This window comes from Lissotriton helveticus, chromosome 7 (genome assembly GCF_964261635.1).
Source record: "Lissotriton helveticus chromosome 7, aLisHel1.1, whole genome shotgun sequence".
NCBI classification, from domain to species: Eukaryota; Metazoa; Chordata; class Amphibia; order Caudata; family Salamandridae; genus Lissotriton; species Lissotriton helveticus.
The window spans coordinates 438,908,302-438,980,026 of record NC_136068.1 but is presented as its reverse complement, the minus strand read 5'-3'; the positions used below and the strand labels follow the sequence as shown (position 1 = coordinate 438,980,026).

The following is a 71,725-nucleotide window of genomic DNA, read 5'->3' as shown; positions in this document are numbered from 1 at the left end:
TAGCCCTTCTCCCTCAGCCCAAGTTACAGCCAGAAATCTTGCAGAGCTTCTCCTCCTCACACAGCCCAACTGGTTGCTTGACAATTTTAGGGGTCTCATGCTCCTTTTCTTTTAGCCCATTTTAAAGCAACAGATGTGACTTAGCATCAGAGTCTTCTTAAGTGCTGCGCCTATACCAACGGCCGACGGCACCACTACCTCGGGAGTGCTGCCGTCGGCCGTTGGACGTTCCAACTGCACCTGCGCAATGGAACGTTCAGCACTGGAGCTGGACGTTCCAAAGCAGCTAAGGTGTTAAGTTTATGTTGGAGGGAGGTCTGCTTCCTTTAGAAGTCCTCACTTCTCTACCCTCTCTTCCTCTTGAAAGCAGTATGTCACTGCAGGAGCGACTCCAAATTTCAAAGCCACATACACAGGCCATGGGAATGACTCGAGTTCCCACCTGGACGTCAGCCACATTGCTGTGCATCCAAAGTCTAGCCCAGGGCCTCAGCCCTATTCTTTATTCTCATCAGCCCCTGATCCTTCCTGGAATGAGCCCAGGCCTCTTCCTTGTGTCCTCTCTCTGAATCAAATCGCACCCTTTGAAGAGTAGACGAGAAGCCTGGCTCTCCCTTCACTCAGAGTGTCCCATCCAGCTTACAGGAAATCAGCAATACACAAATCTGTCTGGTGTGATTCCTCTACCTCCTCATGTTCAGCCATGCAGGCTTGGGTCTCCGGAAGTGGAAAACAGTCTGCCATGTATTGTGCCATTCACAGGCACACACATACCCTGTATATTCCGGGCTTCAAATGGAAACAAGCATTTGCAATGCAATAGGTCTCGCATTAGGAAGGTTTGACCTATTGGTCTTGTAAATGACAATTTTCTTATTTATGTGTTGGTTTTGAAAATAGCGAATTTAATAGCTTTGTCATTTACAATGCCAATACTTTTAACTTTTGCAAATGTGACACCTATAGCATTTGTAATGCAACATGTTTTGTATTTACGTGACTTAGATGTATTGATATTACAAATAAGAATGGCTTTTAATTTTTTTAAATAATTAATACTTAAATAAAAGTTATTGTCATTTATAAAGGCAATAGCTTAAACTTTTGTAAATAACTTTTGTGAAGATTATGCTCAGTGTATTTTGTTGTGACGAAAATCCAAGAACAGAAGTGAAATATTAACATCTTTTTGTGACATTTGTAATAAAGCTTGAAACATTGAGAGAACATATTTGAACCAGTTGTTGTTGAATGGTTGCACAGATTGATGATGTTGTGCCCCTGAGTGATGCTGTGGTGGGGCGATCGACAGACAGACAGACAGAGTGAGGGCGATCGACAGACAGACAGACAGAGTGAGGGCGATCGACAGACAGACAGACAGAGTGAGGGCGATCGACAGACAGACAGACAGAGTGAGGGCGATCGACAGACAGACAGAGTGAGGGCGATCGACAGACAGAGTGAGGGCGATCGACAGACAGAGTGAGGGCGACTGTAGGAGAGTAGGGTCTGCTATCCTATGGTCACCCCAATTTTTGCTTTTTGCTTCCCTGGTTTTCGACTTAATGTGGCTGGGGGCCTGCTAATCAGACCCACAGCCTGCTGTTCTCTCTCTAAATAACAGACCTGTACTATAGGTACATCACCAATTTGGTACTGGTCACCTTGTCAGCCCCTGTACCATGCACTATAGGTGCTCAGGGCATAGGTGCATCCAAGGCCTACCAGGGGCTGCAGCATATCTTTTGCCACCCAGGGCTGGTACTTAAATCGACACAACTGGCTGTTCACACAGCTGGGGCAAGGTGGTGTAATCACCCCCTTGCTTAGATATAGTATACCTATATCTAAACCTATATCTGGACACATATATACCTATCAGTCACTCCTATGGCAGGCCTTTACAATCCTGGAGGCAGAGTGCTTGGTTTTATGTGAGATGGTGCTCTAGCATGAGCTGAGCCTGTCTGCAGTGTTCGGAACCATTTCCTTACTGCTGTTCCAGTGATACTGCCATACCATATACTCTTAAGTGCATTATAATCCTCGCGGTTAATGCTAACTTTGGTTTGGCTTTATCAAAACATGTCGTGTTTGGTGTCATACACTTTGGAATACTACCCCCTCGCCAGTTCTGGCGACGGGGGTAGCATTCCACCCTTCTAGAGGGAGAAGACATGTTACTTTACTGAAAACGCGGTTAATCCTAACCAGAGCCCCAGCATCACAAAATGGATCCTGCTGCCACAGACACATGTCTGGCCTCCTGCTGCTGACCGAAACTCGACAGAGGAGGCTTGATCAAAGGATCTCCTGTCACAGGGAGGTGTCACACCACCCCAGACAGGAGATAGTGGATTGTAGCAGGGAGGGTTGAAAGAAACTAGACACTGCCTGGGGCGCACAAGGTGTCCCTGGGCAGATTCCAGTCAAACCGATTCTGGGGCCATCCTGCCCCAGTCCTGGCGCGAAACTGGACAAAGGGAAAGGGGTGTAACCACCCCCTTCCCAGGTCCCACCCATAGGAGGGACCTAGCAGGTAATCCAGCCCCCAGATTTGGAATATAGGTGGGAGCAGTGCCAATGCACATCAGATTATCCTGACTGAAACTTATGAAACGAAACTCTGGACCCTTCGACATCCTACTCGTTGTAGAAGACTGAAGAATCTCCCTTGTGGTCAAGGAGTGACCACCCTGTGCAAACAGGCACCATCCAGCACCTCGACGTTTACTTTGTTGCAGTTCCCGCCGGAACTCGAGCGACAGAGATCAACAAGACCCAGCGTGCCTGCCTTCTAACAGCCCGATCCACAGTCCCTGCAAAGCTGAGACCCGTGGAGGCGACCTGAAGCGTGGGAGCGGCCATCTTGGAGGAACAACGAAGCGCTGACCGTGCAGCACCCGAGGCTCCCTCGAAGCTGTGCATTGGAGTTTGAGAAGCTCCAGCCCCGAGCAGCTTTTGCACCAAAGCTCACCCCTCCACACTCGACAAGTGCTGCGTGGGGCCCTTTTGCATTTTCCTGCTCGACGCGTTGGTCCGGTCGCTTGCCCGTTGGCTAGTGGCCCCAGAACCGACGAACCTAAGAATTTACACAGCGGGTCTGGTTGCTCCAGACTGGCCCTCGCTCCCCTGAAAAGGAGCACCCGCTCTGACCTTGCTGGTCCGAGTGTTAAGCCTTCTTCGAATCCTGCGTGGGTTGCCCTTGCCAAGGTTTGTTGACTCCGATCCAGAAGCCGACACCGCCGACAGCGAGAGCCTTCGTGGGACAGCTCGTGATTCACTCCAGGACATCCTCGGTGCCCCAGAGTCCACGTGGCAGCGGAGACAAGGCACCCGACATCAACCTGATTGCGCCCGACATCGCCTGGTTCCTTCCTCGTTCCTTCCTGGTCACTGGCTAGTGACCCAGACTCTGTCCCCTCTGCTTTCAGGTACCCATCAACTTCGATCCACCCTTGGATCGCACCAGACACTTCTCTTCTGGACGCCTGCAGCATCTTCATCCTCAGGCACCATCGAACTGCGTGACGAAACCCGACACACATTGGCACCTATGCACCCGCTTCCTGTGGGTGAGGTAACTTGCTAGCGCCGGTGTTCTTACACTGGTACACACCTCTAGTGCCCAAGTCTAAAGTTTGGTAATCCTAGTCCAGTCGGAAGACTCCTTTTGCAGTACCTTTGTAACTTTTACGCACCATTGACTTTACATTGGTGCAAGCCGTGCTTCCCGCACTGCACCCAAATCCCGCGGGCTACTCCCGTCCTAACTGCTGTTAGTCCAGTGTAGTCCAAGCGATTCACAAGGCCCTAGGCCTTACCCCCGATCGATTAGTGATTGTTATACCACTTTATTGATATATGGTTTGAGTGGCCACCGGCCTCATCCAAAACGTGCAACTTGTTTATGTTATACTGTGCTTTTATTTAAACGCTTGTGCTTCATTGCTCATAAAGAGTAGTGGGGATTATTCTAAGAATAAATACATATATTTTGATAATATATAACTTGTGTGGTGTCCTTTCATTTGATATTACAGGATTGCATATGGTAAAACAGCTGGCTTCACATGTCCTCTTGAGTTAAGCCTTTAGGCTGCTTAGTCCATGCTACCTCTAGGATAGCTTGTCTTTAAGGTTGACTTACAACCACCACCATAAGGGATTGTTTGGACTGATACAGGGTGCCCACAGAACTGTGGACATCATACATCAGGCCAACTTCTCACATTGGTGAGCAGCGGTACGGATTTGAGCTTGCTGTTGTTTTACCTTTGCAAACTTTTTATCAAATTGAAAGATCACTTTAAGTACCATAGGTACATATAAATAAAAGCTTAGCATATTTAAGTTCTACTGAACTTAGTAGTTGTAGGTAGAAGGGCTTAGCACACCCTGACTACAACTCACTAGTAAGGGACAGTAGGAAAACACTTAGTGTAGGTAGGTGCATCACTTACACCACACTAGAGTCATGTCTCCCACAGGTGAAGCTCAGAGCTCTCTACCTTTGGTGGTTGACCCTCCACAGGCAACCTCAGACTATGACAAATTCAGCCATAGAGACCTGAGTGCCCTGTGCACTGCCAGGAAGCTGAAAAAAGGTCACAACCCTACCATTCCTGTCATGATAGCCATCCTGGAGGAGCATGACCTTGAGAAAGGCAGAACAGTCCCCTCAGGATCAGGAACAGGAGTGCATCCCCCAGACCCTGAGAACACCACCCCAGAAGAGGAGGAGGAGGACCCAGAGTCGAATGATGAGGCATACAATCATCAAGGGGATAACCAGGTCCCAGTGGCAAGGCTTAGCCAGGCCAACTTGGACCTACATGGAAATGGAGCGGGCCAGCACCTCCCCAGAGTACATAGCAGGATTCTCCCAGGCAATAGGAGAGAGAGAAGCCCTTCCAGGGATTCTCATTTCTAGTGCCTGAAGAGAATCACAGAGAGGAATGACTTCCCCTCAAAGAAGAGAGCATACGGCCAGGATGAGAACAGTTAATCTCCAAATAGAAAGAGAGGAATTATCCCTGGCCCAAGCTAGACTAGCTTTTGCAAGAGAGCAGAAGCTAAGTGGTGAAATACCCACTGGTGGCAGCATTATCCCAAGAGATAAAGACAGGTCCTATGATCATAGAAACCTGAGTAAGATTGTGCCCCCCTACAGAGATGGGGATGATATCCAGAAATGGATAACGGCTCTTGAGAGGGCTTGCATGGTACAGCAGGTCCCTCAAGATCAGTGGGCGGCAATCTTGTGGCTCTCCTTTTCTGAGAAAGGGAGAGATAAGTTCCTCACAGTTAGACCTGAGGATGCTAAAAACTACTCTGTCTTGAAGAGTGCTCTTATTGATGGGTTTGGCCTAACCACTGAGCAATACAGGTTGTTGTTCAGAGACACCCAAAAAGCACAGACTCAAGACTGGACTGATTTCGTTGATTGTGCCACTAAGGCTCTGGAGGTTTGGTTGCAGGGAAGTAAAGTTTCAGACTATACAGGATTGTACAATCTTATAATGAGAGAGCAGATCCTTAATAACTGTACAAACCAGCTGTTGCATCAACACCTTGTAGACTCTGATCTGACCTCTCCCCAAGAATTGGGAAAGAAGGCAGACTAATGGGTCAGAACAAGGGTTAAGCAGAAACCCCAGAACCAAGGAGGTGATCAGAAGAAAGCAGACCAGAAGGGTGGAGATAAGAAAGAAAAGACCAGAAGTCTTCTACAGGCCCCCAAAATAGTAATAAGGAGGGTGGTTCCCAAAATGGTAACAAGAAAAAGAAGAATGATGGCCCAAAGAAAGCTTGGTGCAACTTTTGCAAGTCCACTACTCATTGGGGAAGTGAATGCACTAAGAGAAATCCAGTTCCTACCACTGCAGCCCCTAAGGCAACTGCACCCCCTAGTACAGTCAGCAGTGGTAGTACACAACCCAAGGCTATAGTGGGGCTAACCCTGGGTACTGAGATGGAGACTGGCTTAGTCAGAATCCCTACTCAGGCAGTTCTGATCTGTGAGGGGGACATAGCTTTGTCCTCTACTGTGAGTCCTAGTAACCTGGGCAAGTACAGGCAGACGCCTTTAATTAATGAGAAACTGGCTCAGGCCTACAGGGACACTTGTGCCAGTGTCACTATGGTGACACCTAACTTTGTAGACCCTGATCAGATGATACTAGGTGAGAATTACCTAGTGACCAATGCTAGCAATGCCACTACTACCCATAGTGTGGCTGTTGTTAATTTCTCCAGGGGAGGGGTAACTGGCCTCAAAAGAGTTGTTGTTAGTGCAGACCTCCGAGTTGACCGTTTGTTGGGCAATGATCTGGAGGAATCATTATGGTCAGAAGTGGAGTACAGGACTCATGCAGAAATGCTAGGGATTTCAGCACATGTCCTTGCTGTAACCAGGTCCCAGGCCAAGAAGTGCCTACCTGAACCTGTGGTGGATCTTGAAACTATAGACCAACCACAACCCAAGAGAAGGAGCAAGAGGGTAAAGGCAGTGCCTTCCCACTTGCCCCAGGTTGAGGATCAGACCTCACAGGAGGGTGATTCTGTGATCCAAGAGGAGACTGTCTCTGAAGAGCTTGAACCTGATCAGGTTGAGTTTCTGGGGACAGGGGGACCCTCAAGGGCAGACCTGGGGCAGGCTCAGTTGACTTGCCCTTCACTTGAACCCCTCAGACAGCAAGCTGCTGCTGAGGCTGCAGGGAATGCTCAAGGTACCCATAAAGTATATTGGGATGATGGGCTCCTTTATTCAGAGGCTAGAGACCCCAAGCCTGGTGCAACCAGGAGGTTGGTTATACCTCTGCAATTTAGGGGCTTCCTTCTAACCTTGGCCCATGATATTCCCCTTGCAGGACACTTAGGCCAGAACAAGACTTGGGACAGGCTTGTCCCTCACTTTCACTGGCCTCATATGTCAGAAGATGCCAAGGAGTTTTGTCGCTCCTGTGTCACCTGCCAAGCCAGTGGCAAATCAGGTGGCACCACAAAGGCCCCCCTTATACCTCTACCTGTGGTAGGGGTGCCCTTTGAGAGAGTTGGGATTGACATTGTTGGACCAATGGATCCCCAAACAGCATCTGGGCACAGATTTATCCTGGTGGTAGTGGATCATGCCACCAGGTACCCAGAGGCAATTCCCCTGAGGACCACAACAGCTCCTGTTGTGGCAAGGGCCCTACTTGGAGTTTTCTCCAGAGTGGGCTTTCCAAAGGAGGTACTTTCAGACCGAGGTACTAACTTCATGTCTGGATACTTAAAGGCAATGTGGAAGGAGTGTGGAGTGAACTATAAGTTCACCACACCCTATCACACACAGTGCAATGGGCTTGTTGAGAGATTCAACAAGACCCTAAAGGGAATGATAAAATGATTACCTGAAAAGCTCAGGCGTAGATGGGATATCCTTTTACCCTGCTTACTCTTTGCTTACAGAGAGGTCCCACAGAAGGGGGTTGGCTACATCCCTTTTGAACTTTTGTTTGGCCGCCCTGTGAGGGGTCTATTGTGTCTTGTGAAGGAAGGATGGGAGTTACCTCTCAAAAAGCCTAACTTGATATTGTGGACTATGTACTTGGTCTCCGCTCCAAGATGGCTGAGTACATGGAGAAAGCATCCAAAAACCTGGAGCCCAGCCAAGAATTACAGAAAGCTTGGCATGACCAAAAGGCTGTTCTGACTGAGTACCAGCCAGGACAGAAGGTGTGGGTGTTGGAGCCAGTGGCCCCAGCAGCTCTCCAGGACAAATGGTCTGGAACCTACACCATACTGGAAAAGAAGGGAGAGGTCACCTACTTGGTGGACCTTGAAACCCCTAGGTGCCCCCACAGGGTGCTCCATGTGAACAGGTTGAAAGCATTTGTTGACAGGGAAAGCATGGGTTTACTCATGGCTACAGATGGGGATCAGGAGGAAGAGAGTGACCCTCTCCCAGACCTGCTTTCCCAAAACCCTGATGATGGCTCAGTGGATGGAGTAGCCTTGGCAGGCAGCCTCACTGACCAGCAACAGATGGACTGCAGACAGGTTCTGCAAGCCCATAGACACATGTTTCCACTTACACCCAGTCAAACTAACTGGTGCACCCATGTGGTGGATACTGGTGACAGTCTGCCTGTCAAGAATAAAATCTACAGGCAACCTGACCATGTCAGGGATTGTATAAAGGCTGAGGTGCAGAAAATGTTAGAACTTGGAGTGATTGAGCCATCAGAGAGCCCATGGGACAGCCCAGTAGTCCTTGTGCCAAAACCTCATACCAAAGATGGAAAGAGAGAAATTAGATTTTGTGTGGACTATAGAGTTCTCAATGCTGTCACTAGGACAGATGCTCATCCCATTCCAAGGGCAGATGAGCTCATTGATAAATTGGCTTCTGCCAAATATCTGAGCACATTTGACTTGACAGCTGGCTATTGGCAAATCAGGTTAGCTGAGGAGTCTAAGGCCAAGACAGCATTCTCTACCCCCAGTGGACATTATCAGTTTGTGGTGATGCCCTTTGGTTTGAAGAATGCACCTGCCACCTTCCAAAGGTTGGTGAATCAAGTCCTTTCTGGGTTGGATGACTTTTGCGCAGCATATCTAGATGATATTGCTGTCTTTAGCTCTACCTGGGAGGATCACCTGATCCACCTGAAGAAGGTTCTGGAGGCCCAGCAAAAGGCAGGCCTGACTATCAAGGCTACCAAGTGCCAGATAGGGCAGAGCAAGGTTGTGTACTTGGGCCACCTAGTAGGTGGGGGTCAAGTTCAACCATTGGATAGCAAGATCCAGGCCATACAGGACTGGCTCCTCCAACTACCCAGACACAAGTCAGAGCCTTCTTGGGCCTGACTGGGTATTACAGAAAATTTGTAAAGAACTATGGGTCAATTGTGACACCATTGAATGATCTGACATCCAAGAAGATGCCCACAAAGGTTCAGTGGACAGTTAGCTGTCAAAGGGCATTTGATGACCTGAAGAAGGCCATGTGCTCTGCACCAATCCTTAAGAGTCCTGACTACTCCAAACAGTTCATTGTTCAAACAGATGCTTCTGAGTTGGGGGTGGGAGCTGTGCTTTCACAACAATATAGATGGTCAAGACCAGCCCATTGCTTTCATTAGCAGAAGGCTGACCCCTAGAGAGAAACATTGGTCAGCCATTGAGAGGGAGGCCTTTGCTGTGGTTTGGGCCCTGAAGAAGCTGAGGCCATACTTGTTTGGTACTCACTTCCTAATTCAGACAGACCATAAGCCCCTCTTGTGGCTTAATCAGATGAAGGGTGAAAACCCACACTACTCAGGTGGTCCATTTCCCTACAGGGGATGGACTTTACAGTGGAGCACCGCCCAGGGACTGACCATGGTAATGCAGATGGTCTCTCCAGGTACTTCCACTTAGAACATGAAGACTTATCTGGTCAAGGTTAAGTTTAATGTCCCTGCGTTTGGGGGGGGGGGGTTGTAGGAGAGTAGGGTCTGCTATCCTATGGTCACCCCAATTTTTGCTTTTTGCTTCCCTGGTTTTCGAATTAATGTGGCTGTGGGCCTGCTAATCAGACCCACAGCCTGCTGTTCTCTCTCTAAATTAACAGACATGTACTATAGGTACATCACCAATTTGGTACTGGACACCTTGTCAGCCCCTGTACCATGCACTATAGGTGCTCAGGGCATAGGTGCATCCAAGGCCTACCAGGGGCTGCAGCATATCATTTGCCACCCCTGGCTGGTACTTAAATCGACACAACTGGCTGTTCACACAGCTGGGGCAAGGTGGTGTAATCACCCCCTTGCTTAGATATAGTATACCTATATCTAAACCTATATCTGGACACATATATACCTATCAGTCACTCCTATGGGAGGCCTTTACAATCCTGGAGGCAGAGTGCTTGGTTTTATGCGAGATGGTGCTCTAGCATGAGCTGAGCCTGTCTGCAGTGTTCGGAACCATTTCCTTACTGCTGTTCCAGTGATACTGCCATACCATATACTCTTAAGTGCATTATAATCCTCGCGGTTAATGCTAACTTTGGTTTGGCTTTATCAAAACATGTCGTGTTTGGTGTCATACACTTTGGAATACTACCCCCTCGCCAGTTCTGGCCACGGGGGTAGCATTCCACCCTTCTAGAGGGAGAAGACATGTTACTTTACTGAAAACGCGATTAATCCTAACCAGAGCCCCAGCATCACAAAATGGATGCTGCTGCCACAGACACATGTCTGGCCTCCTGCTGCTGACCGAAACTCGACAGAGGAGGCTTGATCAAAGGATCTCCTGTCACAGGGAGGTGTCACACCACCCCAGACAGGAGATAGTGGATTGTAGCAGGGAGGGTTGAAAGAAACTAGACACTGCCTGGGGCGCACAAGGTGTCCCTGGGCAGATTCCAGTCAAACCGGTTCTGGGGTCATCCTTCCCCATTCCTGGCGCGAAACTGGACAAAGAGAAAGGGGTGTAACCACCCCCTTCCCAGGTCCCACCCATAGGAGGGACCTAGCAGGTAATCCAGCCCCCAGATTTAGAATATAGGTGGGAGCAGTGCCAATGCACATCAGATTATCCTGACTGAAATTTATGAAACGAAACTCTGGACCCTTCGACATCCTACTCGACGTAGAAGACTGAAGAATCTCCCTTGTGGTCAAGGAGTAACCATCCTGTGCAAACAGGCACCATCCAGCACCTCGACGTTTGCTTTGTTGCAGTTCCCGCCGGAACTCGAGCGACAGAGATCGACAAGACCCAGCGTGCCTGCCTTCTAACAGCCCGATCCACAGTCCCTGCAAAGCTGAGACCCGTGGAGGCGACCAGAAGCGTGGGAGCGGCCATCTTGGAGGAACAACGAAGCGCTGACCGTGCAGCACCCGAGGCTCCCTCGAAGCTGTGCATTGGAGTTTGAGAAGCTCCAGCCCCGAGCAGCTTTTGCACAAAAGCTCACCCCTCCACACTCGACGAGTGCTGCGTGGGGCCCTTTTGCATTTTCCTGCTCGACGCGTTGGTCCGGTCGCTTGTCCGTTGGCTAGTGGCCCCAGAACCGATAGATAGCTAGATAGATAGATAAAGTGAGGGCGATAGATAGAGGGCGCTAGATAGATAGATAGAGGGCGACAGATAGATAGAGTGAGGGCGATAGATAGCTAGAGGGCGAGAGATAGATAGATAGATAGATAGATAGATAGATAGATAGATAGATAGATAGAGTGAGGGCGATAGATAGCTAGAGGGCGAGAGATAGAAAGATAGCTAGAGGGTGAGAGATAGATAGATAGATAGAGTGAGGGCGATAGACAGAGTGAGGGCGATAGACAGAGTGAGGGCGATAGACACAGTGAGGGCGATAGATAGCTAGAGGGCGAGATTTAGATAGAGTGAGGGCGATAGACAGAGTGAGGGCGATCGATAGTCAGAGTGAGGGCGATCGATAGACAGAGTGAGGGCGATCGATAGACAGAGTGAGGGCGATCGATAGACAGAGTGAGGGCGATCGATAGACAGACAGAGTGAGGGCGATAGACAGAGTGAGGGCGATAGATAGAGGGCGATAGAGTGCGATAGATAGATAGAGGGCAATAGATAGATAGAGTGAGGGCGATAGATAGAAAGAGTGAGGGCGATAGAGTGAGGGTTTGTGTGTGTGTGTGTGGTTGTATGTGTGTGTGTGCATGGTTGTATGTGTGTGTGTGGTTAGAGAAGGATGTATGAGGAAGAGAGCAGCTGATCAGCACAGCAGAAGAGAACAGGGAGTTAAAGAAGGAGGTGGAGTGGAAGAGAGCAGCAGATCAGCACAGGAGAAGAGATGAGGGAGTTAGAGAAGGAGGCTGGTGGAAGAGAACAGCAGATTAGCACAGGAGAAGAGAACAGGGAGTTAAAGAAGGAGACGGTGGAAGAGAGGAGCAGATCAGCACAGCAAAAGGGAACAGGGAGTTAAAGAAGGAGGCGGGTGGAAGAGAGCAGCAGATCAGCACAGCAAAAGAGAACAGGGTGTTAAAGAAGGAGGTGGGGTGGAAGAGAGCAGCAGTTCAGCACAGGAGAAGAGAAGAGAACAGGGAGTTGGAGAAGGAGGCAGGGTGGAAAAGAGTAGCAGATCAGCACAAGAGAAGAGAAGAGAACAGGGAGTTAGAGAAGGAGGCGGGTGGAAGAGAGGAACAGATTAACTCCCTGTTTTCGTCTGCTGTGTTGATCTGTTCCTCTCTTCCACCCACCTCCTTCTCTAACTCCCTGTTCTCTTCTCTTCTCTCGTGCTGATCTGATGCTCTCTTCCACCCCACCTCCTTCTTTAACTCCCTGTCGTGTGCTGATCTGCTACTCTCTTCCACCCACCTCCTTCTTCATCTCCCTGTTCTGTTCTTCTGTGCTGATCTGCTCATCTCTTCCACCCTGCCTCATTCTCTAACTCCGTGTTGCCTTCTCCTGTGATGATCTGTTTGCTCTCTTCCATCCGCCTCCTTCTCTAACTCCCTTTTCTCTTCTCCTGTACTGATCTGCTGTTCTTTTCCACCGCCTCCTTCTGTAACTCCCGGTTCTCTTCTCCTGTGCCAATCTGCTGTTCCCTTCCACCCCGCCTCCTTCTTTAACTCCCTGTTCTCTTCTCCTGTGCTGATCTGCTGCTCTCTTCCACCCCCCTCCTTCTTTAACTCCCTGTTCTCTTCTCCAGTGCTGTTCTGCTGCTCTCTTCCACCCCACCTCCTTCTTTAACTCCCTGTTCTCTTCTGCTGTGCTAATCTGCTGCTCTCTTCCACCACACCTCCTTCTCTAACTCCCTGTTCTCTTCTCTTCTCCTGTGCTGATCTGCTGCTCTCTTCCACCCGCCTCCTTCTCTAACTCCCTGTTCTCCTCTCTTCTCCTGTGCTGATCTGTTGGTCTCTTCCATCGCCTACTTCTTTAACTGCCTGTTAACTTCTGCTGATCTGCTGCTCTCTTCCACCTCACCTCCTTCTCTAACTCCCTGTTCTATTCTCTTCTCCTGTGCTGATCTGCTGCTCTCTTCCACCCGCCTCGTTCTTACACTCCCTGTTCTCGTCTGCTGTGTTGAAGAAGGAGGCGGGTGGAAGAGAGCAGCAGATCAGCACAGGAGAAGAGAATAGAACAGGGAGTTAGAGAAGGAGGTGAGGAGGAAGAGAGCAGCAGATTAGCAGAAGTTAACAGGCAGTTAAAGAAGTAGGCGGGGTGGAAGAGAGCAACAGATCAGCACAGGAGAAGAGAAGAGAACAGGGAGTTAGAGAAGGAGGCAGGTGGAAGAGAACAGCATATTAGCACAGGAGAAGAGAACAGGCAGTTAGAGAAGGAGGCGGGGTGACAGAGAACAGCAGATCAGCACAGGAGAAGAGAACAGGGAGTTAGAGAAGGAGGTGGATGGAAGATAGCAGAAAGATCATCACAGGAGAAGAGGATCGGGAGTTAGAGAATGAGGCTGGAGGAAGAGAACAGCACATCAGCATGGGAGAAGAGAACAGGGAGTTAGAGAAGGAGGCGGGGTGAAAGAGAGCAGCAGATCAGCACAGGAGAAGATAACAGGGAGTTAAAGAAGGAGGCGGGTGGAAGAGAACAGCAGTTCAGCACAGGAGAAGAGACCAGGGAGTTAAAGAAGGAGGCGGGTTGAAGAGCGCAGCATATTAGCACAGGAGAAGAGAACAGGGAGTTAAAGAAGGAGGCGGCGTGGAAGAGAGCAGCAGATCAGCACAGCAAAAGAGAACAGGGAGTTAAAGAAGGAAGAGGGTGGAAGAGAGGAGCAGATCAGTACAGGAGAAGAGAAGAGAAGAGAACAGGGGGCTAGAGAAGAAGGCGGGTGAAAGAGTGCAGCAGATCAGCTCGGGAGAAGAGAAGAGAACATGGAGTTGGAGAAGGAGGTGGGTGGAAGAGAGCAGCATAACAGCACAGCAGAAGAGAACATGGAGTTAAGGAAGGAGGAGGGTGGAAGAGAGGAGCAGATCAGCACAGGAGAAGAGAACAGGGAGTTAAAGAATGAGGCGGGTGGAGGAGAACAGCAGATCGGCACAGGAGAAGAGAACAGGGAGTTCGAGAAAGAAGCGGGTGGAAGAGAGCAGCAGATCAGCAGAGGGAGAAAATAAGAGAACAGGGAGTCAGAGAAAGAGGTGGGTGGAAGAGAGCAGCATAACAGCACAGCAGAAGAGAGCATGGAGTTAAAGAAGGAGGCGGGTGGAAGAGAGCAGCAGATCAGCACAGGAGAAGAGAAGAGGGAGTTAAAGAAGGAGGTGGGGTGGAAGAGAGCAGCATATCAGCACAGGAGAATAGAACAGGGAATTAAAAAGGAGGCAGGTGAAAGAGAACTGCAGATCGGCACAGGAGAAGAGAACAGGGAGTTAAAGAAGGAGGCGGTGGAAGAAAGCAGCAGATCAGCACAGGAGAAGAGAAGAGAACAGGGAGTTAGAGAAGGAGGCAGAGTAGAAGAGAGCAGCAGATCAGCACGGGAGAAGAAAAGCGAACAGGGTGTAAGAGAAGGAGGTGGGTGGAAGAGAGGAGCAGATCAGCACAGCAGAAGAGAACAGGGAGTTAAAGAAGGAGGTGGGGTGGAAGAGCAGCAGATTAGCACAGGAGAAGAGAACAGGGAGTTAGAGAAGGAGGCGAGGTGGAAGAGAGCAGGAGAAGAGAACAGGGAGTTAGAGAAGGAGGCGAGGTGGAGGAGAGCAGCAGATCAGCAGAAGAGAACAGGGAGTTAAAGCAGGAGGCGGGGGAAGAGAGCAGCAGATCAGCAGAGGGAGAAAAGAAGAGAACATGGAGTTAAAGAAGGAGGCGGGTGGAAGAGAGCAGCAAATCAGCACAGGAGAAGAGAACAGGGAGTTAAAGAAGGAGGCGGGGTGGAAGAGAGCAGCAGATCAGCACAGGAGAATAGAACAGGAAATTAAAAAGGAGGCAGGTGAAAGAGAACTGCAGATCGGCACAGGAGAAGAGAAGAGAACAGGGAGTTAGAGAAGGAGGCAGGGTGGAAGAGAGCAGCAGATCAGCACGGGAGAAGAGAAGAGAACAGGGAGTTAGAGAAGGAGGTGGGTGGAAGAGAGGGAGGACGATAGAGGGAGGGAGGTGGATAGAGTGAGGGCGATAGATAGATAGATGGAGGGAGGGCGATAAATAGATAGATAGAGTGAGGAGGGCGGTAGACTGAGGGCGGTAGAGTGGTAGAGTGAGGGCGGTAGAGTGGTAGAGTGAGGGCGGTAGAGTAGTAGAGTGTAGGCGGTAGAGTGAGAGCGGTAGAGTGAGGCCGTGAGGGTGGTAGAGTGAGGGCGGTAAAGTGGTAGAGTGAGGGCGGTAGAGTGAGGGCGTTAGAGTGGGGGCATGAGGGCGGTAGAGTGGTAGATTGAGGGCGGTAGAGTGGTAGAGTGAGGCCGGTAGAGTGGTAGAGTGAGGGCGGTAGAGAGTGCGGTAGAGTGAGGGCGTGAGAGTGGTAGAGTGAGGGCGGTAGAGTGGTAGAGTGAGGGCGGTAGAGTGAGGGCGGTAGAGTGGTAGAGTGAGGGCGGTAGAGTGGTAGAGTGAGGGCGGTAGAGTCTCACAGATTGCTACTTTATCACACGAGGAAGCTCTGTCTCCAGAAAAAATAATGGCTACCCTCTCTGTTATTGGCACCGCCCCTCATGACTAAGCCCCTTTTTTGCCACACCAAATTTATGGGCGCTTAGAGTACATTTTCATTTAAAACACTGTATTTAAAGCATCTGTGTGGAGGGTGCTCTCCCAATCATTCCAGTGAAATGTGCCCTGCCCTAACCACCCCACACTTCTGTGCTCCATATGCGCACAAGCCCCCGTTGTTGTAGGACGTTCCCACCAAACAAATGGGGCGCTCGTGTTTCATTTACGTTGTTTTTTCCACTTTGAGATTTAATCCTGCAACGTTTTGAGCGATATTGAAGGTCACTGCATCTGTTAAAAAAAAGTCACTTTACAACAAAATTCCGATGCAAATGGAATGTGAATTTGAGGCTAATAGATTTTCTGGAACGTTGAACGTGCTTATCTTGGGTCACTTTGTGAGGGTTAACTGGGTTTAGCAGCCTCCCATGTCTCTGCTGAGAGTGAAGAAGTGCTTTAATCTCAAAGGCTCCACTATGATTGTAACCTTTCTTGCAGCGTTTGCAAGGTTTAGAAACAATTGTGATCTGTTTTTGGACAGACATCAAAGCTACATCGAAAGTTTTAAAAACATAAGTAGACCACACTAGTTTCAGTAGCTCTGTTATGACTCTGTCGAGGTATATTTCCATCCACCCTCGTGGGAGCTTTAGAGGGCCAGGGGAGGGCGGTGTTGTGTGTGTGCGTGCACACGCGTGTATACTCAATAAGCAGCACTGATGGGGTCAGTGTGAGTTCTGCAAGATCTACAAATAACTCGTGAGGTAAACTAACGGGTTTTGTGAAACAAAGGGGGCACTCGGAGGCACTGTTTGAACATGATCACCGATGCAGCGGTCGGGAAAGTAAGGTTGAGACTGTGTTTGCTGTGGTGGGGCGCGGGAGCGCATTCCTTTGAAATGTGATGGGGGGGCGGGGGAGCGTCTTGGGAGCAGATTCCTTTGAAGTCTGGTGCCGAGGCTCAGACAAATGGTGGTGTGCGAGCGGCTTCCTTTGAAGTCTGATGCCGAGGCATGGTGTGGGATGTGGCTGGCGATGATGTGCACGCGCATAGCTCACATGAACTGTATGCGATCCACAGCTAGGTAGACTTTTCTTTTCCGCTTACTATAATCTCGCCTATTCATCCCTGCGGGACGGAATAGGCGAGACCTAAAAATAAAAGTGCAGGTACTCTGTGTCAGAGTACCTGCTTGTTTCTACGTGTGGGTAATCTCCATTTAAAAGTATTACATTCTTGAGAAGTGCCAATACCCTGACTCTCAAAATAAAGAAAGTGCCGGTACCCAGCACCAGCCCATTTACAGCACTGCATACATGTATTTAATATACCCACTGCACAGCACTGTATCCTTGCTATACTATTTAGAGACACACATACACCCAGCACATAAATGTACCATTCATGCTCTGCATAGCACTATAGCCTTCATGAATTGTACTACTCAGAGGCAGACATGCATTTACCATGCACACACTGCATAGCACTATATCCTTGGTGTATTGCAATCCTTGGTGTATTGCACCACTCACAGGCACACAGACACACAACACATGCATCTACCATGCACACACTGAACAGTACTGCATTATCCCAGTATTGTTCCCTTCCCCAGACACACATATACCCAGGGCAAATACACCACTCCTGCACTGGGCAGTATTTCACAACAACTCTATGTAGTTCAAGAGGTGAGTTAAGCACACAGCTGAGCAACTTTGAATGAGTGAACCCGCAGGCCTCACTCCAGTGACAGGTTAACAAGGACTTGTTCACTTCTACTGATCACTACATGGTATGCTGCCACCACCGTGCTCATGCCGCATAACTCCTGGTAAAGGCAAGTACCATATCACCACTATGAGGATAGTGCTTTGGGCGTTCCTCCCTGGTCCAACAAGACTGCAATCCGTGACACAAGCCTATGTCATGGTCCACACGCTTGAGCCATGCTTGCCCGTGACATCAAAATCAGCATTAGGAATCAAGACATTAGTACAGTTGGGGCACTCCGGGTAGAGGCGCATGTTCCTTACTTCTTGGACTTTTCCATCCCAAAATACAGTAAAAGAAAAGGGGAGAAAAAACAGGACTGGGTTTCTGAGGCGATGTCGAGCTGCAGTTAGCTGCATGATGGAAATCTGGAGCATTATAAGTTTCTCACCTTAGATCCAGTAAACTGTAGGTCGGTTTGCTGCATTGTTGGTGCTCCTTGGTGCGGGTTTGCATAGATGCACCGAGGCATGTTTGTGCTGATTTAAGTTACTGACAATATTGGTCCGCCTTGCCGTAGGCCTGGGTTGCTTTGGGCTCAAGTCATCACAGATTCACCTCATCGTAAGATTAAGGTTATTGTATGCTTTGGTTGCGGTAGGCTCTTCCAATTACAGTAGCTTGTCCGAAGTTTTGTGTTGAAATCTAGGATTGCGACACCAGATTAGAAATTAGTTGCCGCTACTTACGGGCCGGGACGGAAGTAAAACCGGCGTGGAGTTTTTATGAGATGTATTGCTTCAAGACAACCCTGAGGAAGTCGTGGGTGAACTTCACCCACCGACGAAACACGTGTTGGCTTGATCATCAAAGAAGAGAATAAAAGCACTAGAAAATGTATATTGATAGGAGCATCTATAATGTACATTAATGCTTACTCTCATATGTGTGCTCGGGCATCGAGTTGTTTCTATGTGTGATCATTAGCGAGACTAAGTAGGCTCATGCAAATAGCATTCTAGTAGGTTTGTGGTGTCAGACCGTGTTATTGTATATTTAAAAACACACGTAAACAAGTCATAAAAAGAGAAAGGAGGGTTTAACGAATGGGGATTTAGTAGGTAGTTAGCCGTGGCCCTTTAAGAGGAGATGTTGCAACGACTTGTAAACACAGCGCCTCGCCAAAGTCATGAGGATGATGCAACGTGGGCGGAGCCATACCAAAAGCTCGGATAAAAGGAGGTCACAGGCTGAGCGAGACAAAAGAGAGCCGACCGAAGAGAAGCCCCCGCGAACAGCGCGAGACTATTCGGAGCCCCACACAAGACTACACCATCAAGTTATTTCTCGTTTCCTTTCCAGACACACCATGACCTCCCACGTCGAAGCCGAGAAGCTGCAGCCCACCGCTTTCGAAGGAGAGTACTTTGACGAGTACGACTACTACAGCCTGACGGATCGCTACTCAAGTGAGTATAGTTCCTGTAGCCCAGGGCACAAGTTCTAAAAAAAAAAAAAATAAGTGGGGGGACGCTGACGTCACGAAAGGTGTCTTGTACTCCGTTGCAGTTTATAGTTCTCGTGCTCCCGCTCAAATAAGTGGGGGGACGCCGTCCACCCGCGTGGTACCCCAACTGGAGCCCTGCCCTGCTGCTGATAGGAGTTCAGGCTGCCTCACAGTTAGAAGTCAGGTCAGGATGTGGTGCAGTTTGTAATCTCGCAACAGCAGGGGGCCTTGCCATGGGAGGGGGCCCCTGGGGTGGTGTGGGGGGAGGGGGTGCGGTTTGCGTCATTATCTACAGGTGAGCCGAGTCAATGAGTGTAGATAGGCCCTAGCTTTCAAGCATTGTGGCGATGACGAAAATTACAGCCAAATCCAGTTGCATCTTGGAACTGGTTATTTGTTCCGTTCACCTCTCCCCTTTGCGTCGCTCCCTCGTATTGTTTCCGGGTCCAGTTTGTATCGTGTCTCAGCTCAGTACAAAACAGCAAACACTTCAACCTATTGACAGCTCGCTCTGATTGAAACGTCCAGCCAGTACCCTGCCAGGCGCGCAACACCCATTGGCCTCAAAGGGATTAAGCCCCTCTCTCTCTCTCTCTCCCCCCCGTCCCCGTCCCCCCCCCCCCCCCCCCCCCCCCCCCCCCCCCCCCCCCGTCGTGTCTCTCATCTCGGGATGAGACACTTCCCGGCCCGCTCATAGCCGCACCCGAGCACTTAACAGGTTTAAAAGATCATGTGCATGTTAATGGGGCGTTGTTGTTGTTTCAGCCCATCTAAGAGCCCCTGCAGCTCGACTCTGCCGATTGCCTAAAGATTCAGCCCCCCCCCGAAATTTTTTCTTAGCCCCCCACCCCCCCCAAAATTTGACTCTACTAGTTGCGCCTCTGTACCCTGCTGTCCAAACCCTGGCACACTCGCCCCTCTCTTGCCTTTTATGTTTGTAATTGCCCTTGACGTACAGTTATTTCTAACAGTTTTAACAATCACGTTTTACTGCCCGCCTCCTCTCGCATTAAGGCAACATTTCATACTTTATGGGGCAATCGGGCAAAAGGATGGCGTGTGTCCTGGCGGCTGGCTCGTGCCGCATATCCCTCCTCCCCCAGCGCTCACGCACATCCCCAGCCCTCACGCACATCCCCAGCCCTCACACACATCCCCAGCCCCAGAGGTCACGCACATCCCCGGCCGGGTACGGCTGCATCTGGTGCCCAAGCTCGGGGGCTCTTAAGAGGTGATGCATACAGCCTGACGTCATTCACTGTATCCTAGTCTGAAACATGACACACGTACTAAGCTCTTGCTTTTGTAGAGTTTACCGCTCAAACCAGCCTTTGTTTTAACATACATATGTGCTAATATTTCATGTTTTTATGTCCATGTGCCTTTTGCTCGTAGCTGTTTACTCCGACCCCTGCTCACCAGAGTGCAAAATGTAAATGGAACACTTGGTTGTTATTGCCGTACTCTGAAAGTAAAAGCGTTGCGCACTTCATGGCACTTTTGGGCAGGGGGGACGGCGTCCCCCCGGTAAAATAAGTGGGGGGACGTCGTTGTTGCCCCAGGCGTCCGGTCCCGCATCCTCGCTGGGGAGGGCGGCTCTGGTTCCCCCGCCTGCACTTCGTGGCTTTGGGGTGGGCGGAGGTGGTGCTGCGCGGTTGCCGTGATGTGGCCCACATTCATTTTCGCGGCGGCGATGTGCGGCCGGCCATGGGGACGCTGAACCTGTCTCCTCGATGTTCCCACTCCACGCGCTCTGCCTGCTGGTTGTCATCTGCAGTGAGGATTTGTCGGGCGGCCGTGCCTGTTTGCATTTTTGCACGCCACCATGTCCAGGTCTCCCCTGCTTGCCTTCTGATGCTGGGGCAGGTTGGGTCCTCGGCGCTGCCGTGTAATTCACTTGTGGTGTCATGTCCGGTGCTTCGGGTGTTTTTTACGGGGGTCTCCCCACGGTTTTAGGTCTCGGCTGCACGCGCGGAAGCGCGTGTCCGCCGACAGCCTATTGTTGCCGTGTCTCCTTTCCAGGAGACACTGCTGGCCGCGCGCATCGCCTTGGAGGCGATTTGAAACGAGCACGCGCACTCTCGCGCACTCTCACACACACACACAGAAGCGCCCATGAACGCACGCACATACAGCCTCCCACACACACATACACACGCACACAGACACACGAGTGCTGCCCCCCTCGCCCGCCCGCCCGCCCCCCCCCACACCACACCGCACCCCCCAGCCCTTTCTAACTTACCGGGGCAATCTCGGGGGACTCCGCCGCTGCAGCTCTTGCCAGCTCCTTTCACGGGGCTCCCTCTTGGTCAAGGGAGCCCCGCAACAGTCGCGTAACCTCCTGCTGGCGGGCCCGGGGTTCTCCACTGCTCACAGGAGCCCCGGGCCGCGATACGCATGCCTCCTCTTCCGGTCCTGACGCGGCCCCGCCCCCGTCACAGGCGACATTGCCTGACTTCCGGCACAATAAGTATTAATAAAAACCAAAAATCGTATTGTAAACTAAGTACTGGGATTTTATTTAAATATACATGATGCAGTGTTGAAAAGTAAACGTTACGTTGAGGCCAATCTTCCGCTATACAAATCCTAAATATTTGTAAACTGCTGTATATTACGTTTAGAGTACAGAAAAAAACAAGTGTCTATATTTTGAAGAAAAAAGGTGGACGCAAAATTAATTGTTGCGTGCCAGTGACTTCAAAACATAAGCCCATAACAGCGTTATTATGAAATGGCAAAACTGCGGGACGTTCCAATTAGTATCTGCGTATTTTCATTGGTTGTCTGTCCTCGTGGGCCTATCTGTTGTCTGATCCCCATAAAGTAATTTTTCATTGACTAAAAGTATACGTATTATTCTCTGGGTGACCTTACTTCCCCTTCATGCAACACGACGTAAAACTCAAAATAAAACAGGAATTTCTGTCAGAGGTCCGTGTATGCTATCACCGGCTGGCCAGGCCGGGCGGGGGCAGAGGGGCAAGTGATGACACCGCCGCCCTCCCCCGCAGGGCGCTGGGGCGACTCACATCACCTCGGAGGCGCTGCGTGACAGGCCGGGGTTCCTGTCAGGTGCAGGGAGGGACCTCGTTATATAGCAGGGTCTCATCATTGACACACTATCTCCGCCTCCCCGCACGCATCTCACAGGGAACACTCTACAAGTGTCCCGCAGTAGTCTTCTCTGCCGCCGACCCCTCCAGCAGGTTAAATGGAGCGAACCAGTCACCAGATAACAGGAGCAAGTGGGGCCGTTCCATTCAAGCCTCTTGTGTGTGTAGGGGGCGGCGGCGGAAGGGACTACAAGTAGCACGCATTTGTCGGACGGTTGGTCATAAGGGACTGAAGAGTTATTGTCGTTACCTTTCCACGCGCTGGCTCTTCGGTTGCCGGTCAGGAAGGAGCAATCAGCCACAGCAGCCGCTCTGCAGCGCGAGCGCAGGGTCTGGGTCACGCGCCGCGCTGCCCCACGCTCTTCTCCCGGGAGGACTCACGGTGCAGCGATGTGCGCGCGCTCGGGACCGGGCTGGGGGCGCGCGTGTCCACCCTGAGTTGGGGTTAGCTGGCCGGGTGTGTGCTGGTCCAGCGCAGCGGCTGCTGCTGCAGAGGAACCGCGGGAAACCGGGACCATTGCCAATAGCAACCCCAGACAGGAGCGGGTCAGCGACACCTCCTCTTCCCTTTCCCAAATAAACCCCGCCTCAGGCTACGACCAGCCAGTGCTCCAGTTCGTCTCGATGCTGTGCGCCTGGAGTATGTCGAGAGACCTGTATGCACCCCCTGCGACCCTCTACGCCCCCACTGCTTAACCAAGTGTAAGAAGTGGGAGCTGCTGCGAAATATTAACTTTTTTTATGCTTTGCATCGTTAGCTTCTGCTTTTCAAATCATGGAATCGTAAACATTGCGGGTAAAACCCAAAACACTTTGGTGCCGCCGCTGTTTTGACGCCAAAGTCACCGTTATTTCGAAATCATTTTAATATTTTTCTTCATTTGTCGTATTCAATTTTGACACACTTATTAAAATAATTGAATGGAGATGGCAAACTGGAGAGGACATTCAAGCCCGATATTCCTTTAAAAGCCTGCATGTTGGGTAATGTTAAAAGCTCTAAATTAAATGCTGCGAGACCTATTGCATTGTAAATGCTTGTTTTGTATTGTGACTGGCTTTGTTGTACAGCGCTCTGTTGCCTTCGGGTAATGTCCGTGCTAGATAATCATACATGTATATATTCCTGCGTGTGTTTTCCTGGTCTCTGTTGGTGGGCGCTGGGCTACTGGCGATAAGGAGTTCCTCGTTAGGACGGCCTCCGTGGGGCAGGGCCTGGTTTCATCGCTTCACTCTGGGCTGTGTTCCTCTGGCGTCCCCTCTGGGTTATTTTTGGGGGGAGGGTTCGTGCTGCGGTATTCTCCGTGGTGTCCTTTCATCTTCCACGTTGTGGTTTTATTGGGGTTTTGTGCCCTCACTCTTCGTTCTCCCCTCACTGCAAGCCGGTCTGTCTCGTTTGCGGCTGCGATGGTGGTGTACGCTCCGTAGTTTTAATTGTTTTGGGTTCCTGGTAGCCCTCTGCTGGCAGGTCCTCATCCTCTTTTTGGGTATTATGGGCACTTCACTTATTCTCCGCATGCTTTGGTGCCGGTCTGCCCTTCTGGGGGTCAGTGCTCATCAGCTTCCCTGGTTAAGTACGCTATTCCGTACTCTTCTTGATAAGGTGTTGGGCCCTTCGAGTATTTTCCTGATCTGGTGCTCGCTTCGGTGGCACATCTCTTATTTTAGTGCCTTACGGGATGGATTGGGTGCACGTGGTTGTGACATACGGCTGGTGCTGACGTGCTTCGGCCTCTGTAGGCTGGTCGAGCCTCGCACTCCTGTGCTTTGCGACTTGTATACGCTCTTGTATGGTGAGGATATCTGGTTGTGACATCAATAATTGCCCCATTGATCGCTAGGTTAAGTTCAGCTGATCTGGTAAAGTGTTTGAGTGTCCCCTTCCTCTCTGTGGCAACCTCTTGTGAAGCTTTGTGCTCAGGAGAGAGGATTTCTGCCATAGTTCTGGAGTGCTGCTCATTGGCTATGGGCTGTAACTAACTGCTTCCCCTACTAGTTCTTCCAAAGATTCCTGTAAAGCCCATTTCTAGTAGAGTGTTGAAGCTCCACAACATCAGACACACCCAAATTAGGCACTGCATGTAGCAGTCTGCCTTACTTTACGTGTGCGTTGCTCCGAGGTTGCACTGTCTCGCTGACGGTCGAGTTTCTTTAGCACAGGATGTAGTTTCTGTTGCTCTGTTGTGTTTAGGGGTGTCCTTTGCTTCCATCCTGTGGTCTGTCCCCACCTGCTCCCCTCTTTTGTACGGGATCTGTCCTGGTTGATGTGCCCTTCGAGGGCTCCTGGGGTTGTGGGCGACTGCGGGTCGGATTAGGGCGGGTCTCTGTTCTTCCTTCATGCTGCTTCTGTGGTCTCCGGGTGATCTTTGGCTTCTGCTCCTGGAGTCTGGTTTGTCTTGCCTTGGGCCGCGGCGGTGGCATCCCTGCCTCCTCCTGTTCCGTGGCTCGGCGGTTGTCCCTTGCACCCTCCTCCTGGTAGTTTTTCCGTTCGCTTCCTGGGGGTTGGGGCTCTGTTGCCCCTGATGGTTCGCTCCAGTTGTCGGCTGTTGGGCTCCCCGGGTTGGTCCCACGTGCTGAGGCTCTGTGGTTGATCTCCTCCCTTGGGTGGCTGTCCCCCTTCGTCTGGTTTTGTATGGCCCCTAACTGTTCATGTCTGATTTCTCTGCCCTGGTCCTTCCTTAGGGTGGGTTTTGGGCTCCTTGTTCCTGGGTGACTAGCAGTGCCTGCCTGGTCTGTCCGTTGGAGGGGGTCCTGTCTGTATGATCCCGGTGCTCTATGGCTTTTCCCGCTTTTTGCCTGCCCCTGTGGGTGTCCTTTCTCTTGCCGGTGGCTCCCTTCCCGCCCTGTCTGCCGGTGCGACTGGTGATCTTTGTGTTAAGGCCTCCCCTTCCCGGGCGTTGGCGGCCTTTTCGGCCCGTGGGGCATGCTGGGGTTCCCGGTCTGTGCTGGGTCAGTTGGTTCTTCTTTTGGCGGTTTCTCGTCTGCCTTCTGTTGGCAGTTTCTTGGCTTGTTTGGGGTTTGTCCCTGCCTGCGGGGGCTTCTTTTGCTCTCCTGGGTTTTTTGTACGCTGCCTTGTTGTCCAGTGGGTTAGCCCCTTTGGTTCTCTTCCGGGCTCTGCACATCTTCTGGTCCCTTTTGCTTCCGTGACCTAGGATCTGTTGCTCAGTGGCTAGTCTTGTGCCTTTGGTGGTGATGGCCCTCGCATGATGGGGTTCTACTCCTGCAAATGCTCTCTGCATTTCCTGTAATGAGGTTCTGGGCTTGTTGGCCTGGCCGGGACTTTGTCCTGTTGGTGGGGCTTGCCTGGGTGCTTCTCTGTTGCAACTCCGGCGGGTGGTGGCCCTGGGTGCTTTTGCTGAGGAGTCTGTGTTGTGCCTGTTTTGACACTGGAGCTTTCGGGTCTCGGTTTTCGTTACCTGCCACAGATTATTCTGTGTCCCTTGGGGGTCTTTGTTCGCACGGTGCTTGTGTTGTCCGGGGGTGCTGGTTCTCCCACTTCTCTTCCCCGGTCGGGGCCCGGCGCTCCCTGTGCGGTTTTTGGGTCTTAGTGCCTGTTGGCTCGGGTGCCTGGGGCTCTGGCTCATTGCTATGTCTTGTGCCTCTGGTGGCAAGGACTCTCGCTGGACAGTGGTTCGGTCCCTGCTCCTGCTGTCATTGTGTCCCACGGTGGGTGCTTTTCAATCAGTTGTTGCTTTTTCGTGGGCTCGTTCCGCCTGGCTCTTCTGTCTCTCTCGCCTTTGGTGTGTTGCTGCCGATGGCCTTGCCTCTCTGGTCGCTCCGGTGCCGGTCTGATTTTAGGCTGGGTCGGTCCTGGTTACTCGCCTCAGCGGCTCCTTTGTTGCTTTTGGTTCATTGCGGGGACGGTTTGCTGTCTCCTGCGCTGGGCTGTCTCGCTCTTTATGCTTTCTTGTGCGTGAGGTCCCCTGCTGGGCGTTCGCCTTCCTGTTTGGGGCTTGGCCTTGGTCCTTGTTCTGTGTTTTTTTTTTTTTCCGCTCTTCGTCCTCTGTGGGCGGCATTGTGGGCTTTCTGCTTTTCGCGGTTGGTTACCGTTGGTGGATGGGTCGCTTCGTTGTGGTTTCCTGCTGTCTGTTTTGCCTTGCACCTATCTGGGCTCTGTCGTTGCTGTCGCGCTCCCCTCCCGGCGATGCCCTGGGCGACTTGTGGTCCGTGGCCTGCCTGTCTCTCCTTGCTAATGGAGCCTATTTGCTGTTGCTTTTAGCTCTGTGTGGTCCGGTGCTGTGTTTTTTCTGTCCTCCTTCTGTGTTGGTTGGGTGAATTTCTGGCGGTCCTTCGCGTCTCCGGGTCCATGTTTTTCGGACCTTACGGTTTCTTTCTGTCCCTGGCTGGTTCTTCCTGCTGTGGTTGCCTCTCTCTTGGGTGGTTCTCCACCCGTCTGGTCTGTTGGGTGTGCCATCTTCCGTGGGTGTCCCCTTCTGGTCCGTTGATTTCTTGTGAGTTTCCATGAAGCCGCTTGGCTTTGGTATGTGCTCACTTTGTTAGTCATGTGGCGAGGAAGACTAACTAGGAGGTAATGCCCTGGTTACTTACCGGTAATCTTCATGACTCCAAGTATAGTCTTCCTCGCCACATGAGTTCCCATCCCTTCCTCCCGGTCTGGCTATCGGCTTCTTGTTTTTTGTCTCCTTCTGGTCCGTTGATTTCTTGTGAGTTTCCATGAAGCCGCTTGGCTTTGTTATGTGCTCACTTTGTTAGTCATGTGGCGAGAGACTATCGGCTTCATGTTTTTTGCTTGGTAGTTTCAGGCTGAAGGGTTGGGCGGCCTGCCTCTTATAGAGGTCAGGTGGTAATGGGTCGGCCATATTGGGAAGGGATGGGAGGCTGACTTTTTGCTTTGGAGGGTTCTGGTGTGGGGCTGAAGCTCACTTTGTTTTTCATGTGGCGAGGAAGACTATACTCGGTAAGTAACTGGGGCATTAACCTACTCGGCTACGTACTGGGAGTTTAAAGAGCGTCCCAGGCCTTGTATACACATCTCAGCACAGCATCACGTGCACTGCGTACATCTGGGCATATCCCCATCACATACATTATTTTGCTGGAAGTATAACTAGTTCCCTTGTACAGAGCCTAGTATGCTCAGTGGTGCTTCAAGGACCTGCGCAGGCTCGGTCTTATTCAGGGCATTAGCCCCGCCCCTCACCCAAAAATGGTGGTGGGGGGGGGGGGGGGGGGCGACTAACCAAGTTAGTAGGCAAGTGACAACATGGCTAGGGTGACCAAGCGTCCCGGATTTGCCAGGACGGTCCCGGTTTTCCAACAGTTGTCCCAGCAGATTTCAAGAAATATAACTCGTGTCCCAGTTTTAGACAGGGTCAACTAAAAATGGTGGAGGTTCTTTTTCATGTTTTACAAAGCAGGGATAGTTAGCAATTGTTTAAAAAACAATTTAAATAACAGGCAAGCTACTGGGTTTAAAAATTGCATTTTATTACTTATTATTCTGTAATTTTCTGCTGTGGAGCGCTGTCATTCCCTGTGCTCGCTAGAAGTAAAATAGTAGTCCTATTTTTGTGAAATGTCCAGTTTTTTGGCTTTAAAATTCTGGTTACCCTAATCATGGCGGTGACATCGCACGTGGCATAATACTAAGTGGCATCAAAATCCATGCCCTCTCACAAAAAGTGAAATCAAATCTTAAGACCTCACACATGTTTAGCAGTTCTATCAGGAGTACATTTTGAGCGCACTACAATATTTAACAAATAATTTTGCATGGGGAGGTGAGCCAAAAAAGTGACAAATTAAGCAAAACCTGGGCCTCAACTTGTATATTTAGGGGCTTGTTTACTAGTTTTTGATGCAGAGCAGCAAATAACTTTCCAGCACTGCCCATTGTCGAAAGAAAGGGCAGGAATGCACCATATCAATAAGGTACTTTGTCTTTGAGCCCACCATACAAATGCTCATGCTTTCACTTGCTCCTTCCCGCCCCGGCCCTGTTGCTTCTTTCCCTCTGCAATATGAGTAGACTCGGGGTAACCCAATAAACCCTTGTAGGCTTGGGCAAGGTAAATGTTTAAGGTAAAGAGAGAGCTACAAGGGATTTTATTTGTTCACTAAGTACACTTAATTTTGTTTACGTCAGTCATGCGGTCAATTAATTAGACCCTTTTGTATCCATAGGATGACTAGTACATTCAAAATGTAGTTCAAAAAGTACATTCAATGAATCATAAGGCGAGGAGAATGGAAAAGAGCACACAGCAAATCAGTTATATCATGAAAAAATTATATTTGAAAGAATCAAAAGATCTGAATCATGGGGATAAACTTGAATTAATCATACAATAAAAAGTCATGAATAGCTGTACATATACATTGGGGATAGGAAACCAAAGACAAAGTTACTTTCTTCTTTAAATGGCTGCAGATGCTCATAATTTGAAGGGCATCCCTGCTGACAAGTTCCTGCTGCTGCCATAGTCTAGCAGGAAGAATACACTAACTTGCTCTTCCCAGTAGCGGCCCATGCAGGTAGAGCGTTGGGGCCTGGTGGGGGATTCGACAGACCACCACGAGGGAAAATTAAATAATTAATTTTCCCTCATCGTCGTCTATGGAACTCCCCACCCCAGCCTCACAGCTCTTACCTGCTTGGTCAGCTGCTGTTCTTCCCATAATCGATCTCTATATAGCAAATGGCTCTAATTGTCTCTGCACAGCGTTTTCGGCCGAATCTTAAAATGGCTGCCCTAACACTTCCCTCTGGGACATAGAGATCCATGGGGACTGACTGTATCTGAACTTGCAATGTCATGTACCCCCTGCCTGATGGCACACTCCGTGAGACCCTCTGCGATGTATTTTTTCCTCCCCTGGTCTTTATTTACTGATCACTGTCGGGACCTCAACCAGCCTTCGCCCGACCCTGTCCTGACCACCCACCCACCACCAGGACCTTTAGCCTGCTTACTTCCCTAGACAGCTGTAACCTAGTTACTTTTGTCTGATGCCCGGTGGAGCAACCTCGCTAGCTAAAGTGGAGATGGACTTTGGACTCCCTCCTTGACCATCACCTACCCAGCTGGACTAAGGGCAAACGCTCCTGCATCTCTCCTGACCTTATCTCCCCCTTCCCTTTCCTCACCCTCTCCGCTCCTACTCTTTCCAACTTCTGTCCTTTGCCCTCACCTGCCCTTGGCCCCCACCCTGTTTTTTTTTTTTTGTGAACTTCTTCCCTCGCCACTTAAGACCGAACGTTTTTGTCTGATGCCGATGGAGCTACCTGGTTTAGCTATAGGGGAGATGGGCCATGGATTCCTTCCTTGGTCGTCACCTACCCAGACGGTCTTTAGACAGACTTCCTTTCATCTCTCCTTGTTGTCTCTTCCTTTATCCTCCCTTTCTCACCTCCCCTTCCCCCCTCGCAACTTGTCTCTCTTCTTTTCTCTCCTCTCCTAATGTATTGCCTATTTTTTGATGTAATGTGTAATTGTTGATCTTTTTCTGTTACATTGTTGAATCTCATGTAAAGCGCTCTGATACCTCCGGTCTAGCCAGCGCGATATAAAACTCTTTAAATATATAAATAAACCAGGAGTCATCTGAAGACTTAAGCACTCTGGCAACCAGCAGCTGTTTCTGCCTCCCCTACAAATTACACAGTTTAAACCAATTACAGGGAGGGTTGCGAGGACAGAAAAGAGAAACAACATTGTCTCACTACCCATCAAGGCTGCTCTATCAGCACTGCAGTAGATATGTTGCCTGCAGCAATCTAAGCTCAGCAGAGATCACTGCAGAAGCTGGCTTTGAAGACAATAACCATTCAACTCCTCTTAATTCAACATAATCAAGTGTCGCACAAATCCACACCAAATAATTCCACTACATACAACACGTTTTAGAATCTCTTAATTCAATGCCATATTGAACTACACCTAAATCCATTCCACTCCATGTTACTTAATTACAATCCAACAAATTTAACTCCACATATTTCCACTCCGCTGTATGCCACATAATTCCACTCCAATCTACATAATTACACTTCATGCCAAATATTTACACTCCACATATAGCCAATCAACTCAAACACAATTACACTGCACACCATTCCACTTCATGCAACATGACGTGCCACACACTACCACTCAACACCACATAATTAAACTCCACATAATTACACTCTACTCCTTACCGCATAAATCCACTCCACATAAATCCACTTTACGCCACATAGCAATACTCAACATTAATACACTCCACACCATGCCACATAATTATTCACCAATTTCACTTAGCACCACACAGTTCCAGGACAGAACTCCATTCTACACTACATAATTCCACTACACATCACATACATCCAATTCACACCACATAATTCCACATTATGCTACAAAATTCAACACCCCACCACATAATTCCACTCTACTTCATGCCACTCCATAATACCACTCTACATAATTTCTCTCCACATAATTCTACTATACACAGTACCACATAATTACTATCCACATAATTCCACTACAGATAACAGCACACAATTCCACTCCCCACTACATATATCCACTCCATAAAGCATGGCTAAAAGACATTGACAACGCTAATAGATTTTGGATTGATGCGACCTATTGGCTTTGCCATTGCTCGTTAAATTATTCCTGCTCAGTTTCCTCCTTCAATAATAAAACATAGTAAACACCGTCAGTGTGTATATGATCTACAAAGTATATAAACTGTACATAGTCATGCAGTCAACCCCCCCCCCCACCGAAGTTCCTAGAAGTGTGGTCCTTTCAGCGTGGCACAAGGCGTGGCTGCGCCATTCTCATTTACATTTGAGCTCTGGTTATCCACCCATAGGGCCTCCGCTCCTGTTATCTTCTTGTAGGGCTTCAGCTACTATTATTCTACCATAGGGTCCCCAGCTCTGGTTAGCCTCCCATAGGGACCCCAGCCCCGGTTATTCTCCCCAGCTTTGGTTCTCCTCATGTAGGGACCCCAGCTTTGGTTATCTTCATAGGTTCCCTGGCTCATATTATACTCCCATAGGGTCCCCCAGCTCCCCTTACCCTCCCATTGAGCCCCCCAGCTCCAATAACCTTGCAAGGAGCACCGGCATTAACAGGGTGAACATGTCCAGGACAGTGGCAATTGCCCATGTTTTGAGATGTAGTAAAAGCGAGGCACGTCTTTTTCTTACCGTGCTCTGGTTAACCAACATGCATTCCGCGGCCTTGCTGCAATAAAGCTGCTTTGCTCCCCTCCTGAATTTTGTTGCTGCCGTATTAGACTTCAGTCACTGCTTTCCTGCACACGCGCTTCTCGTCCATATTGGAGCGAGCTACCTGACGCCTTTCTTCCGCTCTGCAGTGCCCGGGGGAGCCGCCCGCAAGGGCCGCACCAAAAAAGAGGCCAGTGACAACACGAACCGCTTCAGCCCCGGTGGCCATGAGCGCAAGATCGTCGACAAGCTGCAGAAGAGCGAGAAGAAGAAGCAAGGGCCCAAGGAGTGAGACCTCAGGTGAGCTCTGTGGGGGACACACTCCAGGTAAGGGGCGGCAGTGAGGTGAGACCTCAGGTGAGCTCTGTGGGGGAGACACTCCAGGTAAGTGGCGGCAGTGAGGAGACAGGCTGCAGGTGACCGGGAGCCATTGAGAGAGGTCCTGTGTGAATGCCTCGCCTAAAGAGGATGCGTCAAGGAGCGAGACCTAGAGTGAAGCCTCAGGAGTTCAAGCTTCAGCAGAGTACTTATGAGTGACACTTATAACGTGGCAGATGGCTAGAAACACAAAGGAGGCCCTGGGGTTATTTAGCCCAAAAGAGGTTCGGTGAAACTAGGCAAGGCCCATGAAGTGAGACCATATTGTTAAGATAAAATGCCTGAAAGGTTGCCCAGGGTCCAATGGAGTGAGACTTCTAGGTATGTGTCAGATGGATCCGAGGAATAACACAAGGTTGAGCGAACCCCTAACGACAGTGCAGGTCTGCCACAAAGGAGACAAACAGGGTCCATGGCGAGGCTAAAGTCGAGGGACCTGGGATGACTAAAAGTAGATAAGCCCAAGGTGTGAGATCATTGGAGATGGTCCCAGTAGTCTAGGAGGGATGAACACAGGTAAGAGCCCCGGGGAGTGTTGAGGCAAGTTTCCATGGAACAAGAATCGGAGGGGAGTGCTCCTGAGAGCCAAAGAAATAAACTAGGCGAGAATGGTGTACAGTGCAACCACAAACGAGGCTCTGGGCAGGGGCACTCAATGGGACCTGGGCTTTAAGTGGGATGAAAAAACTGAGGGGTCTCTCAAAGGGGCATGGCCAATGTATTTAAGGGCGTGGCTTAAACACCCAAGGTAAAAATCTGTGCTTAGCATAGTGTTCCGCTGGACTGGTATTTTGCTGTTTGTCATTGCATCCAGAAATATGATTAGGGCTCCCGGTTTTATGGTATTTATTTTTTTGACATTTCCTTCTGTATGTATCCTTATTTATTATGGGTATTGTAAAAAAATAAAGCTGAAACTGGTATATTTCCACGTTTATTTAACCAATAAATATGCAGTATATTTCCACGTTTATTTAACCAATAAATATGCAATCATGCAATATACCGGTGAGCTTGCCCCAATCTATCTTTAATACATGCCCTATTGATCCATCTCATATGGGGGACGGGCATGCAACGTCTGAGTCTCCGGAAACTTAAGTTGGGAACGAGAGCAGGCGGACTGGGGGCCCTGGATTTTCGGGGATACTATTATGCTAGCCAGCTCCAATGGCTCTCCCATTGGACTGCGGGTCGGAACCTGCATGAGATTGGGTTTACGCCTGAGAGACTTGGACGTGGAGAACTCCACTCCCTACTGTTACCTAAAGCTAGGATTCCCCCGGACTGTCCTCCCCTGTTGAAGTGTGCCTTGACTTGCTGGAGGAAAGCCCTTCCTACACGTCGGCGACCCCCCCCCCCCCCATATGCGGCGAATATCCCTTTGTTGGGCATACCCACACCACAGGGCAGGCTCACACGAACTAGACTCCAGGACTGGACAGATAGTGGGATAGAGGATGTTGGCTCTTTCTTTGGGGATGAGACGCTCTTAGACCACAATACATTCCTGCAGATCACGGGCGCTCCACCTCGCTTATATCTGGTAGATGCAATGGTAGCACATTTCATTAGGACCACCTGGGCACCGCAACAAATTAAACCCACGCAACACGAGCTAGTGCACCTATATTACATGGGACTGGGAGGGCATTTGGTCCGCTGGCTCTATACTGGGATAAGGGCTCATGCAGAAATCCCGCTTGCGGCCCTGAGAGCTCGATGGGCTGATGAGACAACCACAGAAATTACGGATAGAGCGTGGCAGACTATACTGGAACATCCCAAAAAGGTGTCCCGTAACGTCCGGTTTAAATTTATTCAAACAATGATACTCCACAGAGCATATCTTACACCTAAGAGGATACATCTTATGTTCCCGGATTCCTCTCACTGCTGCCCTCGCTGTGGGGAAGACTAAGCAGACTTTACCAATCAATCACTCCGTTTCTAAAGCGCGCTACGTACCCGTGAGGGCCTAAAGGCGCGGGGGAGGGGGGCGAAGAGCCAGGTCTTGAGAAGTCTTCTGAAGGCCAGCAGGTCCTGAGTCTGTCGTAGGCTGGTAGGGAGAGTGTTCCAGGTCTTGGTGGCGAGGTAGGAGAAGGATCTGGCGCCGGCTGTGGCTTTCCGGATACGAGGAACTGGGGCGAGGGCGAGGGCGAGGTTGGCTGAGCGGAGGCTTCGGGTGGGGATGTGGAAGCTGAGTCGGATGTTGAGGTATGTTGGTCCGGTGTTGTGTAGTGCTTTGTGTGCGTGGATGAGGAGTTTTAAGGTGATCCTCTTGTTGACGGGGAGCCAGTGCAGGCCTCAGGTGGGGTGTGATGTGGCTGTGTCGGGGGATGTCGAGGATCAGTCGTGCCGAGGCGTTCTGGATTCGTTGTACTCATCTCAAAAGTTTGGTTGTTTTTCCTGAGTAGAGGGCGTTCCCGTAGTAGTCTGCTGGTGATGAGGGCCTGGGTGACGTTTTTTCTCGTGTCGGGCGGATCCATTTGAAGATCCTGCGGAGCATTCTGAGGGTGTTGAAGCATGACGCGGAGACGGCGTTGACTTGCCTGGTCATGGAGAGGGTGGAGTCGAGGATGACCCCCAGGTTGCGAGCGTGGTCTGTGGGTTCCGGGACTGTGCCTAGCAATGTGGGCCACCAAGAGTCGTCTCCGGCTGATGGGGTGGGTCCGAGAATGAGGACCTCCGTCTTGTCTGAATTCAGCTTCAGTCTGCTGTTCTTCATCCAGTCGGCTACGGCCTTCATTCCTCTGTGGAGGTTGGCTTTGGCGGTCTCCGGTGAGGGATATGATCAGCTGGGTGTCGTCGGCGTAGGAGATGATGGTGAGGTTATGTTGTCGTGCGACGTGGGCGAGCGGTGCCATGTAGATATTGAACAGCGTCAGGCTGAGGGAGGATGAAGGACAGCCGCCTGAAACTGAACTCGGACAAGACGGAAGTCCTCATCCTGGGATCTTCGCCCTCCGCCTGGGACGACTCCTGGTGGCCCCCAGCCCTGGGCACCGCACCCAAACCGACCACGCACGCAACCTGGGCTTCATCCTGGACCCCTCCCTCTCGATGACCAGACAAGTCAACGCCGTCTCCTCATCGTGCTTCAACACCCTGCGTATGCTTCGCAAGATCTTCCGCTGGATCCCGACCGAGACCAGGAAGACTGTCACCCAGGCACTCGTCACCAGCCGACTGGACTACGCAAACGCCCTCTACGCCGGAACCACAGCCAAGCTACAGAAAAGACTCCAGCGCATCCAGAACGCCTCCGCCCGACTCATCCTGGATGTGCCCCGATGCAGCCACACCTCCAGCCACCTGAGGAACCTGCACTGGCTCCCCGTCGACAAGAGGATCACGTTCCGGCTCCTCACCCACGCACACAAGTCTCTCCACGACCTGGGCCCCAAGTACCTCAACGACCGCCTGACCTTCTACACGACCACCCACCAGCTACGGTCCACCAGCCTCGCCCTCGCAGCCGTACCACGCATCCGAAGAGCCACCGCCGGAGGAAGATCCTTCTCTTACCTGGCTGCCAAGACTTAGAACTGCCTCCCCATCCACCTTCGGCTGACCCAGGACCATCTCGCCTTCAGGAAACAGCTCAAGACCTGGCTGTTCGAGCAGTAGCATACCCCTCCCCCCAAGCGCCTTGAGACCCTCCCGGGTGAGTAGTGCGCTATACAAATGGCATGATTGATTGATTGATCCCCGAGGGACAACGCAGATGATCTCGGTGGTTTTTGAGCGGAAGGGTGGGAGGCGGACGCTCTGGGTTCTGCCGGAGAGGAAGGATGTGGTCCAAGCCAGGGCCTTCTCTTGAATTCCAGCGTCATGAAGGCGTGCTGATAGGGTGCGGTGGCAGACTGTGTCAAAGGCTGCTGATAGGTCTAGGAGGATGAGGGCGGCCGTCTCTCCTTTGTCCATCAGGATCCTGATGTCGTCAGTGGCGGCGATGAGAGCGGTCTCGGTGCTGTGGTTGCTGCGAAAGCCGGATTGGGAAGGGTCCAGGATGTTGTTGTCTTCGAGGTAGCGGGTTAGCTGTTTGTTGACAATCTTCTCTGTCACTTTTGCCGGGAACGGGAGCAGGGAGATAGGCCGGAAGTTCTTGAGGTCTTAGGGGTCCGCCTTGGGCTTCTTCAGAAGGGCGTTGATCTCGGTGTGCTCCCAGCTTTCTGGGAAGGTTGCTGTCTCGAAGGAACTGTTGATTGTCTTCCGGAGGTGGGGCGCGATGGTTGTGCTGGCTTTTTTGAAGACGTGGTGGGGGCAGGGGTCAGATGGGGATCCGGAGTGGATGGAGTTCATAGTTTTGATGGTGTCTTCATCGCTGACGTAGGGTCAGGCGGGTGATGGTTGCAGGGGTGGTGGACACGGTGGTGGGTGCGGGGTGTCGGAGTTGAAGCTGTCGTGGATGTCGGTGATCTTGCGGTGGAAGAAGGTGGCTAGGGAGTCGCACAGGTCTTGTGATGGTGGGATGTCGTTGGTGTTGGAGCTGGGGTTGGAGAATTCTTTCACGATGCTGAAGAGCTCTTTGGTGTTGTGTGCGTTGTTGTCTAAGCGGTCCTTGAAGGAGGTCCTCTTGGCGGTCCTGATGAGTTGGTGTTGTCTGCGGGTGGCGCTCTTGTGGGCTGTGTGGCTGTCTGGTGTTCGGTCATGGAGCCATTTCTTCTCCAGCTTCCGACAGGTGCGCTTGGAGATCCGGAGGTCTTCGGTGAACCAGGCGGCTTTCTTGTTGGTGTGGTTGGTTGTGGAGGTCTTGAGAGGGGCGAGGGTGTTGGCGCAGTCGTTGATCCACTGTTTGAGGTGGGTCCGCGGGTGGTCTCAGAGCGAGGGTGGTAGTCAGTTGGTCCTTGGTGACCTTGCCCCAGCAGCGGCGTGGTAGCTGTTGGGTGCGGTGGTGTGTGGTGGGTTTCCTGAAGGTGAAGTGGATGCATCTGTGGTCGGTCCAGTGGGGTTCGGTGGTGTGGTTGAAGGAGACGTGGGGGCTTGTGGAGAAGAGGGGGTCCGGCGTGTGTCCCGCGGCGTGGGTGGGTGTCGTCACAAGCTGTTTGAGTCAGAGGTTGGCGAGGTGGTCGTTCAGGGCGGTGGAGTTGGCATAGTTGTTGTTCTCGAGGTGGAAGTTCAGGTCTCCGAGGAGGATGTAGTCCGTGGAGGCGTGGGCGCTGATGAGGTCGGCGATGGTGTCGCTGAACTGTGGTCATGGTCCGGGTGGTCTGTAGACGAGTGTTCCTCTGAGGGTGGTGTTGGGGTCAGTGTGGACCTGGAAGTGCATGTGATTGGCGGTGGTGAGGGTGTCATCGGTGTTGGTCGAGACTCTGAGGGTGTCCTTGTGGATGATGGCGATTCCCCCTCCCACTGCGTTGGTACGGTCTCTGTGGGAGATCTTGTAGCCCTGTGGGATGGCTATGGCGGTGTCTGGTGCTGAGGTGGCGTTCAGCCAGGTCTCCGTCAGGAAGGCGACGTCGAGGGTGGTGGAGTCTAGGAGGTCCCAGAGTTCGATGGCGTGCTTGCGAGCGGAGCGGGTGTTGAGGAGGATGCAGCGGAGGTGGTTGGGTTCTCTGGCTGGTGGTTTGGTGGGCTGGATGTTGGTGAATCTGCAGTTTCGGCAGGCGAAGGGCCCTTGGGTGCGCTTCGGGGTGGCCCGGTAGCAGAGGTGGTATCGTCCGGTGTTGAGTGCGTGGAGGGTGCTGGAGTCGTAGTGCGGTCTGGCGTTGCGGGGGTCCAGGGGTCCTGGTCCAGGCGCAGAGTGGTGCAGACGGGGCTTGACTTTGGCGTGCCAGCGGCGAGTCCGCCGTGCGGCGACCTGCACAAGAGGCGAAGTGGGAGGGAGGAGCGGGGCGGCTAAAGGGTGAGGGCACAGGAGATAAAGTAAAAGGGGGTGAGGCTGGGGGGGGGGAGCAGCGGGGGGGCACAGAGGGCATTAGCGCAAAAAGGAGCGCCTAGGCAGAGACAAGAAATGCAAAAAACAAAAGACAAGTTACAAAAGACAAGTTGGGAGAAAAAAAAGATTAGCAGTACAGCCAAACAGTCACCAGGGGCGGCGAACCCTCGGCAGCAGCGGGAGAGAGACACGGGCACCCAGGAGGAGCCGTGCGGCGAGGGGAGCAATCCGATATGGTTCTGCCCACGCTTACGTGCTTACTGGAGTGAGATTTGCTGAGTTCTTAACACCCTAACACAATTGCCGGCCCCTACGGAGGCCTTATCCTGTTTATTGGGGTTATGACGCCGCTCTGGGAAGTAGAAAGTCGGATTAAAATTTACAGACTGGTCACATGTTTTGGCCATTAGGGCTATAACCATGAAGTGGAAGTGCCCCAGACCCCCCTCAGTACCAGCGTGGCATGCTGACTTGTTGCAGTGGGGTAGGGCGGAAGGGGCGGCCCTTGGTAGGGAGGAAGAGAGGGGGCTATGTAAATAACCAATAGCACTGGAGTGGGAAGCCCTGTTGATTGCCCTAGAGGCAATGGACCTCTCCCCGGATTTCTTGGCTAGGTCCCAGTAAGACACACTTCTTCTTCTACACCTCGTGATTTATGACCCCTTTTGTGTAAAATGAACAAACCTATTTAGCCTTCTAAACCTTGTTCTCTACGGGCTGCCGAGAATCCCTGCGGAGGGCGTGAGTTCGGGATGGAATGACCAGGAGTGGGTGGGGGGTGTTCTTTTGAGTCTAGTTAAGTTAATAGATTTGTTTATTGGAAAATGGTATAGAATACATGTTACTGTACTGACAATCGGGTTACACAGTGAATGGTCCTGCACTAATTAGTGGGGGGGGGGAGCTACGATATGCAGTTTATAAGGATCGTGGTTAATTCGTACTGTACATGTACAATGATTGTAATTTGCTGCTTTGATCGATCTGAGATTGGGGGGGGGGGGGGAGTGAAAATGACAGGCGATGTTTCTAATTGATCTGCATTTTTTTCTCCTGCTCCTGTTGCAGTCGATAATAAAGTGTGTTAAAAAAAAATAATATGCAGTCATGCTAGAATGCCTGCCAGGTTTCAGTGATCTAAACACTCGCAGACGATAAATCAATGCACTTTATGAAAATCTGCACATTTCAGTATCAGACTTGTGCATATCTACTGCTGTTTAAGCTCTTTACTAAAAAAAAATCATTTTTTTATAACCCTCACCTTTCAATCCACACAGTTATTGGCCTGGCAGTAATGGCAAAGTGTATTTAAAATCACTCAAAAACCACCCAATGTCAGTTTTTATCCACATTGAAAAGTAAATACAGACAAGAAAATAAATGGTTTTCTGTCTGTATTTATCTGTAAATAACAGTAAAAACGGAAAACAGGGAGCCTTAAATATGATACATCAAGTAACTTAACTACAACTAGCCAGAACTATTGGATTTGTCAATGGTTGTTAGTTGCATAAAATAAATAAGCAACTATGGCTTTGTTGTAAATAATATTGGAAATGCTTAAGTTATGAAATGATAAGACTAAAAGAAGTTAAACAAGTCTCTTTGAAGTTACACCAAGAGCTTTAAGCAGTGGTACTGCTGCAGAGTCAAGATTGTACTTCATCCTGTGGGCGAGGCTAAAAATGGAGAGCCCAATAGGAACCTGTTTCAGCACCTGGTTTTAAGACCTCCCGGTGCTGAATACCGCCTGGACCTGGCCCACTTAAAGCCCTGAATGGGATTCTAAAGTTAAAGGCCCCCCCTTGAGTGAGGCACCCGGATGAAGAAACTGAACCGAACAAAAACGTCCGTGTGGAAGACAGCAGTTAGAAATCCCATTGGTTAACTGTTTGAGGAACAGACGTTAATGGTCTGCATTGTGCAAATGATCTTGAAGGTAGGGGAAGCATGAAAGGTTCAAAACCCAGCGGTGGGTGCATGCAGGTCTAAAGCAAAGGTCCTAACCTACACTTGCCCCTTCTCCTCTTGCAGAGCCTTGCTGGTTGGTGTTCACAGGCTACCAGGAAACATGGCTCGGTCAAGCGGAATGCGACTTTGGACCCACAACGGCTTGGGATAGTACAGCCGCACTGAAGGCAACAGAGAAGGCAGATGATGATTCGACTGGAGTCCACCCTTCCCTAAGGAATGGTTCTTTCCAAGATGGCCCCCGTCGGAGACTGCAAGGATGGGTGTTGGCACTTCGAGAAACCACCCCAGAGCAAGCACCACAAAGCGCTGTGCTCAGAAGTATGGGGTGGTTTTGTTTCGTTTATAGATGTACTCTTCTAGAAATTAAGAGCTAGCGGCTTTTTCTCGCTGCAGTGTGATATTATAAAAGCAGATGACTTCGATAGGTAGTTTTTTTGTGTTTAACAGTTGGCAAACTTCTTAAAAAAGCTGGCTTGGTGTAAGCAGATGGGGAATTAATCCCTGTTCAGATAGGTCCCGAGGACTTGGTGAGATAAGATTTCCGAAGAATTAAGGGGATACAACCCCCACTACATGAAATGCAAGCCTTGCCAGGTACTGAAGATTTTAAGATGTGGTGGATATAAAATAAAGGCATAAGAGGAAACTTAAGACATGGGAGTTTTCTTTACATTGGGGGGGGGGGGGCGGATGGAGAGGGGCTGTCTTTCTTTCGTCTTATGGTTGTACAAAGCTAGCTAGAAGTGTCAACAAGCATTAGCAAAGCCAATTGACCGTATCTTTCTGTCCCTATTGGTTCCAAAGAGAGAGAGGAAGACAAGCCATCGAAAAACAAGCAAGCAACCGAGAGTAGCAATAAAGCCAACCAATGGTAAGCAGTGGTCCCGCGTTATGTTTTTGGTTCACGAGACTTCTGCCTAGACAGCTAAAGGTGTATGGAGGTTTTAAGGTGGGAGACAACTTAATACTTCATTGCATTTTAGTTCACAGCATACAAACAGCAACGCTAGTGCCATTTATACATCCTGTATGCTCCACCCACTCTATTCCGTAGTTCTCAGGCAACGTCTGCGATAAACATTTTAAGGATATAATTTAATGGTGCTATGTGTTGCGTTTCCACACCCGTTGTCCAAGGGCAATGCGATATGGATAAACTGGTCAGGCAGATTTGCGTACGCTTTTCCGGCAATCCCACGAATACCACTAGTGGTACGCAAGCTCAGACAACAGTCTCTCAAGATGATCGTAGTAGCTCCCACATGGGCACGTCAACCGTGGTTCACCACACTGCTAGAACTTTCTCTAGTTCCACACCAAAAACGGTCTCTGACACCATCCATGCTAACGCAGAACCATGGAGACATCAGGCATCCAGATCCAAGTCAACTGAATCTGGCTTTTTTTTTTTTTTTTTAAACTTATAGGGCGCAACAGCTATCCAAAAAGGGTTTCCCGGCGCATAAGAACACAGCACAGAAGTCCTGAAGTCTTAGAGTTTGGTTATCTTAACCTACCACCAACTGTATGAATATTATTAAAGAAGCCAGAAGACCTACTACGAGAGCTTGCTATGCTGCTAAATGGAAGAGATTTGCCATTTACTGCACTAATAATCAAATAGATCCTTTTTCCATCCAAAATATTATCTGTTACCTTCTCAATTTACAAAGATGTAATCTAGCATACTCATCTATACGATTACATCTTGCAGCCATTGCAGCATACCTACAAAACAGACAACATATGTCTTTGTTTAGGGTGCCAGCAATAAAAGCTTTCCTAGGTTACCACCCTCTCCAGCGTGGAACCTAAACATTGTTCTTACCAGCCTCATGGGAACCCCTTTTGAACCTTTACACAAATGTGAAGTACACTTTCTCACATGGAAAACAGCTTTCCTTATTGCTATTACCTCTCTTAGAAGAGTTAGTGAGATTCAAGCTTTCACTATACAAGAACCATTATTACAATTACACCGTAACAAAGGGGTTCTAAGGACTAATCTTAAATTCCTTCCTAAGGTAATTACTCCTTTTCATCTAAACCAATCTGCAGAATTACCAGTGTTTTTTCAAAACCCAGACTCTTTAGCAGAGATAGCTCTACACACACTATATGTCAAAAGAGCTTTTCTATATTACATTGATAGTACAAAATCCTTTCGTAAAACAAAGCAACTGTTTGTAGCTTTCTCTCCACCACATAAAGGCAAACCCATTTCCAAATCAGGAATTGCAAGGTGGATTGTTAAATGTATACAAATATGCTAACACAAAGCAAAACGTACATTAACAGTTCCTCCTAGAGTGCACTCTACACACAAACTTGGAGCCTCCATGGCTTTCTTAGGGAACATTCCCCTAGAATACATCTGCAAGGCAGCAACATGGTCTACAACACACACGTTCACTAAACACTATTGTGTTGATGTGCCAGCCAAGCAGCAAGCTGCAGTAGGCCAGGCTGTCCTCAAAACTCTTTCAAACTACTGCAACGGATACAGGTGACCACCGCTAGGGGAGACACTGCTGCACAATCGATGCAAAGTGTAGAATCTGCAGCTCATATGCCTCAAACGGAAAATGCTACTTACCAGTATGCATCTGTTCTTGGCATGTAGAGCTGCAGATTTTTACACGCCCTCCGGGGACCTGTATCTGTTCCAGTTTTATCTTAATTAGATATACACGCATGGACATCCTTTCTTTCTACTAACTCCATCATGGCGAAAAAAAATCTAAGGATGGAGCCGATGCCCATGCGCACTATCGTCCAAGGGAGGAGTCACCTATCTTGTGACTACAAAGACTTCTTCCAAGAAGACAACAACATGCAATCATCCGAGCCCAACACCAGGTGGCGATCTAATGCAAAGTGTAGAAATCTGCAGCTGTACATGCCAAGAACAGATGCATACTGGTAAGTAGCATTTTCCCTTCATTTGCACACATACTAATAAAACCATACAGTGCACAAACTCTGTGGAAATGGCATCACTTTGTGTATTGAATTTGTTTTATCATATTCAATTATTTGTTTCCAACGCACCTCAGTAGTAATAAAAAAAGTGCTTCATTTGTGCTTTCCTAATTCAGATATATTCTAAAATACATGCACAATTCATTTAAACGTTGCGAGTTAGAAAGGAAAACACAATCCTTTCCCAGAGTATCCAGCAAAACTGTCACATAAATGCTCTCACTTTGAAGTCAGAGGAGAAAACAGTAAACACCAAGCTACCACAGAAGACAGATCCTGATATTTGATCTCGGTCTTTGAATGCACTGGAAGAGTGACGAGATAAGAACAAGATTTATAGGCTTGTTTGCAGTGAGGAGCACTTGTGGAAGAATACATGATGTATTGTGAAAATGCTTTTCTTATTGCGAAGACTAACTGAAAGTGGACAGTCGAAAACAAAATGCCAGTAAATAGAAAGCCAGAAGATATGAGTTACAAGCCACAACGCCAATTGTAATAAACCGGCGGAATGCATTTCCAAGAAAGCTTTCTCAATGTCCCCAAGATGTCTTTAGCAAACTAGACCGCTGCGCTGTAGGTTAGGCTTTGACATAAAATGTAGTAAAGGCTTGCCTGGAGAGGGAGGCAGCAGATCTGAAACACAAGAACAAGGAAGATATAAATCGGGACAATAGTACGAGTTACTTACCTTCGGTAACGATGTATCTGGTAGAGACGATTCTAGACGCAGATTCCTTAACATAGAATTATCCCCAGGCGTGAGACTGGACCGGAAACTTTTTGCCCAGCATACCTGCGTGCCGGGTGGGTGGCATCATGCGACTCCGCCCAGACGTTGTCTGCGTATGTGACGTCAGCGAGGTCACTATAGTCCCACCCTGGCACGCCTACGTCAGTTTTCTTCGGAGAACTTTTCCGCGCCACAACGTGGAGCCCTCAGAAAAAAACTGTGAGAGTATAGGAACAGTGTGCGAAAGAGTAGAAAAATTGGAAAAAGGAATGGTGAGGAACCACACCATAAAGAGCAGCGCCAAGCACTGCAGCACCCAAAGGCAGGGAAAAGAATAAAGACAGAGCCCAGCCCTGAGCAGTAACCCTGCCATTAAGGGAGCGCCCCCCCCCCGAGACAAAGAACATATGTAAAATGTCATGATAAGATGTAGCAGGACTACCACCCCAACCAAACACAATGAAGGGGAACCAGTCCAAGACAAACAAGGAACGACAAAACTCCAACCCATCCCCCTCACAGAATGTGACAACCCCCACGAGAAACAAAGGGCAGAGGCACAGCCAAAAGACCCCAACCTCGAGGATAGCATAGGGCCCAGAACCCTAGTAGGAAAGGGGGGGGGGTAGGCCCCAACCTGGAGCAACCAGAGCATAAGGGCATAGAAGTACCTATAAACATATCTTTTCATATGCAAAAAGGGGAGGAAAAGGAACAAATAAACAGGACGAACATCCTGTCAGAAAGAGGGAAAGAATGTACTCCTAGAAGACACAGCCACCCACAGGGAGGCGAGTGCAGAAGACCAAGCCAAATGTCCTCGCAGAATGGGGAGGAATGGCGGGCCGTGAAGGAATCTTCGGCTAGAATCGTCTCTACCAGATACATTGTTGCCGAAGGTAAGTAACTCGTACATTTGATAGAGACTACTAGCCGCAGATTCCTTAACGTAGAATAGATACCCTAGCCATAACCAGAGGGGAGTAGGGTCTGCAAGAGGACCCCACCCCCCCCCAACGGACAGGTTGAAGAGCCTGTCCCACCAGGCAAGGGGAACCCCTACACTTAAAGGAGCACCGACCCCAGAGGGGATACAGGAAGACAAGAAAAGAGGCAGCCTGTCCTCACTCAACAGAGGAAACCAGGGCCAGGCGAAAAAAGAGGCCAAAGTACCCCACACCCATGCAAGACCACAGAGCCTCCACCCAAGGTCGAGACAATGAAGAGGAGCACCAAGGGAGAAGAGCAACCTAGAGACTCCAAGGAGAAGAGGAAGAGCAAAGGCTAGCCCCCCCACTGAGAACCCACCCAGTGAAGAGGGCAGCCGAGCCCAGCGCAGCCAGAAGGCAATAGACCAGACAGAACGGCGCCACCAGCAATAAGCAGGCGGAAGCAGACAGGGGAGCCCAGGATGAACCATCCAACGCTCCGCAGGGACCGACTGCGCCCGAAAGGCACAAAAACCATCTCCAGTGATGAGAGGCAGAACTGAATGCAGGGCCTACTGGAAGAAGCGGACAAAGCAAGGATGACTGTCACACTAAAGCGCCAAGAAGGCACAATGGTGCATATAGACATAGGTCGGCACCGGTAAGCACAGCTTGAACGGCGAGAACACCACGTAACTATGTACTCAGGGTAAGCCAGACGCCAGCCGAAGACAGAGAGCAGGAAGGCGAAGAAGGGACCGAACACGCTCCAGGGAGGAGTCCGCACATACAGCCCAAAAAGAAGTGGGACCAGCCAGAGCCATGACGCCAGGCCTCAAACAGCAGGCGAACAGCGCAGCGACCCCGGAGAAGGACACCACGGGGCGCAACTCAAGCCATTCCAAGCTATCAGCAAGAGGATTGCATCCGCAACCTACCTCAACGCCGCGGAGAGCAGAGGCCCGAAGGCGACCACAGCTCCCCAGCACATGACAGAGCTGTCTAACAGCTACCACTACCCCACATAGGACATGTTACGTCCCAAGAAATGGGAACCTCTTTTGAAAAAACTTCCACAGCAGAGGACAACAAAAAAAACCTGCGGGAAAACCAGCAGAAGGCTTGTCAAGCAGTCAAAAAGAAAAAAACAGAGGGCTAGTCTCGGGCCCAGCATGGTGTAGAAACCCAAAGCAAAAACAGTCAAGAAGGGCCGGCCAGCAGCAAACAGAACCACAGTCCCTACAAGGAGGACTCGAATGCACATGAAGCACACAGATCACACAACTGGGGCGATCCGCCCCAACGGAAGAACACCTCCCAAAAAACCAGAGCAAGTCACAGGTCACTGAAAGAAGAAGAAGAAGAAGGAGGAGGAGGAGGCCGAAGCCCCGCCAAGAACCTCTGAATGGCAGAGTCCGCAGTGGCGTGGAACATAAGAGCGCCATCCAAAGGAAGGCCTGCCATCCAAAGGAAGGCCTACCAGCCGTTCCCGAACATTCTCCGGGAACACACTGTCCCGAAGCCAGGCAGGGCGACGAAGTGCCACAGAAGAAGCCATGGCACGACCAAGCACGTCCGAGATGTCCAGAGCGGAGTGAAGAATAAACACCGCCAGCTCCCGGCCAGCCAACATATGGTGCCTCAAGTCAACACAGGCACCCTCCTGAGAAGCGGCGGACAGAAGGGACTCCGCCGAGTCCCACAAGGGGAGGGGGGAGGAGGGGGGGGGGGAGAAAAGCGGTGGCAAAGAGGGAAAGGCATTCTGCAAAAGAGGGCCTCTGGTAGAGGGGTGGAGGGAAAGAGACCAGATCTTTGCAGCGCCGGATGGTGACGGTGCAGAAGGTGTTGGGGCACCGGGTCCCCTGTGGCAGGACGGCCCCAAGTCCCCAAAAGAGAAGATTGGAGTGCACCCTCCAAGGGGAGCAGCAGCTCCCTGCTACCAGAGCCCTGATGGAGAACCTCCAGAAGATGACCCGCAGGGAAATGGGCAGCTGAATCACCCATGCGCAGAATTCCCACCGCCTTGGAAACAGCAGGAGCCAAGGCCGCACCCGCCTCCGTAGGGCCCCGCAGTGGGGAAAGCAGCTCCTCAGTAGGCGACGGCTGCAAGCTAAGGCAACTGTTCCCCAAGCCAACCGGAGGTAGGAAGGACCAGGTTTGGAAAGGAGGAAGAGGGACCGAGGCGCGAGGGACCGAGGCACCGGGGACCGGCGAGGAGCCGGTCCCTCCTTAGACTGCGTCGGGGGGAAAAAGCCACGACGGGTCAGCCCATCTCCGGTGAGGATGACACCAGCAAGCATCGAACCTCTGGAGAGGAGGTGTCCGAGGACGAGTCAATGACCCGACGTCGGCCTGGCGCCGTAGACTCCGCAACCTAGTCGTCCGACGCCAGGGGAGACCCCGGAACTACCTCCACCACAGCGCTCGGTTCAGGAGACCGGGGCTCGACCAGAGCAGCGAGGGAACGGCGCCGGAAAGGCGTCGATCAGACGAGGAAGCTGCCTGCGTGGAGGAGCGAGAGGGATCCAGGGAGGGACGAGGGGTCCCCGCCAACCTCGGCCCGTGACCGGACGAGAAGGGCCCTCCGCCAGCCCCTGCGGCGCCGCCAGGGCCAGCAGCCACCGGCGCTGAAGCGGCGTCACCTCGGCCTCGGATAAGGCCACCGCCTTCGGCCCGAGTCCCGGAGATCTCCCATGACACCACAGGGACTCCCGCAGGAGTTTGCGGCGAAGCAGAGGTGCCGTGGTTCAAAGGAGGGACCCCATAAAAGCCGCACCCCCACGGCACCACATCCTCCGAGCCTGGATCCGAACCAGTCGGCGCCGGAGCCGCCACGGAGAGCCCCGCACACTGCAAGGGACCCGCTGACGTCACAGGAGGGGAAGGAGGACGAGAAGCCAGCGAGGCCTGCAAAGCTGCCGCATATGTCTCCATCTGGGCTCTAGATGCCCCCACACCGGGAAACGGCAGATAGGCGGACGACACGCGGGGCCGCACCACCCGCGGAGAGCATGCACCCCCAACAGGCCGGGAACCAGCCCTCTGGGACAAATTGCGACACTTACCGACAGGTGAGCGACGCTCTTGCGACCTGGGAGAAGGACAATGTCGAAGACGGAGATGCGGTTCCGAAAACCCTCCGCAGGGGCCGGGCGTGGCAACGACGCTGACCTGGACATGCGGGCGGAGAGAATTTTCATCCGGCATTCCTGCCGGGACTTCGGTTTCATCCACTGGCACACCTCACAATCAGTGGAGCGTGGTGCTCCCCCAAACACCACATGCAGAATGGGGTGAGGATCCGTCGCCGACATCTGGCACACACAAGAGGAGCACATCTTAAAGCCCGAAGGCATTCGCACACTGTTCCCCCACACAGCGCAATAAGTGAAAGGGAAAGGCCTGAAGAGGCCCAGAGCACGATCCGGATCCGTGTTGCAATCAGAAAAGGAAAAAACTGACGTAGGCGCGCCGGAGTGAGACTTAAATGACCTCGCTGACGTTACGTACGCGGACAAGGCCTGGGCGGAATCGCGTGATGCCATCCCCCCCGGTGCGCAGGGATGCTGGGCAAAAAGTTTCCGGGTCCAGTCTCATGCCTGGGTATAATTCTACGTTAATGAATCTGCGGCTAGTAGTCTCTATCAGATTATGGACTACACAAAAGATAAGACGTAGAATGCAGAGTGTGTTACAGTACAACATCTGTAGAGTGAATTTATTGTCATAAAATTCTGTCAACTCAGCACAGATCAGTTTTATCAAGTCCAACAGAGACGTTTAAGCAGCTATAAAAAGAGGACCTGGACCACTGAAAAGTGGTACAGGCGCACATTTCCCCATCAGTTTCCACTCAATACAAGTTGCACTACCAATTGACTAAAGGGCTGCATCCAAATCGTAATGCAAATTCTGTTAACTAGTTTGAGAGTGCTTATGCTCTGCTCTGGAGTAGACATCTTCTGTGGCAGAACGCATTGTGGGGATGTTAGCATTTTGCTTTACCAATATTAACTGGCAAGACATTATAGCATGTCGAAGAAGGCTGCTTTGTTACTTCACTGCTGTAAATGGGGTTAGAAGAAAAGGTAACTTACCGTCTTTCCCGCTGCAGCTGCCCCTGCGTCCCCGCCCCCCGATCCGGCCTGCTCCTGCCCCCTACCTCTGCTCCGGCCTGCTCCTGCCCCCTACCTCTGCTCCAGCCGACCTCCCCTTCTTATGGCGACCACAGCGCTGTCGCGCCTAAGGTAAGCCCATCTGCGCCTGTACCGCGCCCAGCGCCAGACCCCCGCGACAGCCACAACACCCGACACCGCTACGACGCCCACACCCTCCACACGCTCAACACCGGCCGAATTTCCACCTGCTTCCAGGCCACCCGAAGCTCACCCACGGACTCTTCACCTGCCGAAACTGCAACTACACCAGCCAGCGCACACCTGCACGTCCTGCCCATCCCACTGCAGACTACAACAACCTCAGCTGCATACTTACCACCCGCTCAGTCTACAAGCACGCCGTTGAACTCTGGGACCTGCCAGACTCCTCCGCCCCGGATGTCGCATTCTTGACAGAGACCTGGCTGAACACCTCCTCGACGCCGGACATAGCCATAGCCATCCCGGACGGCTACAAGATCACCCGCAGGGACCGAAACAACAACCAACCAGGAGGAGGAATCGCCATCGTCCACAGGAACACCATTAGAATCTCAACCAACACGAAGACTCCCTCAACATGGCCGAACACATACACTTCCAGATCCCCGTCGATCACACCACCCCGGACTCCAACAGCTAGTCGTGACACCCACCCACTCCGCCGGACAAACGCTCAATCCAATCTTCTCCGCCAGCGACCACATGACCTTCAGCCACACCAGCGAACTCCACTTCTCCTTTGAGAAACACACAGTGCACAACCAACCGCAACGCATCCCACACCGCAGCTGGAATAAAGACACAGAACGAGACCGACGCAGCAGCCCACAACTTCAGACAATGGATCGACTACTGCGCCAAAACTCTCGCCCGATCATGAAACCCTCTAACAGGCGCACCGAAACGAGAGCCATCTGGTTCATACGCCAACCTCCAGAACTCCAAGCCCACCTGCCGAAGACTCGCAGCCCTCATGAACGCCAAATGCAAACTGATCTGCCAAAAGAACCTCCTTCAAGGAACGCATCGACATCAACGCACACAACAGCAAAGAGCTCTTCAACATCGTGTGAGAACTCGCCATCCCCAGCTCCAGTGACGTCCCGCCGTCTCAAGAACTCTGCGACTCCCTGGCTACCTTCTTCCTCCGCAAGATAGCAGACATCCACAACAGCTTCGACACCCAGACGCCGACACCCAGACGCCGACAACAGACGCAGGCACCCCGACTTAACACCCACCAAACACACCGACCTCCTGCTCTCCTGGAACCACTTCAACAAAGACACCATCAAAATCATGAACACCATCCACATCGGCTCACATTCCGACCACTGCCCCCACCACATCTTCGACAAGGCAAGCTCACTCATCGCACCCCAACTCCGAAAGATCATCAACAGCCCCTTCGAGACCGCCACCTTCCCCGAGTGCTGGAAACACAACGAAATCAACGCCTTACTCAAGAAACCCAAGGCGGACCCAAAGGACCTCAAGAACGTTCGACCCATCTCCCTGCTACTGTTCCCGGCGAAAGTCATTGAGATGACCGCCAACAGACAACTGACCCACTTCCTGGAGGAGAAGAACGTCCTAGACTACTCCCAATCTGGTTTCCGAAGCAACCACAGCACCGAAACCGCCCTCATCTCCGCCACTGACTACATCAGGACCCTACTGGACAACGACAAAACCGCAGCCCTCATCCTCCTGGACCTCTCGACCTCTTCGACACAGACTGCCACCTCACCCTGTGCACACGCCTCCACGATGCAGGAATCCGAGACAAAACCCTAGACTGGATCACCTCCTTACTCACCAGCAGAACCCAGAGAGTCCGCCTCACCCCTTTCTGATCCGAAACCACCAAGATCACCTGCGGCGTACCCCAAGGATCATCCCTCAGCCCAACCCTTGTCAACATCTACATGGCACCGCTCGCCAACATCGTCCGAGCACACCACCTCAACATCATCTTGTACGCTGACGACACCCAGCTGATCCTCTCCCTCACCAATGACCCAGCCACCGCCAAATCCAACCTCCACGAGGAAATGAAGGCCGTCGCAGACTGGATGAAAACTACCCGGCTGAAACAGAACTCGGACAAAACGGAGGTCCTCATCCTCGGCTCCACCCCTCCGCATGGGACGACTCCTGGTGGCCGGCCACGCTGGGAGCTGCCCAGACACCCACCGACCGCGCACGCAACCTGGGGTTCATTCCAGATTTAACGTTCTCTATGACCTGGCAAGTTACCACTGTTTCCTCCTGCTTCAACACCCTCCACATGATCTACAGATGGATCCCCACCCAGACCAGAAGGACGGTCACCCAAGCACTCGTCAGCAGCAGGTTGGACTACGGCAACACCCTCTACGCAGGAACCACGGCCACACTCCAGAAGACTCCAACGACGCCTCATCCTCAGACTCCCTCACCATAGCCACATCACCACCCACCTGAGAGACCTGCACTGGCTCCCGGTCAACAAGAGGATCACCTTCATGCTCCTCACCCATGCTCACAAAGCACTCCACCATGCCAGAGCAGCATACCTCAACGAATGACTGTCCTTCTACACCCCGAAACACCAGCTTCACTCCGCTGACCTCGCCCTTGCCACCGTCCCACGCATCCGCCAAACGACCACCGGCAGCAGATCATTCTCCCACCTCACTGCCAAGACATGGAACACCCTCCCCGCCCACCTGTGTCAGACCCAGGACCTGCTGACCTTCAGGAGACCTCAAGACCTGGCTGTTCGACCAGTAGCTGCTTCCCCCACCCGCGCTTAGCGCCTTGAGACCCTCACGGGTGAGTAGCGCACTCTACAAATGTTTGATTGTAATGATCGTTCTGGTGGATACAAAATCGTTCCACAAATTCCTTACCTTATGAACAATTCTTCCTGGCTTGAGACTTTGCATGTTTGTATTTGTAGTTTTCTTTTTAAGTATAGCTGCAATCAGTAAAATGCCAAAAGTGTTAAGGCTTTGTCTTTTTGATTCAGGATTTCCAGTTTTAAACTTTAAACTCAAAGCATGAAAAAAAATTTCCACAGCAATGCCACGCCAGTGCTGCCATATTGCTAATCCGCTTCCGAATGTAGTGTTACGAAGCATATTAGAAGCTAAACTGCGCATCAGTCCCTGGTATTTTTCAACGCCACATGCAAGCATGTGGATAAGAACAGAGATTAACAGAAGCAACGAATGCTGCACAAAACATATTTGCATACCATGTGATCCCCAAGCGAGGGTGGCACAAGCTCATCTGGAGGAGGGGTAGTTGCGAGGAATCCGAAGGAAAATGTGTACCCTTCAGAAGGAAAACCCAACTTGTAACAATGTGTAGCTGTCGTGCTATAGCCACATGCCGTGTACACTACTGCTATCTAGTGTCGGGTTCTGAGGTTGTAAGTTCTTTTTCTCCAAAAGTGGTTTGAGGTGACTTGTAATAACTCCCTTGAAAGCCACAATGCACCCAGAACAGATTCTCTGCCTCAGATTGTGTTACTTCCACCAGGTAAGTGTATATGTGTAGAGGCCAAGCACAGTAGAAGTGTGAACTGATGAAAGAACAAATATTGTTGAGTAAAATAAGGCAAATTATGTAACCACACATCACATCTGGGAACATAGGTGATGTGTAAGTGAATCTACACCACAAGAGGCTGCAAATCGATTGTTACAGGTAACATCTTCTGTTTGCAGCACATCCTGTTGTAGATTACATCCTGTGTATGTATATTCTGAAACTGCAGTACCCAATTCCCTAAATGAGCGTCCTAGGGGTAAAATTGGAAGTGTTGATTGGCACCTGCTCAACCCGTGGACTTTGATGGGCTTGACTATTCACAGGATACTTAATGAATCTGTTAATCAGTCACAAAGTAGCAGCGTTACACATATCGGCTTTGCAACCCAGGAAGGCCAGTGCTCTAGGTACAGAACATAATATACATTTGGCTTGGATATAACAAATAATCATTCTTTTAACAATGCCCCTGACCAGACAAACATTCAAAGTGAGATTGCGGATATGTGGCTCTGCAAAAAAATAAATAAAAGCAACTACCAAATGGTTGGTCTGCCTAATGTGCAGAGTAGAAGCCACATAGTTCATAACGGCTCTTTTAACAGCAACTATGGAGCACTCTTTCTGCCCGTGACTCGGCGTAGGGGAAAAAAGAAAAGTCAATGGTTTGGTTGATCTGAAATGGGGAAATTCCATTCGATAAGACAGATAAATAAAAGTGCCTCCGGGGACAACTCGGTCGCTTTCTACCTGCATAAAGGGTCTTTACACTGACAATACAAGTTCACTGACTAAGAGAAGGGAAAGCTACAAGGAAGGCAGTCTTCTATGTATGAGAACTGCCGGTGACACAAATGTGGAATGAGGGCCCATAGGCCTAGTAATGACAGTGTTAAGGTCCCATGACAGGACACACAGAACTCTCAGGGGGATTACTCTATTAAGGCCTTACAAAAAAATCTTTAACAGGACTTTGATCGGTGGTGTGAGTTATGTAGGTATGCTTTTAAGTGAACCCAAAGAGAACGTAGGAGAAGGGCTGATTTTTGGATGTGTAACCAGCAGAATAACATGTTGTACATTGACTGCATGGGTACAGTGTAATACACATCTCTTCCATTTAGAGCTTCAACACACTTCTACTATAGGTTTTCTTTGGAATTTGAGTAGGTCTGTGAGTAGTCAGTCTTGTGTCTGAAAAACACCAGGTGCCAAATTGCCAGGCGAATGTCTTGAAGCTGCGATGTTCTAACTTGCCTTGATGTTGTGTGAGCAAATCTGTGAAGAGTTCATGAGGGCGGTCAGACAACAAAGAATCATGGTTGTCACATCCACTGTGGAGCAATGAGAACCACTGTTGTTTGTTGCATTTTTCTGAACACAAGTATATTTAGAGTTAGTGGGATACGAGTCTGCAAATATCCCGGACCAGCTGACTTAAAGGGCACTGTACAGAGACTGTAGGTGAAGATACAGGATGGGAAGGTTTGGCATTTTGTGGGTTACTGTTAGAAGGTGGTTCTGACCATCTGAGCCGCCCGGATTTTTGGTTTTTTCAATAACTAATTGTTGATCTTTTTTTGTGGGAGAGTATCATAAGTTGGGACTTACCCACAGTGACCTCATGATGAAAGAGACTGCATGTGGATTTTACCGATGTCCCCCTGGTGAGAGTAGGCCACTGCGCTGCAGCCGGAGTAAGGGGCATCGTGCTAGTTACATGCAGACACGTGTGTACATGCATGTGCACAGGTGTAGGGGCTGTGCAGGGGAGATTCCTGGGAGCAGTTTTGAAAAGTTGTAAGTGTGATCTCCACATAAGATTGGTTTAATTTGCCAGGATTAATATCCGTTTTTTCCAGCTCGTAATATGAAGGACAGAGACATTTCTGTTTGCAGCAAGGTTTCTTTATTTTGATTCATACGACAAGGACAGCCGACACGTGTTTCGCCCCCTCTTGGCGATTTGCGCCGGGGCTTTCTCAAGGCTAAATGGGTTAAATCACGTCGAAAATTCCTGTTTCAAGATGTGTACAGTGTCCGAAATATAAAAATATAATTCTTCAGTAATAAAACATTTCTTTTAACTTGCGAAGAGGGACCCCGGAGGCGCAGCAGAACACCAGCACCAATCACGCTCAACTTTGCTGCTGCTGCTGGCGACGTGAAAGTACGTAGACGTGTAAGGCATCCGTGGGCTCTTTGGCCAAACGACCTCATGATGAAAGAGACTGCATGTGGATTTTACCGATGTCCCCCTGGTGAGAGTAGGCCACTGCGCTGCAGCCGGAGTAAGGGGCATCGTGCTAGTTACATGCAGACACGTGTGTACATGCATGTGCACAGGTGTAGGGGCTGTGCAGGGGAGATTCCTGGGAGCAGCTAGATTGAATGGTGTGGCAGGAATTATGCAGAGCTGGGTGGGGACATGGAATAGGCTTTATACATTGGGAAGAAACATGTAAGGGAAAGTCAGTGTGCTTTACTGAAGGACCACTCCATTCTCCTATGAGGATGGGGATCCCATGGGACAGCTTCACTGCCCTAGGGCCTACGAATTCCAGACACGCACTAAAGTCCACTGAAACTTATGGGAAAATAAGTATTCTGCTGAGTCCAAAACCATATATGTACTGCTTATGGGTCATCCAGAAATGTCATATTCCTCGGACTCAGCTAATAACTAGAGCTTGGCTGGGTTTGACCCTGCCAGGCTGGATTAATGACCTTCCTCCCCTCCCCTCCCCAAGCTGTAGCATCAGGGGCCTAGCCTTCACTGCAAGCATTCCAATTTTGAAGGTCTTCTCTCCAAGAGGGAGAAAAGGTGGGTGGAGCTACAGGTTATCCATCACCAGGCATCAAGTTGCTCTGGAGAGAAGGCAGCAAGGGGGGGGCTTTTCAGAGACCATGTGGCATGAGACCCCTGGATGACCCCATTTTTGAACTATCCCAGAGGCCTTGGCAGGAAGAAGAGAGCACGGGCAGATAGGTGATGTGTCGCTGCTTGATAGGGCAAGCAGAGCCTTCCTGCCAGGCCCCTCCAAATTCTTTAAAAAAAAACTTGTACAGGAAGAGGAGCTCCCTCAGGTGTGGTCTGATGAGGAAGACTGGTGCTGGAGCCTGGCGCCATGGGAAGTTGGAATGAAGAACCCCCTGACTTGCGCCTGTGGGGGAGTCCAGGACCAGTGAGCAGAAGCTCAGGCCTCTGCACAAGGAGAAGAGAGGTCCAGGAGGAGAGCCAGGTGAAAGGCTGTCGCAGGGAGGCAGTGAAGACCGATCCCCCGCTGAGTTTACCTTCCTTGAGAACAGGAGGGCGAAGGAAAGTGCTGGGGCGTGCCACCAGGAGCAAGAAGAGGCCTACATGGTGCAAATCGGACGCCTGGGGGCCGAGATATGCCCCCCAGAAGGTTGGCGACCTCTGAGAGGATTGACAACAAAGCGCGTAGGGCTCCGCCACTGGTCCTGGATGTGCCCCCAGGGTGGGTCATGTCCCGGGGGCTGCCCATGAGGAAAGGGAAAGTCTGGGGGGCCAGGAGCCTACCCTTGGCCTGACGAAGAGAAAGTCAAGGAGCGCAGTCGTGCTCCCTGAGAAGATGCCCAGGGGGTACCAGGAGCCTACCCTGGCCCTCGAAGAAGCGGAAGCCGGGGAACGCCGATGCAATTCCTGTAAAGTGAGCTCCAGGGGCCCAGGACCTGCCGACTCTGGGCTCCAGTGGCTGCAGTATGGAGGGAGGAGCGCCGTCACCCCCCCCCCGCCCGAGCAAAGCTGAAGCCTGGGAGCGCCGTTGCGCTCCCTGTGAAGACCTTGGAGGGGCCTGGGACCCCCCCAACTCGGGCCCCAGTGATGCCAAGAGGAGGAGTGAGTGCCGCCGCACTCCCCTGCGGCATGAGGGCGGGGGGGGAAAGCCGGTCAAGATGTAGTCGCCATGTCTGCCTGCAGGAGCGGGTAGACCAGAATGGGAGCGCTGGCCGCACACATTGTCGTGGGCCGGACCTGGGCTCCCCAGGCTGCAATCACCTCCCCATGAGCCGGAGAGGAGGGGTGCCCGGGTGGGACCGGACCCCTGCGAAGAGGAGAGAGGCAGTAGGAGCAGCCAGGGTTGGGCTCTCCAAGCTGCCATAACTCACCTGGGGGTCCGTCTGGGACTGGACTCCCCCCAACCACAAGGATCTGAAGTGGCGTGAGGCCGCCCCCCGGGCAGAGCGGCTCTCCCCAGAGCAGCAAGTGAGCCGCTGCTATAATATGCAAGTAGAAAGGGAGAAAGCGCCCCATAATGCCCTGCAGTGCTCGTGAAGGGCTGCAGGGAAAATGGGCTTGTGGAGGCAGGTGGTGGCCCCAGAAGGATGGGGTCACCACCAAATGTGTGCCAAGGTGCAGGGGAACTGCAGGGTCAACATAGACTCCCCCAGCACGAAGAGGAGAAGTCTCTCCTTCAGTCTCTGCGGGACTTTAAAGAAACAACCCCTCAAGAGCTCAGCCAGCAGTCCACAGTATCCCAGGGCTGGAACTTTTGTTCTACAGCTGGGGGTGCATAAGGGACCGCATCCAGGTAAAAAGGGTTGTGCTGGGGATGTCTGGAGAAGGGCATCCCCTAGAGGTGAAGAGGTGCAATTGCACGAGAAGTGCATTTACTAAGGTTTTTTCTATTGAGGGACTGAAAGTCACATGTAGAATGTGAAGTCATAAGCAAAGTGGGGTTATGTTGCTGGTCAATCCTGCTAGGGTGTCTGGCTTTATATGCTGAACCCTGTGATTTTAACTGTGTTGCCTTTTAGGGGCTTTAATTGCAATGCATTATAACTTATCAACTATGATGAGTACTGTCATTCTGAATGATGCCCAAACATGTATTCTTGCTACTGCGTTAGGTGAAGAACAACCCAGACTGTTAGCACGAAGATGTAGAGGTGTATACTGTATGGTCAGTATGAGAGGCTCAGTTGGAGTTGTGTCACCAGGGCAGGTGTGCCCATTTCAAATGTTTGTTGAGATAATGGGGTGGGTCGCCACTGGGATGGTGCCAGTGGACAAGGCCCTCGCTTCAGGTTATGTTCAACCCACTGCATTAGGGGGCAAGATGATGTGCACACATGGGAGTGGTGGTACTAGACCCCAGCCCCCGCAGGAGGGGGTAAATGTTATGCAATGCCACAAAGTGATTAAAACAGCTTATTTATATTTGTAAATTGGTGCATAGTATTTAGTGTGTGTATTTAATAAATGTATTCTTCCTTTTAAAAAGCAAAGTACAGACTGGACAATCCATTATTGAGTGTTATTTCTGCATACTGGTAAATGGCGATTACTAGCCCACCTCACCTTCCTTGAGCGAGCCTTAGCCTGCTCTGCTACGCTACCCTCAGAGTCAAGTGATACAATGGGGTGTTTGGTTCCCCACTGAAGGACAAATGTAGTCATGTTATTTGTGCAGGACTCACAGATACGGCCTGGTTTTCCAACAGTTACAAACAGGAAGTAACGGTTGAGTACTTGGGGAGTTGTTCTCCCATACACCTAGGTGACCTGCAAAGACCTTGTATATTCCTGCAAGGTGTTTTTACATCAATGATGCGTGATCGTGAATTGCCCAATACCAGATCATTTCAGGAAGCTTGGACAATTGCATTGAGTGCATGCAGTACTTAGTGGTCATGTTGACCCTTTGAATGAGAACTACTTTGTTGCAAATTTTCATCTGAAACGTTCAGAGAGCTAATTACACAGCTTCGAAATCTAACACAGCGATATATAACCAACACTTATGCGGATCACTGTCCCAGAAAAGGGAAACATTTAATCTCTTTAGCCCCATGAGAGAAGGCACCTGTATTGAGAGACTCCTGCAGCTGTGGGCCGAGGAACTACCTGCCCAGTAACAGTTTGATCTTGTGTCACTATTGCAGTTTGTGCTGAAGACTGGGCTCCATTAAGACTAGATCCTTCTAATGTCCAGATGCCGGGAAACAGCATCTACAATGTTGGGGACAAACACGTTTAAAAGGCAGCCATCAAGGATAAGCCTCAAGCATCTGTTTTTTTGTGGACTAAGTAGTAAAAGAAGTAAAGGCCCATGCCTCTCTCTTGCAGAGGTACCACCCCCAGGGGCTCCTTGTCCAAAAAGACAAGGACTTCCCACCATTAGGTTCCAAGCACGAACCAGCCAGCACACATGCACTGAAGGAAGGGGGGGACGAAGAGGACAGGAAAAGAAGCATCATATCAGAAAGAAGCCCAAGAAGTTTGTCGGGATCTGGGCTCACTAGGTGGCATGGGAGACCGTCCCACTGGAAGGGGAAGTTATGGGGGGCGTAGTCAGAAAGGCCTGGAAACAGCAGAGCCTGCAAAGGATTGTCGGGACTGGATCTGCACCTTCTGGCAACACCCACTAGATCCACCCCTGGTGTGAAATAGTGTTCACAGATTCAAGGCCACTTTAGGATCGGTTTGGATCATTAACACCATCATTCACCCTTTTGGAGAATGGCTGCATCATATTATCTGCCATGCATAACTAAGTTTCACCAGTGCCCAAAAAGGCATGCATTTAACAGCCTAAAAGGTAGGTGGCATTAGCCATATGGCGTGCCAGACTACTAGAGGCACAACTTTGTAAATCAAGGCTTCAAGTTTCTTGTATTCCATGTCGATGGAGGGCAGTAGGAAAGGCACCACGATCCTGTTTTATATGACTAGATGTGAGCAACCAGACTCCAGTAACGAGTGGCAAGACAAAAATCTGCTAGTCATCCACAGCAGGTCTATGGAGTCTAGTAATCTGCCCGGGAAATAGCACGCCTGAAAAGTTTCCCCTATACAACCATAATATGGTCCAGGAATCCTTGTTAAAACAGCAGAAAGGGCTCATTGATGCTCTGAATAGTGCAAGTTTTCCCTCAGGATGTTAATTTCACTTCCACCATGGGTAAGGTCAATTCAAAGGCTTCAGATGCCTTCCGAACAATTGTCATTAAAGATAATACCGCCTTTAAACCAGCCACATATGTAGCAAATAGCACTTCTTGTGAATTCTCTGTCTCCCTGGCATTTTGTAAGTACAAGTAGAAGCAAACAACAATATGGTAAGGGAGAAAGAGGTTATCAGCCTCCGAGTCATTCACCTTCATCTGGCCACAGCTCATATTCTACACATAGCCAAGAAACATGAAATGAAAACCCCAGGCAGGAGAACCTTTGGGCCTTCCGTGTTCATAATAGCGTTCATTGTTTAATTTAGCTATGACCATATCTTTTGCCACACGGATTCCTCTTCAACTCATTGGCTGGAGACCGTTTGCTCTGTGAGGAACTTTGCCTTTGGATTCAAAATTGACACCAAAGAATGGCAGAGGTGAACTGGAGTTGGTACCCCAACAAGTTTCAGCTTAACCATTAAGTGCACAGACTAAAGTCTGTGGATGCGAGGAATTGGGATCATACCCGCCAGGGTCACCAAGTCTGCAGGAACTGATCCTCCTTAGGGAGCAGCGCAAAGGGTTACAGAGCAGACGTGAAAAGGTCCAGCATCATCAGACGGAGGGCCTCTACTTGCACAGGGTAAGTCCAAAAACTATGAAATTCTGGTCTCAGCTTCGTATACACACGGTTAAAGCACGGAGTTGCTGGAAATCAAGAAGTGTCTGGCTTCATAACTGAGGTTGAGATTCGAAACGGTGCCTGAAACTGGACCTTTTCCTCAAGGAGTAAGACTTTTCCTTCCAATGGCACATTTTGTGTGTGTGCTTTGTCTGGTGGAGAGATCTGTTAAAAGACCATTCCTTGGAAAGCAAGTTATCTTTGGGATCGAGTTCAATAGGGAATCTCCCTGAGAGATTGAGGAAAGGGTGCTTGTGAGTTCCAATTTTACTGTTGGGCCTATCAGCCCCTTGGACTGTGCATCAATTAAGCTAGGATTAGCCGATGCACTAATTAAGATCTTGTCCTGGAATGTGGCGGGACTGAAGAGTAAATTGCCCATTCCTGAATGGGGCACTTTTATGGCATCACATGATATTTGTATGATACAGGAAACTTGGGCGTTACAAGAAAGTACAGTGCCGGGTTTTGCTACCTTTGATATTTTAGCAACAACGGGAGGCAGGGGAAGGCCTTCGGGAGGGTTGTCAATCTGGGTGGGCACCCACCTGGGAGTTCAGGCTACTCAAATTCCAACTAATTCACCAGACGTCCAGTGCGTACTACTTACCCCGCAAAATAGGCAAAATATAGCATTAATAAATGTATATACAAGGCCAGTTAGGCGGGGTCTGGAGTCCGAGGCAATTGAAACCTTATTAAACGTTATCCAGTCGATGGATTCTTCCACCGTCTTAACCCTGGGTGGAGACTTCAATTGCCATTTTGAGCCTCTTGTGGACACGAATTTGGGTGTCCAGGATGAAGTTGACCAGCTTTGGCACATCCCGGAACCGCTGATTTCTCAGGTCAGGGTATGGACCCCTCTCGTCTTACAACTACAGGCATTTGCGCTAATTACATCACTGAGAGCATGTAATGGGAGAGTGGAGCCCGATAGGCCAGGGAGAGAAACGTTTAATAGATTGAATCAAACTTCAGTGATTGATTATATATTCATTGAAGCTAGGCATTGGGATAGGTTGCTCGAATTTAGGGTCCTTGAAAGGCATGATAGCGACCACAATGCTCTAGTTTTGTCCCTTAAACCGGGGAGTTTCGGGCTTACAAATCCACCGCCCCCCAAAAAAAGTGCTCCGCAACCTTTAATAATAGCCAATTGTAGGCGAAGGGTAAAATGGCCAGACCTCCAAAACTCCCCAACAAAACTTGCTGAATTATAGGAGATCATTATCCCATTTATTGTAGAAATGGGGAATCTTGGCTCCAGGGGAAGGTCCACCGATATTCATAACCAGTTGGTCGCCATTTTAAAGGATGCCCTTTGTCCTGTGAGAAGGGTAAATCTCCCCCGGACTAAGACGCATCCATGGTTTAATGCCTCCTGCCGAAAGTAAAAAAAAGCCTTGCTGTCAGTTTTAAAAACTAAGGATACCACAGCTATTAGGGTCCAACGCTCTATGTACAAAAAGGCAATTAATGACGCTAAGAAGGAATGGGAGGCCATGATGTGGTAGGAGCTTGGATCTGCACTAAGGTGTAGGGATTCCAAGTTATTTTGGTCCATTGTTGCAACCGGTCTGAGTGGGCTTACCCCTGTGCTTGCCCCCAATATTGCTCCTGCAATATGGGAAAAACACTTTGGAGCCCTCTACGGAATTTCTGAGATTGACATCCTAACCCATGAAATCACTGGACTCCAACAAACCCAAAGTGTCACAGGGGTTGTAGACTGTGAAAAGATGACCGTAGTTCCTATTAAAGGTCCCCAAATCAAGCACCAACACGTGGGGACCCTGGTCAATTCCTGCTGGAGGGACCAATTGATAGTAGGAAGAGAGTCCTGTCTCCCCCAGGTTGAAATTATTACACTGAGAGAGGTTGAGGTAGCAATAGGAAAATTGCTCCCCAATAAGGCCCCAGGTCTGGATAAATCGCCTGAGGATTTGTTTCGTACCCAACCCAAAATTTGGGCACCTTATTTGGTCGTTTTATTTAATGAGATTCTGCGGGGAGCTGATTTGCCCCCAACTTGGTTGGGAGCGGAGATTGTGCCAATTTTTAAAAAGGGCTGTCCACTTACCCCATCAAATTATAGACCCATTAGCTTAATAGATACATCACAAAAGCTAATGGGGAGGATCGTTCTTGATAGGATCCTTGGGTGGATAGATGAGAACGGGATTCTAACCACACTCCAGGCAGGCTTTAGGTCTGGCACCTCTACCTTAGATCAAATATTCCGCTTGCAGGTCCTGTACTGGAAAACAGCAAGTGTGGCGGGTGGCAGCCTCTACCTTGTCTTTGTGGACCTGCGGGCAGCATTTGACTTAGTCCCTCGCGAGAAACTGTGAAAGGTGTTGGCAGACCTGGGACTCCCGCCCCATTTATTGGCCATTCTAATTAGGCTCCACACAAACAACTATGCACAGGTCAGGTGCGGAAGGTATGGCGACCTCACGGATCAATTCCCTGTCCAGAAAGGAGTGCGCCAAGGGTGCGTCCTGGCACCCACACTATTCAGTCTCTACATTAATGGACTTGTGGATCATCTGAATGGCGTGGTGGACAACGATGCCCCAAAATTGGCCACAGGGAGAGTGCCCGCTCTGATGTTTGCAGACGACACTCTGCTGTTGTCTAAAACATCATCGGGCATTCAAAGAACGCTTGACGGATTTGTAGCGTTTTGCGCGACGAGGGGATTGAAAATCAACCTGGAAAAAACGAAGTTCATGATTTTCAACCCCCCGAAGCAGACACGCCCAAACCCGATCTTAAACGGTATTCTCCTTGAGAGGGTTAAGACCTTTGTATACCTGGGTGTTATCCTGACAGAGTTTTGAGTGGAACACCCAGATTGCCAAGTCGGCACTCAAATTATCACAGCTAGCGGGGGGTATAAGTAAAGTATTTAGGGGGTCAGCCTTTAAGCCGGTGTCTCCGGCTTTCGAAATATATTGTCGTCAGGCTAGAACCGCGGCAATATATGGTGCTGAACTTTGGGGGCATAAACAGATTTTGAACCTCATAAGGGTGGAACAAAGCTTCATGAGGAATCTAGTTGGATTGCCAGTAAGCACACCATTGATTCCTCTTAGATTAGACCTTGGGATGGAGCCAATAGGGGAGATCACAAGTGCAAGACCAATTATGTACTGGAAGAGGTTCTGGTCAGTCCCTGAACTGGCCGCCTACAAAGCAGAATTATCTGAGGTTTGGACCTCCCTTAAATGCAAAAAGATCCCATGGCTGGAGCACATTAGGGCTGCTAGTATCCGGATAGGTCTCCCGGAACTTTGGGAGACACCGGAGATTCATTGCCCTGGGATATCAAAAAGGGAACTCCATACTCAGATACGTAGGCAGAACTTTTTAAAACACCAGAGCTCTGCAATCATGGGCAGGCTAACGACGGAGTTCCTCCTTGTTAAAATGGAATTTAAATTTGAGGAGTTCATGGATGTAATTGAACCTCCGCTTGCTAGAAAGTTGTATCTCCAGTTAAGGCATGGTACTTTACCTATTAAGTCATTTACATGTAAATGGTTAAAGTCTAATAATGAAGCTTGTCCTGCATGTGATTATGAAAATGTAGCACATGTACTGTTTTTTTGCCCTGCTTATTCAGCAATTAGAAATTGTTGGTTGATGCCAATTTGCAGGAACCTCAAACTGTTGCATTTCACTCAGGCTTGTCGGATCCTGACTTATGATACTCACCCCCCTATTGTGTTTGCCGTATCCCGTTACTTACTCAGTATGTGGCGTAGAAGACAAACTTTTTTTAACTTAATTGCAGTAAATATGATATTTTCTATTCTCCTGTTCTTGATAACTCATAGTTTAATTCTCTTTTTAACGATCTGATGATTATTTATTGTTTTAACATTTCGTGCTTGTATGTATTTTATGTGCACTTTTATGGTCTTTGAGTGAAATAAAGTTATCAAATGAATGAATGAATCTCCCTGCATGCCTTAGCTAAAAATAACTTGATCTTGTGTTTCCTCAAGGATTTCTGGTGGAAGATGACATAAAAATGGGATTGCGCGTACGGGTTGGCACCTAATACACTCTGGTCTTTACACGTCTAGAATTAGAGTCATAGCCGGAGCCATATGACACCGCCTACAGTGCAGGAGATTCTGTTGGCGAAACAAATTTCCAGACCAAGTTGAAGCCTGTAGGGAATATTTATCAGGAATCTGTGGGAACATTCAGCCATTAGAATCGCCCACTTTCCATAACTGTTGCCAACGTCTGCCATTCCTCACCATGGAATCACCAATCCTAATCCCGGGGAGGGGGGGTGGGGTCGGGGGGGCCGGGGGCGTTAGGGGGATGCTTTGGCGTGGGGGCAATTCAGAGATGGGTATAGAAAAAAAATCATACTTTTTTTTTTTACAATGACCAACTTTATTCTATGGTGGAAAAAAACGAGAAAAAAAATCTCCAAGTGGTAGCAAGACAACTACCCGAAACAAAAAAAACATCCAGGAATTCAAAAAAACGATCTTCAATTAAAGGGCAAACCTCAGAATCCAGTGTAAACAATTCTCTATGGGATGAGCCCCCCTTCATTTGACCAGGCTCGGGCACACATTTTTATTAGCGGTCAGAGGGGCTCCTCTCTTCCAGCAACACTGGCAACCCAACCTCTGGGAGATAAGATTGCCTGTAACAGCTTACTGAGTAAACAAGTTGCCCGAGGGCAAAACAGCGCTACATTGAGAACATTTTATATAGCCAGCTTTAAATAAAATAAAAACGCCGTCCACAGCGGGGTTCGGGGTAAGAAGTTGGATGATAAAATAAAGTTCAACTACTTCACGGTGAGCCCCACTGTTCCCTAGTGCTTCAGTTGAAGATGGACCTCGACTTGGGGCATAGGTTTTTCATAAGGGGTTCAAGTCATTTTCACATTGACACCAGAAGATTCTGATGGGTCAGATGTACCATCACTCTCATGCAGTGCCAGAAAAAGGGAAAAGATCAAGAGAAGTGGTAAGGTACCACCAACTATTAAACAGTGTCCTCTAATGTAGTATCATGGCAATCTAGAACATTAGACTTCTGTCTGTGCAAGTTTAGTATAGGGGAAAAGGTCACATGTAGATTAAAAAGTAGTTTTAGTTTAACGGAGAACAGCCGGTGCCCCTTCACTGTAATGTAGTGTGGAAGTAAAAGGAGAAGAGGATGGGGGTCGCAGAAAATTGGGCTGGTTATCCAGTATTCGATTCCGGTCAACCTATTTCACAGTTCCATATAAAATTAACTACATAGGGTTCCCATTGAGCCAGAGAAATCCAGCAAGTGCTGCCCGTTTCACTGCTACAAAAAAGGCACTTCGGTGCTGGCTGGTAAGTAACTGCGCTTGATGAGCTCCATGGTGGTTCATTAGAGAAGGGGAGGAAGACACTGGTGCTCAGATGAAGCTAGTCATTTCAGAGGGCAGGCTCCAGGAGGACCTCCTGGAGGGAAACAAGAGTCTACATGGCCCAGAGAGTGATTGCTCATACGTCCAGAGAGGGCTGGCATTACACAGTCGGCTTTCGGAGGTTGGTTGGTTGGTTGGTCTGTGTCATTAGGGCCAAATGGAAAGGAGTAGCATGTTCTTCCAACTCAGCTAATGTCATGGTCTCCAATGCTCTGCCGGAGGTACTCTTCATATAGCTGCTTCTAGAAAAGACACAGCAAAAACAGAATGAGGAGATAAAAGGGCCAGACTTGAGACCAGACAACCCCCAGTTAACACCGCCCTGCATGAACAGAGCACCCAGAAACAAAAGAATCCCTTTGTAAAACCATCCCACCGGAAAAGAGCTCCATTAAACTAGGCTCTTTCACCAGCAAATACCATCCTACATTAAGAAAACTAGAATCCTTTTTGCCAATAACGTCCTACAAGCCAAAAGCATTAGGAGACCAGGCTCCTCACTACAAATACCACCCCGTGACTCACAGTACATCACCATCCACTTGTAAATACCAAGAGAGGACATAGAGACCAAATTCTTCTTCAGTGTCTACCATTCCTGAGGAATAAAGCATCAAGAGGCTAAACTCTTTCTTGATAATCCCATCCTTCAGGAACACCGCAAAGGACACAAGCTTTTCCCTGCTAATATCCCACAAGAACACAGTGCAAGGAGAGCAGAACCACAGCCCCACCAAATACAAAATAACAGAAACAGAGGACAGCGTTTTCCCCCCTAATACCATTTCACAGGAGCAGAGCATTATGAGATCAGGTGATTGCCAGCTGATAACATCCCACAGGAACAGAGCACTATGGAATCAGGCTCCTCCCCAACTTGTACCACTGTACCAGAAGAGAAATATTACCGGGATCTGGCATCTCCAACAGCTAATGCATTATCTTATATCATATTCCGATTACTACGGGAGTAGACTGCATATGAAATCTGCACTTTCGAGCCACGTTATCCCTCCTTTCCTCATATATCCAGGGCCACCTTCCAAGTCTGCAGTTCTTACCTTCTTCTGCCGCACCACCTCATGCACATACTCTCGCCGATCCAGGAGGTATCGCTTCTGTTTTTTAGACAGAGTTTCCTTAGTCCTGGTGAGAAGCAGGGTGTAGAGATCATTAATGACTATTTCGAATGCTGCAATGTTCAAGCAATATAATAAATGGAAAATGTCACTATATTATCACACTTGCATATCCTGAAAAATCAAGTGCGTGTTTGGGACACAGTTTCAACAGTCTGTCTCAACAACCCCCCCCCCCCCCCCCCATTTACATACTCCAGACAAAATTATAAGCGATCTCCCATCAGAAAAGAATTTGCCTAAAGGCTGCATTATAACTCATCATTAGGATTCATACCAAGCATTTTGTAAGAGAAAAGATGTATTGCGCAATTAGAGAATGGGCAACTGTTACTAACATCTTCTTTGGAAGCACCAGATCTTGCGAGAAATTGAGCTGAGCTCACCCTCACAAACCATCTAGAGAGGTACAGCTGGTATCAAAAAACTTTGACGACAAGCCAAAAAGTAATTTGGCAAGAGACAAGCATTCTGTTTTTTTTTTTAGGGGAAATATGTGTTGCAACAATGAAATGCCATTATTCTATGATAAATAATTTGATTTAGGATAATACTTTTCAGTCCTACGGCTGGGGAGTCCAGGTACAGAGTAATCAGCTAAGATTGGGCTTGGCTTTCTTTAGGTTTTCTACAGATTAGATCATATTTTGAGGACAAAAGCAAAGCATTGATAGAAAATATTAGAAACTGATAATACGTTTAAAAAACAGAAGGGCTGCCATCAGAAAGACAAGGACCAGATGTCTACTCACGACAGACATTCAGATCCTGGCAGCTTGAGTTTGTCCGCTCTGGCATTTAGAGATCCATCCCAGTGGTTTACTAGTGGAGAAAGTCCTTGTGATCTAGTTACTTCCAGAGGCCATAACCATCGAACACACGGCCTGTAACCCCACCCAAGTTTGTTGCAGTACATCTTGGCAGTGGGGTTGTCCGTGAGCAACGTCACCTTCACTTCTCTGATGGTGGGCAGGAAGCCCTAAAACAACTAACAAATTGTGTTAAACTCTAGGTAGTTGGATGTGCCTAAAAGTATATATCTGGGGTCTTCAGGTAATGCAGTCCCTAATACTTTACTCATTTCTAGGAGCACTCTTTGCCAGGGGCGGCTGGTGACATTTGAAAGTAGTGGGCCGTAAACTAATTTGCATATTGCACCACAGCGAGCCCGAACCACCTTGCATCCATCCATACATCATTCATGCATCCACCCATCCATCCATCCACCCAGCATCCATACATCATTCATTCATGCATCCACCCTGCATCCATCATTCATTCATGCATCCACCCACCCATCCATCCTGCATCCATCATTCATTCATCCACCCATCCATCCATCCACCCATCCATCCATCCACCCTGCATCCATTCCTGCATCCATTAATCCATTCACCCATCCATTCTGCATCCATCATTCATTCATGCACCCATCCATCCATCCATCCACCCATCCTGCATCCATACATCATTCATTCATGCATCCACCCATCCTGCATCCATCATTCATTCATCCACCCATCCATCATCCATCCATCATCCATCCATCCAGCATCCATTCCTGCATCCATTCCTGCATCCATTCATCCATCCATCCACCCATCCTGCATCCACCCATCCATCCATCCATCCACCCATCCATCCTGCATCCATTCCTACATCCATTCATCCATTCACCCATCGTGCATCCATCATTCATTCATTCATGCACCCATCCACCCACCCACCCATCCTGCATCCATACATCATTCATGCATCCACCCATCCATCCATCCACCCATCCACCCAGCATCCATACATCATTCATTCATGCATCCACCCTGCATCCATCATTCATTCATGCATCCATCCACCCTGCATCCATCATTCATTCATCCACCCATCCATCCACCCATCCATCATCCATCCTGCATCAATTCATCCATTCACCCATCCATCCACCCACCCTGCATCCATCATTCATTCATCCACCCATCCATCCATCCATCCATCCATCCATCATCCATCCTGCATCCATTCCTGCATCCATTCCTGCATCCATTTATCCATTCACCCATCCATCCAGCATCCATCATTCCTTCATGCACCCATCCATCCACCCTGCATCCATACATCATTCATTCATGCATCCACCCATCCATCCATCCTGCATCCATCATTCATTCATCCACCCATCCATCCATCCTCCATCCTGCATCCATTCCTGCATCCATTCATCCATTCACCCATCCATCCTGCATCCATCATTCATTCATCCACCATCCATCCTGCATCCATTCCTGCATCCATTCATCCATTCACCCATCCATTCATCCATCCATCCTGCATCCATCATTCATTCATGCATCCACCCATCCATTCACCCATCCATCCTGCATCCATCATTGGAACACTCATACCGTGTAGATTTTTCTGCGTGCTGAGCCAGAGCCAATGATAGTGAACCAGACACAAAATATATTTGTTGATCCGTGTTTTAAAAAAATTAGTTTGTATACCCATCTTGATTGAATGTAAAGCGCTCTGATATCTGCAAGATCTTGTTTACGACTTTTAGTATGCACCTGCACCTCTGCTCTGCGTGGTGCAGCATTAGCCCATTCAACCACCTTGGCCTCGAGCTTGCTTTGTCGCCCCACCTGCTTACCCCTCACTCAGATGTACAATCTCGTTCAGTGTGGAATCGTCTGGCGACAGATGCCTCGCCTCGCGGCCTGCATGACTCGTGGATACTGGGTTCGCGGGGGGGAGGCGGTGTGGGGATTAATTTAATGAATGCAACAAAAAAATAAACTTACCAGGCATCTCCATTCTCCTCCAGTCCCGCGTCGCACTAACTTCTGCCCGCTCTTTTCTTTTGCAATGCTAACTGCCAAATCAGGAGACTGGATGCGCAGGGTGTCGGCTAACCCTTGTTTACTTACTCTATATCCTGCCACTTGATAGGGCACGGGCGACTTTGCAAAAAACGCGTCACCGCCCGAGCAGGATCCTATCTCCAGACGCTTGCACCACATTAATGCCTAATGGTTTGTTAATGTGAGTGAGGGGCGACGCTCCTCACTCACATGCGCAGACGGACCATCTTCTGGACTCCTCGCCTGCGTGTGCTGTGCCTTGACACATGCGCAATTTCACCCGTGACTCACAGGCCGGTCGGAAATGTGAACAGACAAATTCGTCTGCTTACATTCCTGTTGCCCAAACTGCAGTGAGCCGTTTCTTTTGTAGGGCGCTGCCCCGTTGCCCCTATGGACCAGCCGCCACTGCTCTTTGCCATTGTGTGTGCATGACAGAGCATGTCCAGAGTGAGTGAAAAAGGTCTCCCTGTTGTCTCCTGCACCTCAGACATTGCAGTGAGGCCGCACTTCTTATTTTATGGAGGCAAGCTCTATCATCGTAAATCCCGTGAAGGATTTTGAGCTGGATGAGTCTCAGCCTGGAATTCATTTCTACGTCTATTGGGAACATAAGTGCAGCGCCCCAGTCCAGATTATCCAATTTGCACAGATCGTTACCCCATTACTTTTAAGTTTTTTAGGGTATCGGGCATATTATTGTTTTTTTTATATAAGGAGGAGACTGTTTTCTCCATTACTTCCTCCATCAAAAGTCTACCTTCTAGGGGTGCATACTCCGGGAGATTTATGGGAATGTTTTCTGCTCTCCAGGCATGTTCAAGCTGTAAATATTTATAGCGACGCGCGTCATTTAGTTGAAATTCTCTTGGAGGGACGAAAAGGATTGAATATGCTACTTACCAGTATGCATCTGTTCTTGGCATGTAGGGCTGCTAACATTCATATCTATTGCATAGATCGCCGCCTAGTGTTGGGTCCGGATGATTGCACATTGTTGTCCTGGAAGAGTCTAAGTATCACGAGATAGGTGGCTCCTCCCCTGGACTACAGTGCGCATGGGCATCGACTCCATCCCCAGATTGTTTTTAGCCATTGTGGCAAAGATGGAGTGCGATAGTAGAAATGATGTCCATGCTAGTGATGAAATGCAAGAAGTAATCTGCAGCTGCTACAGGCGCCGGGGAGGAGGGTGGGCGATATGAATGTTAGCAGCCCTACATGCCAAGAACAGATGCATACTGGTAAGTAGCATATTCAGTTCGAGGCATGTGGGCTGCTAAATTCATATCTATTGCATAGAATACATAGCAGTCCCCTCATTAGCGGCGGCCGCCCGTGCCAGCTGCAGAAGTCTGAAAAAGAGTTTTGAGAACAGCCTGTCCTACAGCTGCCTGCTGTTTGGAGTGCACATCTACACAGTAATGTTTGGTAAATGTATGTGGTGTAGCCCACGTGGCTGCTCTACAAATGTCTTCCAAAGGAATGTTACCTAGGAATGCCATGGAGGCCCCCAACTTGCGTGTGGAGTGCGCCCTGGGGGGATCGTTAAAGTGCGTTTAGCCTTCTGATAACAAATCTGAATACATTTAACGATCCACCTGGCTATTCCAGCTTTGGAAATAGGGTTGCCTTTGTGCGGTGCTGAGAAGGCAACGAAAAGTTGCTGTGTCTTTCTAAAGTGTTGTGTTCTGTCAATGTAGTACATTAATTCCCTTTTAACATCCAGCGTGTGGAGCATTCTTTCCGCTACTGTTTCTGGGTTTGGAAAGAATGCGGGCAGTTCAATCGTCTGATTGACATGAAACTGTGACACCACCTTTGGAAGGAACTTGGGGTTAGTGCGGAGCACTACCCTGTGTGAATGGACTTGAATAAATGGCTCTTGTATTGTGAGTGCTTGTAGTTCACTAACACGTCTGAGAGACGTGATAGCAATGAGGAAAGCCACTTTCCATGTCAAGAACTGAACCTCACACGAATGTAGAGGCTCAAAAGGCGGGCCCATCAACCTAGTGAGGACCACGTTGAGATTCCACACTGGAGCGGGTGGGGTCCTGGGAGGAATGACCCGCTTCAGCCCTTCTAGAAAAGCTTTAATGGCAGGCACCCTGAAAACAGAGAGATGCTGCCTGTGTCGAAGATAAGCCGCTATGGCGGATAAGTGTATCCTAATGGAAGCGTACGCTAGATTGCATTTGTAAAGATGCAACAAATAGCAGATGATGTTAGGAATGGATGCATCTAGCGGGTTTATGTTATGTGCTGTACAATAAATGACAAACCGCTTCCATTTTGCTGCATAGCAAGCTCTTGTAGTGGGCTTCCGTGCCTCCCTGATGATGTCCATGCATTCTGGAGGCAGGTTAAGGTAGCCAAACTCTAAGACCTCAGGAGCCAGATCGCCAGATTGAGCTGGTGCGGATCTGGATGCTGAATGTCGCCATGGTTCTGCGTCAAAAGTCTGGGTGTGAGGTGCAGCCTTTGATGCGGTACCACGGAGAGTTCTAGAAACGTGGTGTACCATGGTTGGCGTGCCCACGTTGGAGCAACCAGGATGAGCGTCATCGAGTGTTGCTTTAGCTTTCTTGCCACCAGCGGTATTAGAGGTGCTGGGGGAAAAGCGTACGCAAATCTGCCTGACCAGTTCATCCATATCGCATTGCCCTGCGATTGTGGGTGAGGGAACCTGGCGGCAAAGCTTTGGCATTTTGCGTTTTCCCTTGTGGCAAACAGGTCTATCTCTGGATGACCCCACTGCTGAAAGTACGGGCGGAGTACTGATGGATGTAACTCCCACTCGTGCATCTGGTGGCTGTACCTGCTGAGCAGATCCGCCATCTGATTGTCCTTGCCCGGGAGGTGTTCCGCCATGAGGAAAATGTTCCTCTGAATGGCCCACTTCCACATGCTCTGAGCCAGGTGAGACAGCTGTGGAGAGTGCGTACCCCCCTGCTTCTGGATATAGTACATGGCAGTCATGT

At 49.9% G+C, this 71,725-nt stretch overlaps 2 protein-coding genes across 2 annotated transcripts in view; one reads left to right on the top strand and one right to left on the bottom strand.

Moving 5' to 3' along the window:
* The first annotated feature begins 18,488 nt into the window (after positions 1–18,488).
* On the top strand, positions 18,489–40,017 carry LOC144768568 (uncharacterized). The gene is made up of 3 exons (XM_078652339.1): positions 18,489–18,783; positions 31,280–31,430; positions 39,427–40,017. The coding sequence occupies exons 1-2, from the start codon at positions 18,504–18,506 to the stop codon at positions 31,420–31,422; spliced, it is 423 nt and encodes a 140-aa protein (XP_078508465.1). The 5' UTR covers positions 18,489–18,503; the 3' UTR covers positions 31,423–31,430; positions 39,427–40,017.
* Positions 40,018–63,699: 23,682 nt separating this feature from the next.
* Positions 63,700–71,725, bottom strand: part of LOC144768567 (uncharacterized) — a 305,992-nt gene continuing 297,966 nt past the window's right edge. The window contains exons 11-12 of the mRNA XM_078652338.1: positions 65,806–65,890; positions 63,700–64,986 (exon numbers count right to left, since the gene is read on the bottom strand). Coding sequence (XP_078508464.1) covers positions 64,930–64,986; positions 65,806–65,890 — 142 coding nt within the window. The 3' untranslated portion in view covers positions 63,700–64,929. The remainder of the gene's footprint in view (positions 64,987–65,805; positions 65,891–71,725) is intronic.

Coding starts and splice junctions, on each gene's coding strand:
- LOC144768568 (XM_078652339.1), top strand. CDS start 18,504: ATGAGGATGATGCAACGTGGGCGGAGCCATACCAAAAGCTCGGATAAA. Junction 18,784..31,279: donor CCTGACGGATCGCTACTCAA/GTGAGTATAGTT, acceptor TCCGCTCTGCAG/TGCCCGGGGGAGCCGCCCGC.